The 71,916-nt window shown below is 38.6% G+C and overlaps 4 protein-coding genes and 1 long non-coding RNA gene across 8 annotated transcripts; 4 read left to right on the plus strand and 1 right to left on the minus strand.

The window, feature by feature from the left end:
- The first annotated feature begins 14,921 nt into the window (after positions 1-14,921).
- On the plus strand, positions 14,922-19,607 carry LOC113309734 (pre-mRNA-splicing factor SYF1-like). The gene is made up of 6 exons (XM_026558244.1): positions 14,922-16,404; positions 17,051-17,235; positions 17,327-17,497; positions 18,023-18,223; positions 18,308-18,559; positions 18,746-19,607. Exons 1-6 carry the CDS (start codon positions 14,922-14,924, stop codon positions 19,196-19,198), a joined length of 2,745 nt encoding a protein of 914 aa, XP_026414029.1. The 3' UTR covers positions 19,199-19,607.
- A 281-nt stretch (positions 19,608-19,888) lies between these two features.
- On the minus strand, positions 19,889-20,602 carry LOC113308287. Its single transcript, XM_026556773.1, has 2 exons — positions 20,407-20,602; positions 19,889-20,307 (listed from the first exon to the last, which is right to left on the minus strand). The coding sequence occupies exons 1-2, from the start codon at positions 20,529-20,531 to the stop codon at positions 20,001-20,003; spliced, it is 432 nt and encodes a 143-aa protein (XP_026412558.1). The 5' UTR covers positions 20,532-20,602; the 3' UTR covers positions 19,889-20,000.
- A 204-nt stretch (positions 20,603-20,806) lies between these two features.
- Positions 20,807-23,969, plus strand: LOC113310894. 2 transcript variants are annotated; one of them, XM_026559713.1, is made up of 7 exons: positions 20,807-20,974; positions 21,091-21,453; positions 21,678-21,820; positions 22,082-22,177; positions 22,448-22,704; positions 22,869-23,089; positions 23,180-23,969. In XM_026559713.1, the coding sequence occupies exons 2-7, from the start codon at positions 21,109-21,111 to the stop codon at positions 23,555-23,557; spliced, it is 1,440 nt and encodes a 479-aa protein (XP_026415498.1). In that variant the 5' UTR covers positions 20,807-20,974; positions 21,091-21,108; the 3' UTR covers positions 23,558-23,969. The 2 variants fall into 2 exon arrangements, with proteins under 2 accessions (XP_026415498.1, XP_026415497.1); XM_026559712.1 differs by having other exon boundaries at positions 21,078-21,453; positions 23,180-23,588.
- A 10,115-nt stretch (positions 23,970-34,084) lies between these two features.
- LOC113310109 (AF4/FMR2 family member 4-like) lies at positions 34,085-38,640 on the plus strand. Of its 2 annotated transcripts, XM_026558679.1 has the most exons (5): positions 34,085-34,312; positions 34,762-34,978; positions 36,167-37,517; positions 37,724-37,987; positions 38,254-38,640. In XM_026558679.1, the coding sequence occupies exons 1-4, from the start codon at positions 34,227-34,229 to the stop codon at positions 37,864-37,866; spliced, it is 1,797 nt and encodes a 598-aa protein (XP_026414464.1). In that variant the 5' UTR covers positions 34,085-34,226; the 3' UTR covers positions 37,867-37,987; positions 38,254-38,640. The 2 variants fall into 2 exon arrangements, with proteins under 2 accessions (XP_026414464.1, XP_026414466.1); XM_026558681.1 differs by lacking the exon at positions 37,724-37,987.
- Positions 38,641-63,841: 25,201 nt separating this feature from the next.
- On the plus strand, positions 63,842-68,217 carry LOC113307714. Of its 2 annotated transcripts, none has more exons than XR_003339252.1 (6): positions 63,842-64,028; positions 64,544-64,632; positions 64,760-65,296; positions 65,897-66,135; positions 66,847-66,976; positions 67,205-68,217. It is a non-coding gene; the product is annotated as an uncharacterized LOC113307714 (long non-coding RNA). The 2 variants fall into 2 exon arrangements; XR_003339254.1 differs by lacking the exons at positions 66,847-66,976; positions 67,205-68,217 and adding exons at positions 66,207-66,296; positions 66,401-66,509.
- The last annotated feature ends 3,699 nt before the right edge of the window (positions 68,218-71,916 follow it).

Consider the following 71,916-nt stretch of genomic DNA (forward strand, 5'->3'; position numbering starts at 1 on the left):
ACCTATGATCCCAGCAAGACACTGCGCACTTGATTCCCTTAGCTGATCTCACCCACAACTAAGAGTTGTTGTAACCCAAAATCGCATACTTGATAATAAACAAATCTGTCTCACACAGAAAAGTCTATCAAAGGATAAATTTGTCTCCCACGGAAGAACCCTAGGTTTTTGTTCCGTCTTATGATATGAAATCAAGGTGAACAGGAACCAATTGATAATCCGGTCTTATATTCCCGAAGAACAGTCCAGATTAATCAATCACCTCACAACAGTCTTACTTGTATAAACAAGAGGACGTCCAGGATTCACAAACAATGATACAAAGATGTTTGTGACTTCTTTATCTTTCCTATCGGAGAACTCTCACGATCTCAAGACAATCAATAATATTATACTCGTACGATAGAAGATGCAAGATCAGATCACACAACTACAATAAAAGTAGTATCAGTCTGGCTTCACAATCCCAATGAAGTCTTTAAGTCGTTAACCTGGTTTTAGAGAAGAAAACCAAAGGTTAGAGGAGAATCGACTCTAGCGAGCGTACTAGTATCACACAGACGCGTGGGGATTAGTTTTGCCCAATGCTAGATGTCTCCTTTATATAGTGTTCAAATCAGGGTTTTGCCTTAGGCACAAAGCAATCAATATTCATCGTTAGATGAAAACCTGATTTAGATTCAAGCTAATATTTCTCAACCGTTAGATCAAAAACTTAGCTTGTCACACACATTTGAGATATACGTTTACTGGGTTTGTGAAAACAGTGCCCAAACGTGTGCGTGTACGTTGGTTCAACATAGTAACCCAAAAGGTTAACCATATGAGCATTTCATATTAACCTTGTTCTTCTTCACCATAACTAGTTCAATTGACTCAAATGAATTAGTTAGAGAGTTGTTCAATTGCTATGAGATCTTATGTATAACTACACAAGACACAATTGAAACAAAGATGATTCAATTCGATTTGAATCGGCTCATGAACTATAGCCACGGTTTGCATACTGCATTCCTTAGTAATTTAAGTTTCATGTTCAGAGCACATCTTTAGATCATAACCCACTCAAGTTCGCTAACAAATCGCGGACTTAAGGCAACCGGCAGAGTTTCCAAACTCAGCAGAAAATCTCGGCAAAGAGACTTCCGCCAGTTTGCGGACTAGGTTCGCGGACTGAGTTCGTGGACTAAACACGCAAACGAGTTTCGGAAATCCCAGCAGAAATTATTGGTAATATAACTTCCGTCAGTTCGCGGACTGAGTTCGCAAACTGAGTTCGCGGACTTGGCAAAGCCAATTCCTCCGGTTTCTCTCAATCAACAAAGCTCACAAACTTCAGATTAAGGAATAGGACTTATGCACATATTTGTTAGCACACAATACTTATATCCATCATTGGTTATATAGACCTAAACTCTCATTCCAACCATTGAAACATTCTTAGAGGACGTTATATAGTTGTTACACTATTTCTCGTCAAAACGATTTTCAAAGTGATTGAAACATTATGACTTTCGTCACTAGGTGAAGATAAATCTGATCAAAGCGAAATACTTTACCAACACATGATTTCGAGATATAGATAGGCGAGATATACTCGGCTCGAAATATCAAATGTGTATGATCCAGTCTATATAACATACGACTTTTGTCTCGTAAGAAGTAGGAGATAGAGTAGATAGACTTTTGAGTGATAGATAAGTTCAAGTCTCCACATACCTTTTTGTTGATGAAGTTCCACGGTTCCTTGAGTAGATCTTCGTCGTTGTATGATGAATCGCCATGAAGTCCTTGAGCTCAACTACACTTTTCTATCCTAGTCCGAGACTTAGCTATGTAGACTAGAAATCAAGACTCATAGTTTTGAACACTAACATTTACAAACATACTTGATATAGAAACGCATGCGAGGTCGACCGATCTATGCTCCAACAAGAAGCTCTAGATGACGCTTTCATGGAAGAAAACGGAGAATCACCCGAGATTGAAGCTAATGATGCATCAAACATACATGTATTGTGTTAAGAAACTCAAATACCCACTTTGAATGCGTTTGTAAACAATAAAACTCGATTCCTTCATGCATTGAATGTCATGAACTACCCAGAATCGGTAGATAATGTATCTATATATCTACCGAATATAACATACTGAGTACCAAATATGTACATTCGGTAGTTCCAAGATAGTAGATTACTACCGAATATGTGAAAACCCCCAAATTGATTTTCCGAAATATCTACATTCTGTTGTTATATAGAGTATATTTACTACCGATTATAATAATGGCACCAAAAACAAATTCCTCCAAAATTGTAAAACTCGGTATTCTTATCTTTTACAATCTGTAGTATTGTAAATTTATCTAACTACCGAATATATTATTGGCCCCAAAATAAAATTTTCGCTAACTTGTAAAAAATGTAATTCTTCATCTTTGAAAATCGGAAGTCTATTAATTTTGTTGTCTTCCGATTCTTGATATTCGGGTGTTGTACTATATATTTATCTTCCGATTATTCCTTTTTTTGTACTCAGTTAACTGTCTACATTTTTATATTGAAATCGTTTGTTTGAGGTAAACAATATTCTACCGATTATGGAACAATCGGTAGGAAAACTTACTACATGGCTTTCGATTATTATAGTAAAACTTGTTGGTTCCTCATGCAGGACGTTGTAGCGTTTGTTGATGATTTCTATTTGAGGCCCGATACTTCCCTACACTATTCAAACGATTTGGTATACTCATTACTATTATTTTATTTTATTTTTGCTTCAAATTATGTATGTTAAATGGTTATGCTTAGGATATTTGTTTTGACATATGCGCTTTTAGATATTTGCAAGTAAGGCGGAGGCAAGGGAATGGCTTATGAACAAGGCAAAAGAGAAGATGTGTATGGTAGTTCAAAACAATCATGTGGGTGAAACTCAATTTGAAATGATTTGTGAGCGAGGTGGGAAGCGAAAGAGTCATGAGGGAAAGAATAGTAAGTACGTAAGGAAGACGAAGAGGAAATATCGAAGCAATACAAAGAAGATAGGATGCCCATTTAAGGTTGTCTTCTATAAGCCCGAGGGTAGGGAAGGTAAAGAGTGGAAAATTTTTAAAGTTGATAATGGTTGTCACAACCACGATGATCCGGATACTCTAATTGGACATGTAACGGTTTCCAAGCTAAAACCAAATGAAATGGAGACTGTGAGGTCTATGCGGATCTAAAAAGCGGGTGTGATCTTAAGTAAAATAAAGGCGGACGACCCCAAAAACTCGTCTTCTTTGTCTACAATTAAGTCGGCCCTAGCTACGATCAAAAGGATGGAATGGTATGGTAGAACGGTCATGCAACAATCAGAGTGGTTAGCGGAGTTACACGACTACATTGAGAAGGGAAGAAAAGGATGGTAAAGTGGTTCGTATTTTCTTGGCACATCCCCAAATGATCCAATTGGCTCAATGCTTTCATCAAATTTTGTTGATAGATGCTACTTATAAGACAAACAAATATAACATTCCATTGTTGAACATTGCTTGCCACACTACGGAAAAAAAACGTTTACGGGTGCATGGGGTTTAATGGATCATGAGAACAATGTGAGTTTCAAGTGTTCAGGGACAAGTGTGATACTTTCTTAGCAATTTCCTTCTTTCCACCTTCTCCTCCTTTTTTGGCTTTTTTGGTACCACTTGGTTGTCCTTCTTCTTGGGTACCACTTGGTTGTCCTTCTTCTTGTACTCTTGGCACTGGATTAATTGGTTCAATTTCATGTTAGGGTGTAACTAGTGGAGCACTTGGTTCTACACCTTGTTCACTGCCTTGTGGCGCAGTTGGTTTTTCACCTTGTTGAGTGCCCTGTTGAGCACTTGGTTTTGTACCTTGTTGAGTGTCTTGTGGAGCACTTGGTTCTACACCTTTTTCACTGTCTTGTAGAGCAGTTGGTTCTTCACCTTGTTGAGTGCCTTGTTGAATGTCTTGTGGAGAACTTGGTTCTACAACTTGTTGAGCACTTGAATTTCCCTTGGCACTCCTTTCTCTCCTATCTCTAGCTGAAAATTTCTTACTCCTTCTCAAAGAGGCCCTAATTCGCATGTTTTGTGGGCTTGTTTAGCTCGAATTTTCCTAAACAACAAAATAAGGAACAACATTTACAAACTATACAATCGGAAGAAAAAGTACACAAATAAAACCAGAATGTAAACAATCGTAAGTAAAAGGCAACATTATGTTTCCGAGTACATCACATTCGGAAAATAAACAAATGTATTTGTTACCGAATATTCATCATTTGGAGTTCAGGAAACTTTAAGTTGTTCCGTCTGAAAAAGCGGGGGTCTAACAACAACACCCAATATTTCGATTAGCAATCTGTATGAACTAACTCCGAAATACTTTGCTAGAGAATCAACTAGACAGTCAGACTCAATCTAGATAGAAAGTATCTCAAGGAGTTATTATCTCAATCTCTCGATTTGATCTTTACTCAAGCAAATAAAAATCTGCGAGTCTTTATCAAAGAGAGAACTTGGACGGTATCAAAGACCAATGTCCAAGGATCAATCAACTACAATCAACAACCAAAGGTTGGATTAGAGAAGTTGATGATCACGGACGCACAACCTGTATTATTTCAATTATATAAAATATAATGAGGAAAATAAATAACACAGACACCAAAAATTTTGTTAACGAGGAAACCACAAATGCATAAAAACCCCGGGACCTAGTCCAGATTGAATACACACTGTATTAAGCCGCTACAGATACTAGACTACTCCAAGCTAACTTCGGACTGGACTATAGTTGAACCTCAATCAGTCTCCCACTGATCCAAGGTACAGTTGTACTCCTACGCCTCTGATCCCAGCAGGATACTGCGCACTTAATTCCCTTAGCTGATCTCACCCACAACCAAGAGTTGTTGTAACCCAAAATCACAGACTTGATAATAAACAGATCTGTATCACACAGAAAAGTCTATAAAAGGATAAATCTGTCTCCCACAGATAAACCCTAGGTTTTTTTCCGTCTTTAGATATAAAATCAAGGTAATAGGAACCAAATGATAATCCGGTCTTATATTCCCGAAGAACAGCATAGATTAATCAATCACCTCTCTACAATCCTTCCTGACTACACAAGCGGATTGTCGAGGAATCACAAACAGTGAGACGAAGATGTTTGTGACTTCTTTATCTTGCCTATCGGAGAACTCTCACGATTTCAAGCCAATCAATCGATTGTACTCGTACGATAGAAGATGCAAGATCAGATAACACAACTACGATAAAGTAGTATCGGTCTGGCTTCACAATCCCAATGAGGTCTTTAAGTCGTTAACCTGATTTTAGAGAAGAAAATCAAAGGTTAATGGAGATCGACTCTAGCGGGCGCACTAGTAGCACACAGACGTGTGGGGATTAGTTTTGCATAATGCTAGATGTCTCCTTTATATAGCCTTCAAATCAGGGTTTTGCCTTAGTTACAAAGCAATCCTTATTCACCGTTAGATGAAAACCTTATTTAGATTCAAGCTAATATTCTCAACCGTTAGATCGAAAACTTAGCTCGTCACACACACTTGGGTAGACGTTTAATGGGTTCGTAAAAACTATGCCCAAACGTGTACGTGTATGTTGGTTCAACATAGTAACCTAAAAGGTTAACCAGATGAGCATTTCATATTAACCTTGTTATTCTTCACCATAACTAGTTCAATTGACTCAAATGAACTAGTTATAGAGTTGTTCAATTGCTATGAGATCTTATGTAACTACATAAGACACAATTGAAGCAAAGATGATCTGATTCGATTGAATCGGCTCATGAACATTATAGCCACGGTTTACATAAAGCATTCTTTAGTAATTTAATATTTCATGTTCAGAGCACATCTTTAGATCATAACCTCTTAAGTTCACAAACAAGTTCGCGGACTTAAGTTAATCGGTTGAGTTTTCCAAACTCATCAGAAATTCTCGTGATGAGAACTTCCGCCAGTTCGCGGACTGGGTTCGCGGACTTAGCACACAAACGAGTATTTGGAAAATCCCAGCAGAAATTCTCGGTCAAGAACTTCTGACAGTTCGCGGACTGAGTCTGCGAACTAGGTTCGCGGACTTGGCAAGCCAATTCCACAATCCTCCCGATTTCTCTTGATCAACAAAGTTCGAAAACTACGGTTCATGGAATACATGGTTATGTTATCTAAACTCTTATTTAAATCATTGAGACATTCTCAGAGGACGCTATGTAGCCGTTATTCACAGACCGATTCACGTCAGAGCAATTCTCAAAGTGATTGAAACTTTTCATGACTTTAGTCACTAGGTGAAGATAAACTTGACCAAGGCGAAACGCTTTACCAACACACGATTTCGAGATAAAAGATAAGCAATGAATGCTCAGCTCGAAATGTCAAATGTGTATGATCTAGTCTATATAGCATACGACTTTTGTCTCATAAGAAGTAGGAGATATAAGAGATAGACTTTTGAGTGATAGATAAGTTCAAGTCTCCACATACCTTTTTGTTGATGAAGTTACACGGTTCCTTGTATAGATCTTCGTCGTTGTATGATGAATCGCCATGAAGTCCTTGAGCTTAACTACACTTTTCTATCCTAGTCCGAGACTTAGCTATGTAGGCTAGAAATCAAGACTTATAGTTTTGATCACTAACATTGACAAACATGCTTGAGATAGGAACGCATGCGAGGTTGACCGAGCTATGCTCTAACAATCTCCCACTTTGTCAATTTTAGTGACAAAACTATTAATACATATGGAATACAAAAAAGATAAACTTTAGTGGCTCCTATTCCATAGTCTAATCTTCAACGTTCCTTGAAATCTTCGTCCTTCCAAGTACTCCATTGATCCCAAAGGTTGTAAGTTTAGCACCATCGTTGTTGAAGATCCGTAGCTATAACAATGAGAGAAATCGATATTCTCGATCATTATTATACAATGTCATAGTATTATTATATAACATCAAAGTCCAATTGTATCACGACTTTAAAAATACTACCACGGTGATATGTATCACTCCCCCTTAGTCAATACTCCATCTCGATCATCGAAACCACTCCCCCTTACACAATGATCCGAAAATCATATGTATTTGTAGTGTGAACTACAATATTTCTCCCCCTTTTTGTCAATAAAATTGGCAAAAGTACAAGAATGGGATCATAATGAAATTTCCACAAGAGACATTTCATGACTAAAAGAAAAATACATACCAACTTAATTTAGATGCAATCTAATAGCAGAAGCTAACAACATTCATCAAGGAGTTTTAAGATACAAGATAACCCCTATAAAATTCCACAGCCGCACTCCCCGCAAGATATTACCATTAAGCACAAGTTCAAAAGAACTCTCCCCCATTTGATGTCATTCCCGAGAGAACAACAAGAGCGACCTTAATTTCGAAAGAAAAGAAGGATTTTTTATTGGACACCAAAAACCATAGGAATGATTTTCTATATCCAAAGCTCAACCAAATTAACCACAAGTAAACCCATGATTAATTCAATTGGAATACGCAACTAAATCAAACCACAAAAGTGATCAATTTAATTGAAAGTGCTCAGCATAAGTAAACTCACGGAGCTATGACTAAGCCAATCACACGGAGATGACTAACTTAACCGTTCAAATACTCAACATAAGGAAAACTTTACGGAATATATGACTACATTAACCAAAGAACATGATAGTGTAGCCTTTCATATACTCAACACAAGAACTTGTGAAATATATGAAAACTCAACTAGATTAATTACAAGAGAACCTATAATTAATCTAATTGGAATACAAATAACCAAACTAATCACCGAAGTAATCAATTTAATTATTTTGGGATCAACATATGAGAACTTATGGAACCCCGACTAAGTTCATCATAGAATATGACAACCTTAACCGTACATGTACTCGACATAAGAAAGAAGACTTATGGAGTACTAACTAAATAACCAAACTATTTGATTAATTTAGTTCCTAATGCTCGACATATAGCATCTTATGGAACAACCAACAAAGCCAAGGTAAATCGACTTAGTTGTAATGTGCTCAACATAAGACACACAATGGAGCCTTCACGGTAAAACATAATAAAATGGATCAATGAAGATCAATATCGTGGATAACATACAAGGATCTATTCTATTTTCCATCATAACAACATAATAGACTTTATCCTTGTTGAACAAAAGATTTTATCCTATTTTCCATCAAAACATGATTGCATAGGCATAACTTTTGTATATGTCAAAAGTCCTTTCGTCCTTTCATCCATACGAATACCGATTCATGAACGACTTTACTTTTGACTGCAATATGGGACCTTCAAGTTCACGGACGTAAACAATACATATCCCATAAAAATATTGCAATATCACAAACCATTAAAATACTGCAATAAACATCATCCTCCAAATATTTTTAGAATTTAATAACAAAACCTAAAAAATAACATAAGAAGATGAAAACAAAAATAACTATGTGTAGTCACAATCATCGCTATTCAACGCACTAGTTATTCTTCCAACTAATCCAAAAAGAAGACATCCTAGGCGACTAAAATCAAAACAGACTCTTAGTCCGAAAACCAGACACAAAAAAAAATCAGGTGGACGGTTCTGGAGATACATGAGTCTTGTGATCATCGAACTTATGAGTGACAGCAACCTCATAAACCTTTGAGGAAACATCCTTTTTGAGAGGTTCTTTCACGCGGTTCTTCATGAGTGAAAGGTTGCAGTTAACCTTTTTCAACTCAGCTTTTACATCATCAAGACACTTTATAGTTCCAACAAGTTGCTGAGAATCAATGATCACCTTATTTGGAATCTTCTCCCCAATATCTGAGAAAGAAACAGGAGATTGAGGAAAGGATCCTTCAACTTCAACAAGAGTTCCCTTCTCTTTATCAAACTCAAAGTATATACCATTATCAACAAAGTCTTCAAGAAAATCCCATGAAGAAGAAGCCATTGATGAGAATCCTAGAGTGGAAGTTTTAACACAATAGGAAGGGTATATAAACGTTTTTGAGGGAATTAGGGTTTAAAGGTAAGCAAAAGATACTAAGTCCAAAACCGTATATGTAGCCTTACGAGGACCCAACACAAAACATGAAGTTTTTGAAAGGCAAGACAAAAATACAATAGGATGATAAAATACTCATGTAAAAGTATGTAACTGATTATCCATCTAAGAACGATAAGAAAATAACTAGATAATCACAGTTATTTTGCACAAAGTATACCTATTCAATTCTCACACAACTAGGATTTTTGGTGGGTGAGATATCAACCTTGTGATTAATTTTCACAAGTATGAGCATCCAGCTCATTAGATGAACATTGTTTTTGTTTAGCCTTCCTTCTTTGATTATCCTTCAGTTTAGAAGAATATGACATAACTTGTTTTGTATATCCTTCTGAATACTTTCTCTAAGGACTAAATCTAGGACCTTTTGAGATTGGCTCAAGTGGATTAGAATATATGGGAATCCATTTTCTAGATTTAGATTTACCAAAAGCATAAACATGAGGAATACATCCATTAATAACATGAGAGTTGAAAAATTGGTTAGAATGTACCTGTGATCTGCGACGACTTCTAGGAAGAGATTCATGTTTATAAGACTCTTGGTTTTCTGTGGGTATTTGGTTTACTGCGGTAGTCGATTGACTATTTGTTCCATTGACAGTGGATGGAAGCAAATTACGAAGTTTAGAAATCTGTTTCTTTCTTGCAAAACAATGGATAGCATAGTGAGTTCATTTTCCACAGAGGGTACAGGTTCGTGGAGGGGAAGTAACAACAAGAACTTGTTTAAACTTCATAGCCACGGGAGAAGATTGTAAGTTATGAAAACTTTTCTTGACACAATCTTCTCTTGGAGAAAATTTCATTATGTATGGTAACTCATGAGGATTAATTTGTGCAGAAGAATTTTTCTTTAAAACAGAGTTTTCTTTTTCCAAGGATTTGCACTGTCCATGGGCTAAGACAAGCGATGCTTCAAGTTTCTCCCTCTCAACACGAAGTCTGTCTGATCGGATGAATGCGTCTTGATCAAACAATTTTCTCTAATTGAGCCTTCTTTGACCAGCTTTTCAAGAACACAAATCTTTTCACGCTGTATATTGTTTTCTTGAATAAGTTTCTCAATTTCCTTGAAGAATGACCCTATAATGTTGTAGAGTACTTGTTCACGATCAATAGACTTTTCGAATTCATCCATGAGCTGTACATGATCCTTGAGATCAACAAACTCTGTAGAATTTTTTGAAATTCTGGTGAGCTCCATTTCAACTTTTTCCATTATGTCTAACGTCTCATTGGAGGAAGAATGACCAACACAGAATGGAACAGTCTTCCTACCTCGGGATTCGGAAGAATCATCTAAGGAGTGACTCTTTGAAGTATTCCCGAGACACTTGGCAAAGTTGACAACTTTAGGAGGCATTTTGGTATGCGTATGAGATTCTGTCCACAGACTCAGATTGCCACAAACACAGACTTATGAGGTCTTTAAAGTGTTTGCCTGCTCTGATACCAATTGAAAAAGCGGGGGTCTAACAACACCACCCAATATTTTAATTAACAATCTGTATGGACTAACTCCAAAATACTTTGCTAGAGAATCAACTAGACAGTCAGACTCAATATGGATAGAAAGTATCCCAAGGAGTTATTATCTCAATCTCTCGATTTGATTTTTACTCAAGCAAATAGAAATCTGCGAGTCTTTATCAAAGAGAGATAACTTGGACGGTACCAAAGACCAATGTCCAAGGATCAATCAACTACAATCAACAACCAAAGGTTGGATTAGAGAAGTTGATGATCACGAACGCGCAACCTGTATTATTTCAATTATATAAAATATAATCAGGAAAATAAATAACACAGACACCAGAAATTTTGTTAACGAGGAAACCGCAAATGCAGAAAAACCCCGGGACCTAGTCCAAATTGAATACACACTGTATTAAGCCGCTACAGACACTAGCCTACTACAAACTAACTTCGGACTGGACTACAGTTGAACCAATATCAATATCCCACTGATACAAGGTACAGTTGTACTCCTACGCCTCTGATCCCAGCAGGATACTGCACACTTGATTCCCTTAGCTGATCTCACCCACAACCAAGAGTTGTTGTAACCCAAAATCACAGACTTGATAATAAACAGATCTGACTCACACAGAAAAGTATATAAAAGGATAAATCTGTCTCCCATAGATAGGTTTTGTTCCGTCTTTAGATATAAAATCAAGGTAACATGAACCAATTGATAATCCGGTCTTATATTCCCGAAGAACAACCTAGATTAATCAATCACCTCTCTACAATCCTTCCTGACTACACAAGCGAATTGTTGAGGAATCACAAACAGTGAGACGAAGATGTTTGTGACTTCTTTATCTTGCCTATCGGAGAACTCTCACGATCTCAAGCCACTCAATCGATTGTACTCGTACGATAGAAGATGCAAGATCAGATCACACAACTACGATAAAGTAGTATCGGTCTGGCTTCACAATCCCAATGAAGTCTTTAAGTCGTTAACCTGATTTTAGAGAAGAAAATCAAAGGTTAATGGAGATCGACTCTAGCGGGCGCACTAGTAGGACATAGACATGTGGGGATTAGTTTTCCACAATGCTAGATGTCTCCTTTATATAGCCTTCAAATCAGGGTTTTGCCTTAGTTACAAAGCAATCCTTATTCACCGTTAGATGAAAACCTGATTTAGATTCAAGCTAATATTTCTCAACCGTTAAATCGAAAACTTAGCTTGTCACACACACTTGGGTAGACGTTTACTGGGTTCGTGAAAACCATGCCCAAACGTGTACGTGTATGTTGGTTCAACATAGTAACCAAAAAGGTTAACCATATGAGCATTTCATATTAACCTTGTTCTTTTTCACCATAACTAGTTCAATTGACTCAAATGAACTAGTTACAGAGTTTTTCAATTGCTATGAGATCTTATGTGACTACACAAGACACAATTAAAGCAAAGATGATTCGATTCGATTGAATCGGCTCATGAACATTATAGCCACGGTTTGCATAAAACATTCCTTAGTAATTTATTGTTTCATGTTTAGAGCACATCTTTAGATCATAACCTCTTAAGTTCACAAACAAGTTCGCGGACTTAAGTTAATCGGTTGAGTTTTCCAAACTCAACAGAAATTCTAGGGATGAGAACTTCCGCCAGTTCGCGGACTTAGCACACAAACGAGTATTTGGAAAATCCCAGCAGAAATTCTCGGTCGAGAACTTCCAACAGTTCGCGGACTGAGTCTGCAAACTAGGTTCGCGGACTTGGCAAGCTAATTCCACAATCCTCCTGATTTCTCTTGATCAACAAAGTTCGAAAACTTCGGTTCAAGGAATACATGGTTATGTAATCTAAACTCTTATTTCAATCATTGAGACATTCTCAGAGGACGCTATGTAGTCGTTATTCACAGACCGATTCACGTCAGAGCAATTCTCAAAGTGATTGAAACTTTTCATGACTTTCGTCACTAGGTGAAGATAAACTTGATCAAAGCGAAACGCTTTACCAACACACGATTTCGAGATATAACATAAGCAATGAATGCTCAGCTCGAAATGTCAAATGTGTATGATTTAGTCTATATAGCATACGACTTTTGTCTCATAAGAATTAGGAGATATAAGAGATAGACTTTTGAGTGATAGATAAGTTCAAGTGTCCACATACCTTTTTGTTGATGAAGTTCCACGGTTCCTTGTATAGATCTTCGTCGTTGTCTGATGAATCGCTATGAAGTCCTTGAGCTCAACTGCACTTTTCTATCCTAGTCCGAGACTTAGCTATGTAGGCTAGAAATCAAGACTTATAGTTTTGATCACTAACATTGAAAAACATGCTTGAGATAGAAACGCATGCGAGGTTGACCGAGCTATGATCTAACACAGCCTATACAATCGAAAGTAATTATTAATATTTTCTACTGAATGCAATACGACCCCAAAATTATTTCAGTTTCAACATTTTACAATCGGAAGTATATCACATTATATTCTCTTCCGAATATATACTGTCCGCAAAATGGGATTTTGCCTAAATCACAATCTATGAGAATTTTTCAAAATATATATTCGGTAGTAAGGGGACCTCCGATTACTGTGTCTCTACATCAACATATTAGGAAGTCAAAAAATTATCTAACCTACCGATTATATCCATTTTGTTCACAAGAAGATATGACCAACCATATTCGGAAGTTAGACTATAAATCCATCTTCCGAATACAGTCTATGTTCTTGAGAAATGAAGAAAACGACTATATTCGGAAGTTAATAAGCATGCATGTCTCCCGATTCTGGGTAAATAACCAAAAACCATAGAATTTTTTTCATCGATTCATCGAATTAAAGCGATATAAACCTAAAAAATGATAGAATCTTTACCTAATTGGGGCCATTTGAAGTTGCCGGAGTGTTTGACTATTAGATTCACCACCACCAATTACATCTGCGGCTGCATCTTCTTCGCGTTCTTCGTTAGTTTCAGAAACAATTTGTTTCTTTGTTGCTGCAATTCCAATTTTTGGATCGACACCGTGAGCAACGTTTTTAGTTTGAGCTCTTTGGGGTTCATTAGTTATACCCATCGTTTTATAAAAGAATCGTCGATGTTTGATTTGGTGATTCGCGATGACTATGATGTTTTGATTTGAAGAACGAGGGAAAAGAAAATTTTCCTCCACAATCGGGAGTAAGTGAGAAGAGGAAGAAGAAGGGTTGAAATGAGTTTGATTAGGTTTTATTACTGGAAGGGCAAATATGTAACTTCAAAATATTATAGAGTATCCCTTAGCTAGTGCCCTTGGATGGGTATAAATTGTTGCCCCCTCACTCCTTTTGAGTGGCCCCCAAAAATGCCAGGCTCTTAAGATGTGGCGAGAAGTAAATTTCAAGATACTTTGGTACCACAAGAATATACTGTAATCTCTCCTCTCTCGCTCCTTCTTCTTCTTCAACAACAAAATCATCAAGAAAAACCGTTTTCTGCTCAGATCTAGTCCATTTTGGGCTGGATTTGAGCAGATTTCTTCACTATTTCTTGTTTTCTAGGTTAGTTAGTAGTTATAGCTTAATTTTTATTATGTTTTCTTCTTATCTACACTATTATGGTGGTTTTATCTACTCTTTTGAGGTTTATTTTCGCTTTAATGGAGGTTCTTGGTTATTGGGTTGGCTTTCAAGATCGATAGTGATGCTCTCCAACGACGAAATCTTCATCTTCATCGGTGATTTCTTTGACGACGGAAGTTCCATCACTGGTTTCAAGAGAATTGAGCAAATCACGCCTATTTTGGAAGCATATCTTTCTAAAGAAGAAAAACAAACTAAATGGTTGGATTTTAATTCCGCGAAAAACCATTCTTCCTCTGATTTAATCGGATCTTATTCATACTTGTATCTGTCTTATTCCGGTAATCCTTCTCTTTCTCTTGTCGGATTTCTCGGTATTGTACTTGTACGGTATGTTCTTGTTACTTTGTATTCTCTTATTTTCGATCTTAAGCTCATCGTAACCTTCAATTTCCATCAATGAAAAAGTTCCTTATTTATTAAAAAAAAAAAAAGAAAAAAAAATGTGGCGAGAAAATTGGATGGGCCACATATTCCTACGAAGTGGCCCGTAGCTGTTCCGCAAATTAGGATTCTCTAGTGAGGGTAGCATGGTAAATTTGAACTACTGCCAGTAGTTTGTTTTCGAATGCAAGTGGTGCGGAAATAAACCCACCAGTATAATTTCACCGTCTTTCTTCTTCCTAGTTCCAAAACTAGGGTTTCAAAAATCATTCGACTTTCACCACCCTCATCAACCCCATCAGCTCAATGTCGATCCCTCTGGAGTTATATCCGAGCCAAGATGATCTCCTCTACGAAGAAGAAATTCTCAGAAATCCCTTCAGTCTAAAGCTATGGTGGAGATATCTAATTGCTCGCAATGAATCTCCCTTCAAAAAAAGGTCAGTAATTTATGAACGAGCTTTAAAAGCTTTACCTGGTAGTTACAAACTCTGGTATGCTTATCTAAGAGAACGATTAGAGATAGTACGAAATCTTCCTGTAACGCATTCTCAGTATGAGAGTTTGAACAATACATTCGAAAGAGCTTTAGTTACTATGCATAAGATGCCAAAGATTTGGGTAATGTATTTGCAAACCCTAACTGAACAGAAACTAGTAACCCGTACTCGTAGAACTTTTGATAGAGCATTATGTGCATTACCAGTGACCCAACATGATAGAATTTGGGGACCTTATCTGTATTTTGTGAGTCAGAGAGGGATTCCGATTGAGACTTCACTTAGGGTTTATAGGAGGTATTTGAAATTCGATCCGACTCATATTGAAGATTTTATTGAGTTTTTGGTGAATTCTGAGTTATGGCAAGAAGCTGCTGAAAGATTAGCTGGGGTTTTGAATGATGATAGGTTTTATAGTATTAAAGGGAAGACGAAACATCAGTTGTGGCTTGAATTGTGTAATTTGCTTACTAGTCATGCAACAGAGGTGTCAGGTTTGAAAGTTGATGCAATTATTAGAGGTGGGATTAGGAAGTTTACTGATGAGGTTGGTAAGTTGTGGACATCTTTGGCGGATTATTATATTCGTAGAGGGTTGTTTGAGAAGGCGAGGGATGTATTTGAGGAGGGAATGACCACCGTGGTAACCGTTAGAGATTTCAGTGTGATTTTTGATGGGTATTCTCGATTTGAAGAGAGTGTACTTGCTGCGCATATGGAGTCATTAGATATTGGTGATGAAGAAGAAAATAATCAGGATAAGGAAGAGAAAGATGAACGTTTTGATACTAAAGTTTCATTAGCTAAGTTTACATACAAGACTCTTCATGGGTTTTGGTGTAATGATGATAATGATGTTGATTTGAGGTTAGCTCGACTAGAACATCTTATGGATAGAAGGCCTGAGCTTGCTAACAGTGTTCTTCTGCGGCAAAATCCTCATAATGTTGAACAATGGCATAGAAGGGTTAAGCTCTTCGAGGGTAATCCGACAAAGCAAATACTGACGTTCACAGAAGCTGTAAGAACTGTGGATCCCATGAAAGCTGTTGGTAAGCCTCACACTCTATGGATTTCTTTCGCCAAGCTGTATGTAGAGCACAACGATATTGCAAATGCAAGAGTGATCTTTGATAAGGCAGTGCAAGTTAATTACAAAACGGTAGATAATCTCGCCAGTGTTTGGTGTGAATGGGCCGAAATGGAACTGAAGCACAAAAACTTGGAAGGAGCTCGGGAGCTAATGAGACGTGCAACAGCAGAGCCTTCAGTGGAGGTTAAACGGAGAGGTAACCATCATATTACATGCTTAAGCGCTTTTGGTTCTTCTGCTATATACTTTTGGCAAATTGGTATTTATGTAGTTCAGTTTTTTTTTTTGACATTCTCTAAGAGCTATAGCTGCTGAGCTGCAATCCTTTTTAATAAGACCTCATAATGGATGGATTTTCTAGCTTTTCCTATTCACCTATTTTTTATCTACAATATTTTTAGAGCATGGGTGTGACCATGTGAGTCGGATGAAAAATCTTCTTAAACATGGGTTTTGTAAACAAAGCTGGAACATTGTGTGTTTACGATACACATTCTGGTAAACTTGGAACTAGCATCATTTGACATTTCAAATGAATCACAAAGGTGGACAATTCAAACTGTTGTGTTATTTAATTGCCTGTTGATGTTGACTAAATTTTCCTTCTATAAAATAAACTAGCTAACCTTTTATGTATGAAAGAAAATTCAGTTGGTAATGGCTTATGCAGTGGTATAGCTCTGTTTTTGTCTCCATTTTCTTTTGCACGATTATGGTTGAGTTTCTCGTTGCATCTCATATGGTTGAACAATTGCATGTGTGAAATGCATGCATTATCATATGTAGGATGTTCCTCTCTAGGTGATAATATGTACTAATTTTTAACTGTTTTGTTTTCGCAGTTGCTGCTGATGGTAATGAACCAGTGCAGATGAAGTTGCATAAATCCGTGAGGTTGTGGACCTTGTATGTGGATCTAGAGGAGGGTTTGGGAACTCTGGAGTCCACCCGTGCAGTGTATGAGCGGATACTCGATTTGAAAATAGCTACACCACAAATTATAATAAATTATGCAAGTTTATTGGAGGTATGTGATTTATAAATAATTAGCTGCTATATTCTTTGTTTTTCCTTAATGTTTTAACTAACAACCAAAATTGATTTTCTGACTTCTGCAGGAGCATAGATACTTCGAGGATGCGTTTAAAGTTTATGAAAGAGGAGTCAAGATATTTAAATATCCACACGTTAAGGATATTTGGGTCACATATCTCTCCAAATTTGTCAAACGATACGGAAAATCAAAGTTGGAAAGGGCAAGGGAGTTGTTTGAGCATGCAGTTGAAATGGTATGTGGCAGTAACACCCCCCATCATTGTGTCATAGTCTATTTGGTTTCGTCTTTTCTGCTCTACTTGCTAGTATCCTGTTTTCTGGTATTAAAGTTTACATTTTATCCTTTTTTAAATTTGTTTCTTTATGCGAATCTTGAAAGCATGTGGTAAATTGTTTTTAGGGGAGAGATTTTCTTTTGTCGGAGACCTTTATCACGTGTTTTAAGAAAAAAATCATTTTAATACTTATCTCTGATTCCTGAATACGTGGTAATCTCATCTATTGGATTTGGAGGAGACTGCTTTCCAAATTCCTGAATTCTTATTTGATTTGCGGCAATCCACATATCTTAATATTTATTTCATTGAATGGTTTGTTTTTCCAAAGTTTCTCTTTTCTTTTGAGAGTCTATGGATAAGTTACCAGTGTAAGTCAATAAGTGTCCATTTTTCCCGCACTGGCATTCCTGCCAGTTGGTTCTCTGTTCTTAATTCTGTATGCGTGGAAACTAATTACTTAGTTTTGTTCTCTTTTTTTAGGCCCCTGCTGATAATGCGAAGCCACTGTATTTGCAATATGCAAAACTAGAAGAGGAACACGGTCTTGCTAAGCACGCGATGAAAGTCTATGACCAAGCAGCAAAAGCTTTACCTGACAAGGAGAAGCTGCAAATGTATGAGATTTACATAGCCCGCGCCGCAGAGTTTTTTGGTGTTCCTAAAACAAGGGAGATATATGAGGTTGGTTGTTTTCCTTGTAGAACTTCAGCTACACAAAATTCATCATATATGTTTCTCTCATTTGGTTAAACTTGCAATTTGCAGCAAGCGATAGAATCTGGGTTGCCAAGTGAAGATGTCAAGACTATGTGCATGAAATATGCAGACCTTGAGAAGAGTTTAGGAGAAATTGATCGCGCTCGTGCTATATACATTTTCTCATCACAGTTTGCTGATCCACGATCAGACAATGATTTCTGGAGTAGATGGCATGATTTTGAGGTGCAGCACGGGAATGAGGATACATTCAGAGAAATGCTTCGAATAAAGAGGAGTGTTTCTGCTAGTTACAGCCAGGTTAGTACTTCATCTACATTGATGAAATAATATTGAATGGTTGCATGTCTTGTGGCTCCTATCATTCATATGTTGGTTTTGGTGGCACACATCTTGGCGTTGTTTCTTTTCTTTCGATGTTGGTCTATCTATTGTTTCTCCAGTTTTGTGTACTCAAGTCTTCTGACTTTCATCTTCCACCTGCAGACTCATTTCATTCTCCCAGAGAATTTAATGCAGAAGGATTCAAGGTTGAACCTTGAGGAAACTGTGGACACACTCAAACGTGCTGGAGTCCCCGAAGATGAAATGGCTAACCTTGAGAGGCAGTTAGCACCTGCAGCTCAAGATAACAGTACTAGAAGACTGGGTTTTGTAAGTGCAGGAGTTGAATCACAATCTGGTGTCATCCGTACACCAGATGGTGGGAGGAAGGTTGTTGCAGACCAGGATGCGATTGAATTACCTGAAGATGATGATGATGATGAGGAGGGCGATAAAGAAGTTGAAATCGCACAAAGAGATGTCCCTGCTGCGGTGTTCGGGGATTTGGCACAGAAGGTAGCAGAGGAGGTGGGTGAAGATGGGGATGCCAGAAAGAGGGAGAGTGACAGCAAACTTGGCGCCCTTGAAAGAATGAAGAGGCACAAGAAGGGGTAGGTTTCTCCGTCTTGTCTCTAGTTTTCTGGAGCATGAGCGACTACCCAGTCCTGTTATTCAAAAGTTTCCTACCCAGTCCTGTTATTCAAAAGTTTCCGGAGCACCCAGTCCTGTTATTCAAAAGTTTCCAGAGCACCGAGTGACTGCCCAGTTCTGTTATTTTCTTTTGAACTATTGCTTCCATATTGAGCAGAAAATGTATGTACATAAACGTGGAAGTATGTGTTGTACATCAAGGTTTGCCTCAGGCCTCAGCCTTTGACAATTTTGACAATTTTATAAGTTTTGTACCGGTAACTAGCCAAGGGTTTCCCTTGTTGCAAAAGTTGTTCATCTTTGATCCAGTCCACTTCGATCCTTTTCCAAGGGCCGTTCATGTGGAGTCCCAAGTGTGTATTAAAGTTACCCAGAACACCTTTTAACTATGAGCGATTCAGAGGGTACAAAGGTCGTCACTCCTGTTTTTTTATTTTCCTACTTTTTTTAATCAAATGAAACCTCTGAAATAGACCAGTTTTATGGCTCCAAAATTGCTCGCAAATTTTGTCTTTTGAGATAAGGGAAACCAACTCTTTGGAAAATCCTACTAGCTTCCTTGTCAATCCACTTGATTTTCAAAAAAAAAGAAAAAATTGCGCATACTCAGTTTGGAATCTCCATTAGGACAATGAGAAGATTCATTCACCGACGACAAAACAAAGACAGCTTAATTATTTGTTGCCACTAATCATTTCTTGATACTAGTGCGATCATATCAGATCAGAAATACAGATAGAGAAAGAAAATTAGAGCTAGTTTTAAATTAAGAAGATGGTGGTGTTGGGTTGTTCCTAACATGACTCCCTATCCGAACAACAATTCCATCAATATCACGAACATATCCAACTTTTTGTCCCCAAACTTTCTCTTCAGGCTCATGAACTGGTATTGCCCCATTCTCTACTGCTCTCTTAAAAGCAGCATCCACATCTTCATAAGCAAAACACACCTCAACAGCCTCCCTTTTCTGTGCCTTTGTGTCCTGAACTTCTCCCGTTAAATCATCTGTCTCGTGCTGATGCTTTGGTGTAAACGCTATCGTAGTCTGCCCACTCTCCAATTCTCCCCATCTAAATAATTTCCACAAATTGTAACCATCAAATTAACACCCAATCACATACTCAAAAAAGAATTATTCTCAAACGAAATCCAAAGTTAGAAAGTTTTACCTGTGAGATTCATCCAACCGGCGGACATTATAACCAAAAGCGTTTGCATAAAAAGATACTGATTTTGCTACGTCTTTCACATATACAACTGTGTATGCAAATGCTGGACTCAGTTTCGAACTCATTTTTTTTTTCCTTAGTTCTGATGATTTTGAAATTTCTATTCTTCGATCTAAATTTTGTTGAATACTCGATCAAATAAAATAGTTCGTGTTTGAAATTGATCAAATCAGTTAAAGACAGTTCGGGATACGTGGATTTCATGCATTTCCTTGGACATGCCACCTGTATAAACATTAGCACACGTGTCTTCATGTCTGAACCGACCCGACTCGACTCGACTCGTTTCCGATATGAGCTGCAAGGCACGTAAGTGTGCCGTGAGTACGTAACTCGATGATTTGCTTCGTGTTCAACTTTTTTGTGGTTTAGTTGTCCGAGTGATTTTCTGACGAGGAAAAAAGTGAAATGAGATTTTCTCTTCAGATCATAATTCCAAACAATCAGCTGCATAGAGAAACCCTAATTTCATGATAAGAAACCCTTACTCTATTTGGATCCACTCCAGGTAAACAAAATTAGATTTTTCTATCAAATTCATAATGTAATTTTTTCTTATTCTGATTCCCAATTAAAACTCTTCCAAATTCGTTTTAGATTCGTATTTACAGTTTGTGAATTTAGGTTTAATTATTGGAAAAAATGGGAGACTCTTCAAGTATTTCATCTTCTACCAAGAAATTACAAGTGCCAGGCAGTTCTTCTTCTTCGAGTAAAAGGTATTCAGGAAAATCTTTAGTTGCATCTGTTCCGAAGAGATTGAAGCGTATACCTTTGCTGAATAATGGTGGGTTAAGAAAGGAATATGCTGGTCAAATTGCTATCTTTCTATTAAAAGTTGCTGGTCTTGAGGTGATTAGAAGGGTGTCAAAGGCTAAGTGTCCATTTGCTTGGCGTGGTATACAGGCGCTTCAGCTTCTTTGTTATCCTCCTTTAAAGTGGATAGAGAGATGGGCTCCTTTTAAGGGGTTGGTTATGGGAATGCAGGTTTGGTTTCTCTGGTTGCCTTCTTGACATGACATTGTTAGATTTACTAAGATACGACCTAGATTACACTTCAACATGTGGTTATCATTTGATCAACATTTAGCTTACTCGACATTTCCGCCTATAGTATGTGGAGTAAGGACATGATTCCACAATGTCACACTGATTTTTTTGAAGGATTTGGTATCTAATTGTGTTAGTACTCTTCTTTTTTGTCTGTGTAGAATTTGTCAAAGCCATTATTTTTCCTATCAATTGCAACAACTTTCTGTGATCAGTCGGAGTATTTTGAAGAGGAAAATGATGACTCCGATGACTCTCAACCCTATCCAGAGTCATCCGATACACCAGCAACCGAGGATACTAGGTATTATAATAAATGGAGTTTTGTTGGTGTATAACTTGAATTGTACATGAAACCTTTTAGACTTGTACTTTTGTAGAGGTTATTGTATATTCGTTGTTGAATGTGCGAGTGGGTATATGTTTCGAGGCCATGGCTACAAGTTTTTCTTTTCTCCCATTTCATTTATTTTCATTTCTTCTTCTCTTATATTTTAAAAAACACTGTATTCATATTTCATTTCAATCCTGACGGTCTTGAATGTTTATCACATTTGTGTGCCAGCATTTGTGATGAAACTCCTAGAGGTCAAGAAACTGAAAGTTGGTTGCTTCAATTGCACATGGAGCTTGAGAAGCAGGAGATTACTTTACCAGAAAGGTGATTTGCTTTTCTGAGCTTTAATGTGTCTGCTATAGACCACCGTTTTTTACGTGATGATTTTTCTAAAGCTTTATTGTTTGTTTTATGCTTCATGTACATGTCATTGCTTTCATACTTGAGATCATAATCATAGTGAATGATAATCTAGTTGTAATTTGATTGGTTTCTTTTACCACTGAAAGAGAATTCTTTCTTTTTATTTTATTTTGACGTCAATAAAACCATTAAGGGGTTTAGTATGTGACGAATAAGAGTTAATGGCTGCAGGTTCAATGAGGATGAGCTTCATAGATTCTATGCTGCAGCTAATGGTAATATGTCATGCTTGATTCTAGCGATCAAGAAGACTCTTCGTTGGAGGGAGACATATAAAATCCTTTCATTAGAAGAACTTGAAATGTGGTCACGCTTGGTGTACTGGCATGGATATGATATGAAGCTCCGACCTTGTCTTATTGTTCGTCTGGGACTCGCTTGTTCCAGCTTAGCATCTTCAGATCGGCCTCGATTTGCTCAAGCAATTGGTATGCACTCTGCAGATTTCCTGTTTTTACAAAAATTTGCTTTCTCACAGTCCAGAGCTACTTATTTTCCCAAAATGGTAGATAATAAAATCTGGTGATTTACAAACCACTTGATTAGTTTAGCCCAGGAAGATCCTTCAATGTGGAATTGATTTCCTTTTCAGTATCTCAAATTGAACATGGAGTCCTGCACTTGATCAACTTAGAAGATCGGCAAATTACGGTGATATTGGATTGTGAAGGCTTATCTCCATTCAAGTTTCCCATGCAAATGATGAGATCTTGTTCTACCCTCATGCAAGATCACTACCCTAATCGTCTTGGCTGTTTGTTTGTGATACGGCTTCCTCCTGTGATTCGAGTGATCTCCCAGACCTTCATTCAGGTAAAAGTCCTTACTCTTCATCCATACATCTCCAGCTCCATATTTTAGGAGTCATGCAGTTCCGACAGCTACATGTATTACTACCTACAGGTTCTAAAATCAGCGACCCGAAAGAAGTTGAGGTTTGAAGGTGATATGTACAAAAAAGTTCTTTTGGAGTACCTCCAAAACGTCCCATCATATCTTGGTGGACAATGTACGTGTCCCAAGTGTTCAAACCATCATAATTACGATTCCTGGGCCACTCGTCGGATGGAAGATTCTGGAATGGTCGTCGCTGACGGAAATTTCGCAAGTGACGAGTCTCTGTCCTTAGCTGGGGATCATGCTTACTATGCCGATGTTCACCTCAATGACACTAGCTGTGAGCAAGTATTAAGGACAGCTATTATTGTTCTCCTCATGCTGTGGATTTTTGTATGTTTTCTAGCTGGGATGTACGACTCCGACAGTGTCCTCCCTCTCTGAAATGACGCAAAAATATCCACTGAAAACCTAATCTGTTTCGCTTCTCTGTCATTCATTCCTTTATATTAGTACCAGGGAAAAATTCTCTTTTTGTCTACTATCAATGGCAGTAATCTTCTGGTCATTCCTTTGGCCCCAAAAATCTTATATCATCTTATGTACAGTTAGAAAGTTCTCTAATGAAAAGGCTCCATAATAGTAGATTAAAGAAGTGTGTCTAATGCTTAATGAATGTTTTAGTGCAGTCAGGTGTCTATAATCATTGTCTGCATTTATTGCTTTCTGTTATGTAAACTGTCATCAGCTGGTGTAACAGAATGCCAGCTCATGACAGCCTGTCTCTGTACGGATTCCTATATAAATAATGACTCGATCATCATTTCAATCAATGATCAGATTGTAATTCTAATCTGTGATATTATTCTTCAATACCATTTCTCTATGGTGTCGGAGCCGATGAGGGCCTGATAACCTTTTCTTTTTTTCATCACGTTTCCGCCATTAAAATTCTTCTTTTATTTTTTCTTTAGATTCTTCTCAATTTCTTCTTTCTGTTGATCTTGATTCATCATGGAATCAAACATTTCTAAAATTTCTTTAAACACAATTGCAAACATTGTTTACCACAAACTTCAAGATCATAATTGCATCACCTGGAAATCTTTATTACTTCCATTATTCAAGAAATTCAATGTCTTAGGTCTCATAAATGGATCTATTCCTTGCCCTAATAAGTACATCTATGTTCGAGCTAGAGGAGTTCCTGAAGATACAATCAATCCAGATTTCGTTCACTGGAATGATGAAGATCAAACTCTCCTTCTCTGGATTCAGTCTACCATCTCAGATAGTGTTCTACTCTATGTAGCTGGTCCAACTGCATCGTTCGATAAGTGGAAAGCTATTGAAGAAAGATTTGCCACTACATCAGCTACTCATATCATCCAACTTCGCACCAAACTGTCCAATCTCAAACAAGGTAATACTCTTGTTATTAACTATCTGAGTGAAATCAAGAAAATCACAGACTCTCTTGCTGCTGCTGGATCTCCAGTTCATGGTAGTGAAATTCTTGTTTGCGTTCTCAATGGATTAAATTCAAGCTTCGATTCGTTTTCTACCTCAATCCGAGTTCGTAATCCACCAGTTACTATAGGAGAATTACATAATCTGCTAACTAGTGAGGAGATAGTCTTACAAGAAAGATCCAAATTGTTTGTTCACCCTGATGAATCTAAAGCGTTTGCTGCTTTTAGACCAAATAAACCATTCTTTCAACCTTATCGCAACTATCCTCCACCAAATTCATACTATCATCCAAGATCTCCTTCTTCTTTTAGACCTCCATCACCATCTCCTATGTCATTCTCATCATCAACTTCTTCAACTTCTGCTTTTCCAATGAAGCCTCCTTTCAACCATAACTCTCAAGCTTCATCTTCTAATTCATCCAGATATTCTAAGCCAATTGTGTGTCAAATTTGTTTCAAGGCTGGTCACTCAGCAATTGAGTGTAATCAAAGGATGAACTTTTCATATCAAGGAAGGCCAATTCCCCAAAATCTTCATACTATGATGGCTACAGCTGATATTTTGGGTGAAAATCCATGATATGCTGATTCTGGTGCAACAAATCATATCACAACTGATGCTTCAGATCTCACAGATTTTCATTCCTACAATGGCAATGAACAAATCTCCACAGCTAGTGGTGAAGGTATGAAAATCAATAATGTTGGTAATTCTTCTAAATTTTTACTACATAATTCTGTTTCATTACCTGGTATTCTACACGTTCCTTCTGCTTCCCACAAGTTACTCTCAGTACATAAGTTTACTACTGACAATAAATGTAGTATAACTTTTGAGGGTGACCACTTTTATGTGAAGGATCTCAACTTTGGAAAGAGAATTTTCCAAGGGCAGAGTGAAGGTGGTTTATATCCAGTGCCATTGCTATCATCCACAACCTCAACACCTCATGGTATAACTTCTTCATCATCATGTACTGCTTCTACAAGCTATTCTGCTTATTCAGCTACTTCAGTATCTTCTAGCTTACTTCACATGCGCTTTGGTCATCCATCTTTTCAGTCTCTTCAAAGAATAAGTCACAGTCTCAATGTTGACATTCATAAGAGTCATGTGTTTTGTAATCATTGAAGTTTAGGAAGATCTCATAAACTACCTTTTGTTATATCTACTTCTGTTTCTACCAAACCACTCCAGCTTTTACATATGGACCTATGGGGTCCTAGTCCTGTTATGTCCAATAGTGGTTTTACTTACTATTGTAACATCATTGATGATTATGACAAATATTGTTGGATCTTTCCATTAATGAGAAAATCAGATTTTGCAACTGTCTTTCATGATTTCAAATTACAAGTTGAAAATGCCTTTAATCTCAGCATTAAGGCAATTAGATCAGATGGAGGAGGTGAATTTATCAACACAACACTTGGAACTTTATTAGTGAACATTGGTATTCTACATCAATACACTTGCCCACACACCCCTGAGCAGAATGCTGTGGCTGAATCTAAACACAAACATCTAGTTGGTCTTGGCAGAGCATTACTAATTCAAGTAAACCTGGATGACTCTTTTTGGGTTGATGCATTTCAGACAACAAATTACTTGATCAACAGATTGCCTACTACTTCTATTTCCTTCTTATCTCCATATGAGAAGCTTTATGGTGCAGCTCCAAACTACAACAGTCTCAAAGTATTTGGCTGTGTTTGTTACCCTTGGTTGAAGTCATATACTCATCATAAATTAGAATCTAGAAGCAAACTTTGTATTTTTCTTGGATATTCTTCTTCTCATAAGGGTTATATATGCTTTGATCCTTATTCTAGAAAGGTCTACATATCTAGGCATGTTACTTTTGATGAGTCTCATTTTCCAGCCATGGCCTGCAAATTGTTCAAAGTCACCAACACCAACACTACTTCTCATTTGTTTCATTCAGATGCTATACTTACCTCAACACCAGTGGATACTCCTACTTCAACAAGTGTTATTGATGCTCCTTCAGTGTTTCATCCTTCAGATACCACTTCAAGTGCTTCCATTTCTCCAGCTACTACTCATACTTCACAGACTGTGCCAGTTATTGAAGCTACTTCTTCAGCTACTCATATTATCTCTAGCACATTGCCAATTGATATTACCACACCAGAGACAGTGTCAACTACTGATATTACTTCTTCCACAGCTCCTCTAACTTCCACTGTTGTTGACAATGCTCATCAGATGATAACTAGAGGTAAAAGAGATATAAGAAAGCCAAAAACTTATTTTACATCTAAGCATGCTATTTCTTCTGCTCTCATGGTGCATGTTACTCCTTCTATTCATACATCTTACACTCAAGCCTGTAAAATTCCTAAATGGCTCACAGCTATGGAGAAAGAACATAAAGCTCTCCAAGATGTAAATACTTGGTCTTATGTTCTTCCTTCTCCTAGCATGAATATAGTTGGTTGTAAATTAGTTTTTAAGACGAAACATAATCCAAATGGATCTCTTGAGAGGCACAAGGCTCGACTAGTTGCTAAGGGCTACAATCAACATGAGGGAATTGACTATACTGAGACCTTCAGTCCTGTAGCCAAGCCAACCACTATCAGATTACTTCTTTAAATTGTTGTTCATAAAGATTGGATGGTCAAGCAACTTGATGTAAGTAACGCTTTCCTTCATGTAGATCTTCAAGAAGATGTTTATATGGCACAACCACCTGGTTTTGTGGATAAAACCAAGCCTCATCATGTTTGCAAACTCAACAAATCCATTTATGGTCTTAAGCAATTACCAAGAGCATGGTATGCTAAGCTTATGGATTTTTTACTTGCTCTGGGTTTTCAACCATCTCTAGCAGATACCTCATTATTTACTCATAACTGTGGCTCTCAGATTACAACTGTTCTCATCTATGTTGATGATATTATCGTTACTGGATCTTCTTCAACATTCTGCAATGAAGTTATTGCTACTCTTAGTCAGCAATTTCCAATCAAAGATCTAGGAGCCATTCACTATTTTCTTGGTGTTGAAGTGAAGAGAAATAATTCTGCAATGCATCTTTCACAAGCAAAGTATGTTCTTGATCTCCTAAAGAAGTTTAACATGTTGGATGCCAAACCTTGCACCACCCCAGATATTGCTGATACTAAAATGAGTAAACATGAAGGTACTCCTCTCACTGAAGCTGAAACTACCGACTATAGGTATTTGGTTGGTGCTCTTCAGTATGTCACTTGGACCAGGCCTGAGATTTGTTATGTCGTGAATCAGGTCTGCCAGCATATGAGTACTCCCACATCTGTTCATCTTATTGCAGCCAAACACATCTTAAGATATCTTAAACATACAACAGGTTATGGTGTTATACTTCAGAAAGGTCTTACAACTTTATCTTCATTCTCAAACTCTGACTGGGCAGGAAATACAGATGATAGAAAGTCCACATGCAGCTGTTGTGTGTTCTTTGGATCAAAACCCATCTCTTGGTCCTCCAAAAAGCAAGCAACAGTGGCTCGGAGCTCTACTGAAGCTGAATATCGCTCTTTATCTCATACTGTAGCAGAGGTTCTTTGGGTTTGTCAGCTTCTAAAAGATCTTAGCATATTTCTTCCAACTTCTCCTACTATGGGTTATGATAACAAAAGCTCAATTGCCCTTGCTTCTAATCCTGTTCTGCACAACAAAATGAAACATGTTGCCATCGATTTTCACTTCATTCGCGCGCTCATTCAGTCCAAGACTTTACATATTGTTTATATCTCGATAGATCTCTTGGTGGCTGATATTTTTACTAAGGGCCTTGCGTGCCATCGATTTGATTTTCTACGCAACAAGTTAAGTGTTCACTATCCTTCCATACTCAACTTGAGGGGGCTAGTAGATTAAAGAAGCGTGTCCAGTGCTTAATGAATGTTTTAGTGCAGTCAGGTGTCTATAATCATTGTCTGCATTTATTGCTTTCTGTTATGTAAACTGTCATCTGCTGATGTAACAAAATGCCAACTCATGACAGCCTGTCTGTGTACGGATTCCTGTATAAATAGTGACTCGATCATCGCTTTAATCTTGATCAGATTGTAATTCTAATCTGTGATATTATTCTTCAATACCATTTGTCTACATAAGAGCTGGTGCTCGTGCTTTGCATTTGCGGTGTATTGCTAATTGCATTCGTGCAGCCCTGATAGATAGTGATGTATGGGTTTTGATGACCTATAATAAAGGTTACCTGTTTCCATTCAAGTCTCGTCCAATGTCTTACTCCCATTCTCCCACCCTCATTTAAGGATTTCATCTATAAAAATTGGACGTTTATGGACTCGTACTCCTACTCTGAGACCACTACTCGTAAGTCTTAAGTCTAAGGTCATGGTAAGCACATGTTTAGCGTCAGTAAATCAATGAATAAGAAATCAACAGTCGGCACTTGTGGTAGAAACTAGGGATGCACAAGGGGTAGGGTGGGTAGGATATGGCCTATTTCGCCACCCTACCCGCTGACTGGCGGGTAAGAAATTTTTTACCCGCCACCCTACCCGCCACTAGATGGGTAAGATCCTATCTGACCCATTAATCGGCAGGTCGGGTAGGATAGGGTGGCGGGTATAACTTTTTTTTTTTTTTTTAGTTTTCTATATTCTGGATTTTCCGGTTACTAGTTACTACCTTGACTGTGTATACAAAAAATGCTTCCCAAAAAACAAAAATGAAATCTTGCAACAACACAACAAATAAGAATCATCCTATCTAAATATGTACCCAATTGTACTGCCAATCTAACTAGGGAAAAATGAACAAACAAAAGCATCATGCCTTCACAATGGTTACACTTCCCCCATTTAATACCATCTTCATCAAAACTCATCGTAAAATGCCCACATACCCAAGATGTCCTCTTCCGCTTCTTACTTTCTCTGACCTCAAGTTGAGAAGATGGTGGAGGTGGAGGTGGAGGTGGCGGAGATGCAACAGTACTGGCCCTTCGTTGAACAAATTGAGATGCAGCTTGAGAGGGAATATGAGGTCTCGTTGACATCTCCTCTGTAATCTCAACCATGTTTGCTCACACTAAGCCTGCACACACTAAAACCAACAACATTAAATTTCATAGCTTTAATATGCAGTACAAGAAATTGCAAAAAAAAACCCAGGAATATAAATGCTAATTACAGAGCAAGGTGTAATTAAGGCGCATAAAACTAGTACTGTGAGGATTGATTTCCTAGTTATTACGTGGTCTTAATCCCATTAGCAGCACACCAAGTTTGTTACTCTTGACGTTTAATCTCTGATAACAGCCTTGAAAAGAGTTAAATTTACAAACTGCTTCTGCACTGTGAGACCTATATCCTAAATGAACTAGTGTCCTTGCATTTACCTCCTTCACATGCACAATATCACCAAAAGGATTGTCTACAGACAATTACTTACTCCAGCTTACATCAGAATACATTTACAGCTCTATGAATGATCCTATCTTGTAGATCCGAAGTTTCCTAATTTCTACAAAATTAACACATTCCAGAAAATCGACCTTTAAGTCTCCGTGGTAAATTAATTTACACACATACTGATGTGTTTTTGCTGGTTCCAGACACCCATGCGGGTACTGTGTCGAGAACCTATATATCTAAATTCAACACTTAGACCTTGTGTTCCCATCATAACGCTTAGACTTCATGCATCTAATCATGGTACAGGGTACTTCATGGATAAATTACAACTTTTTCAAATAGCTCCCCTCCGGTGACTTACTCCAAAAAGATAAAAATCTTTGTCTTGCTTCCCATCACCTAAACCAAGAGAATATATCATTTACAAAGATGACAAAAAATAAAAATTAAAGTAAAATAGAGACAACCTTGCAACATAGTTTTGGTCATGAAGAAGAAGTATAAACGATTGAGTCAAGATTCAGTATGTCCCAAGTTTTGCCCTATGGCACAATTGGGTCGAATCAGGATCCAAGCATGTTGAACATTTACAAAAATTTCCAATTTAAAGTGCAAAAATAAGATACCTCGTACAACTGAATGATGTATCAGTGCTTACATCAGAATACATTTATAGCTCTATGAATGATCCTATCTTGTAGAGAGACTCACCCTGGGTTCAAAAGAGAACCCCCAACATTTGTTTGCAGGACCCGCTGAACTGACAGCAGACCCGTAATCCTAATTAAAAAGCATTCAGGAATATAAATGCTAATTACAAAGCAAGGTGTAAATTATAATGTCGCACATCAGTTCACCAAGGTCGACAATGGTTAGTATAAGAACAACCACATGGAAGAGTAAATGAATCCTTCTAAGCTTCCCGCCCCAGTCAAAATAACTGATATTTTGGATCTATTATAGCCACATAAACCATTGCATTGATGAATGGTAGGCTTTTAAAGGAGTAAGAAAATAAGACAAAGGATAAGGGGAGACAGAAAGGCCTACATGTTAAACTGCAAGTGCACAGTTGTCATTGTAGTGTGTATGTGCAAGAACAGGTCATCTCCACAGGGACTAGGGTGTATAGTTGAAGCTTTATGTTTTCCTAAGCTAGTTCTCTAAGTGCAAGGCAGTGAAGTAAATGTGACAGTGAAGTAGAATAAAGACAATGAAGCAAAGGTAACAGTGGCAGTTAACAGGAAACAAAGCCAAATAAACCAAGGCTGTTAGCCAAGGGCAGGGAGGAGATTGCAGCTGTGGCTAAGCTAAGGCTTAGAATCCACCTTGTGTCCTAGCTAAACAATGCAATTCTAGGTTTAAAAACTTAAGCATCCAACTAGAATGGGAAGAAAATCAGCTTGCTCACTGATTTGCCCCTAGCATTGACTGTCTTTTGAAAGCACAGTCAATCACAGGCATATCATAGCACCAACTTCTTCCCATTACTCAAGCAAAACAGGCCTTCCTAGCAATTCATCATTCAATAGTGCACTAAGGTTTCATCAAATCCCTAGCAAATGGAATTAAAACATCATGAACATAATTGACAGTGCAAAACAATTGAAAATATCACAAAACAGTTGAACTAAAAACAGGACAGTTGAGGAACTGGCTAGTCCAGTCCTCTTGGGTGAAGCTCTGGCTAGCCCAGGCATAACCCCTTTTCATGCACATCACAACTCTATTTATAATTACACCCAATTCTCAAAATACCTAATTTACAAAATTAGGGTTTATCCCAAAAAAAATCCAAAACAGTGAATTTAGGGTTTCGAATTCACCTAATTTGATGGGTCAAATCTTACCCACAACGTCGACCCAATCTTCCTCTGACTTCACTGCTTCATTCCCACGCTTCAATTTCTTCTCTAGCTTCACCTAATTCATCAATCTCTAACCTAGGGTTTCAGAGATAGGAAAGGTGCGAGATTGATGAAGTAGGAGGCTAGAAAGATGGGGGAAATGATGGGTTTCGCTTTTAGGGTGGAATAGAGTGGTTTGGTGGTGTCAGAGAATGGTGGTGGTGAAGGCAGAGCAGGTGGAGAAGGTGGGGGTGGTCTGCAACAGGCATGGAGGGGGAGAGGTCGATGGAAGAAGGAGAAGGGGGTGTTTGGTAGGGGTATATGGCTCGGATGTTAGGGTGTTGGGCAGTTTCAGCGAGTGAAGATGTTATGCGATCCGGGCCGTAGGATGAGAAGATGGTAGGTAGATCTGACGGCGATTCAGAGGCAGGCGAGGAGCGACCGTCGGATGAAGAGATACAATGAAACGAACGACATTTGATGGAGTTAGGTACTGTAGTGTGAAGCAGATATATCAAACTTTGATGAACAACAAGGGAGCGACCGTAAGATGTTTCTGAGAATAAATCTGACGGTTGAAATCCGAGACGGGTATGGATATAGGAAATGGATTTGGGTGAGGGTTTTGGGCCTTGGGTATGCCAAGCCCATATCTTCTTTAAGAAAAATTCTTCCTCTTCAAGCCCACTTCTAATTGATCCGGCTCTTGCAAACATCATTCTTCGCTTCCTCCTAGCGGGAGTCTTTGCCGTTCCTTTGCTCTTTTCGCACCGCTATTCATCCAAACTTTATTTATTACCTAAAAATGCAAAATTAATTAATAAAAATATTTATTCTTGAAAACAATGAAAATACAGAATATGGGATAAAATGTAGAATTAATGCACAAAAGATGAGTTAAATGCCAAGAAAAATATATAGAAATATGCACTTTTTAGCACTCATCAATGAACAAAATCCTTAATCAACAGAATGTGCTTTTCCAAGCCTTTCTAGCTGTATGCACATTTTCATCCATCGACCACTAAACCAAAACAACCTTACCCAAAGCAAAAGTCCGGATAATACTAGGCAGAAACATATAACACTTGCATTTTATCCATTAAAGGTTTTACAGCCAAGATTTGACAACCAGCGAGAGACACTGAACACAATTAGCTTAAGTAATTTTAACTATACAATAACTCAACTCAACATCACATATTTTGAGAATGGAATTGAAAAAAATCAAAAACTTGAACCAAAACCTAACATACTCATGGCTACTGCTTATCAAATCTCAAGATGGGTATGCACAGAATCACATAAATCAGTCATACCCTAATGAAAAAACAGTACTAGAAGAACAACAGAGGCAACACTAGGTCATTTCAAGAAAACAAAGAAACCCATAACTCATGTAAAAATAAGGAACCCTAATTTAATTTCCCTAAAACAAATTAAAAAAACATGCAATCATGGCCATTACGACCTACCCAAGTTATAAATTGAAAAAAATGAAATCAATCTACAACATATTGATCAAATAACTAACCAATTGAATTAAGGGCAAAAGAAATTTTTAAAAACAAAACCACTAAGGGAGATCCTTACCTCTCGCACCCAAAATTGACAAACCCCAAAGATAAAGTTTAGCTGTAAGCCTGAAACTCTTGTGTTTGGAGGTAAAAAGATACTCGATGGAAATGGTTACTTTAGATTTCTACTGATACATACGTTTTGATTTCGGTTAGGACGATGAATGAATTGTGACAGTGAGTTTCGATCTTGGATATGAGAGTGAGGTTCCTCTTCGATTTCTAACTTTGATTTCTAATTATTGAGAAACAAACTGGATTTTCAATCTAGGGTTCTTGAAGTTTCTGTGTAGAGAGGAGAAGTATGAAGAGATGAAACGAATTTAGTTTTTAGGTTGAGTTGATTAATAAAAAACCAACGGCAAAGATGATCAATAATAGAAAGATCAACGGCTACTAACGACTGTTAGATAAATAGGCGGGTAGGGTAGGATAATTTCGAGCTTTACCCGTCATCCTACCCATCTAACGGCGGTTAAGAAAATTTTTACCCGTTACCCTACCCGCCAAATAGTGGGTAGGATAGGATACGGTTAAAACACTGACGGGTAGGGTAGGATCGGCGGATATGGGCAGGGTATGTGCACCCCTGGTAGAAACCAGTGGGCAATGGTTTTACCCGGGAAAATAGGATAAGACGAGAGAGAGAGAGTATCGTGCGAAATGGGACTGGAAGAGAGAGAGTATCGTACAGTCTCATCTCATCAAATACTGATATTTTACTACTAGAGAGAAGTGCACTGATATTCACAATCTTTACAGACAAACTCCAAAGACTAGAGATTAGGGGGAAGACTGAAATCCATCCACAGTTTTCATGGCTAAAGCTGATGCAAGTGATTTCGAACTTGAGGCCAAGCGCAAAGAAGACTCTTCTTGGCATCCTTGCCAGGTTTTCTTCAGGTGATCTCTCAATGTCTTTCTTTTGATCTCTTCAGTTTTGTCTTTTTTACTTCATCTAAAAGTGTTTCTCATATTAGATTCATGTTCTGATGATGGCGATGATGATGATTCATCTGTGTTCTGTGTAAGAATGCAAATGAACCACTGGGTAGTAATGAGAGTTTTTAGAAATCCTTGCCTTCATGACGATGTTTTATTATCTGTATTTTGCGGGGTTTTAGTGCATTTTGCTATTTTTAAGTTGTTAATGAGATGAATTGTATTTTGAGTAAATCTTTTATGAAGAATCATTGACTCATTAATGACCCCCAAATTTTTTATTGTCCCTTATACTGAACTTCCTTTCTGAATCAAATTACTAAATTATATTACCGGGTATTTCTCAAATATGGCGATTTATATGTATGGGTTAATGAATTTACGAATGGTGATTACTTGTGTATAAATAGTGCGGATAGCTCTACTTCCTTCGGTCTTATTGTGAACTTTGGAAGCCAGTTTGAGGAGGAAGTTATATTTTCGGAGGAAGAGGCTTTAGCGCGTCTTCGTTTCCGTTCCAGTCCTCTTCAAGGTGATGATTGTGCTCATATTAAAGAAGGTGATCATGTTCTTGCTAGTCTGAAGACACAAAGTAAGAACCTCTTCTTTGATTGCGAGGTGGAGAAGGTATACTTCTTGCTAAATGTTTACTTGTAATCAACTTTTGGAATTTATTGTGCTTACATTGAAGTTTGAAGCTCATTTAAAAGCCCTTGATACCCCCAAGGGTGGCTCTAGCCCATACATTATCTAGGATGGAGATCGTTGTTAACTGTGACTTAAAACTTTCTTTTCAACAGTTGAAGGAAGGAACTTTAACATTGAAAATTAAGAAGAAATGATAAATTTGGTTGAGTTCTTAAGGTAGATTGGTGATCTGGGTGGGAGTGGGGCAAGTGTCCCAATCTTGTTGTGTTATGAGGTAGTTTGGTTATATGTACAACGTTCCTCCTTAGATTTAAGTAAACCGGGAAATCTAGTATAACAGCGGTTGCGTCTTTATATTTTGTTGTTCATTCTCTTAATATTTTGTCGACTTTTCATTTTACTTGTTTGATGAATTAGCACCTTTAACAAAGCTAGTTGTAGTTTTGTACACCTGTGTCCAGCTTACCCAACAGAGTAGTAGATTGAATCCTAAACAGAAGGGCTAACAGATTAGAGCATAAGAACAACAAAATCCTCTGCGTATTCAATCTCATTAACTTGCTTTCCCTAATGCTGAGGAAACCGGGTATCAAAGGTGTACCGAACTACCAATAGGCAGTAGCCTATTTGTCACCTATCTAGTAGAGGGGCCCATGAGAAGTAGTTTTTCGATTAAAAATTACTCCAAAATTAGATGTCATAATCAAATGCCCTACCTAACTTGGGTTCCTGGTTCCATGGGCGGAACTAGGAGTGGCTTGGAAAAAATTTATGCATTCTAGGGGTGGCTTGTAACAATTTCAACTGAGTTTGCATGGGAATTTGCCAAGTTACACTACCTATTTCAAAAAAAATTCAATGTTTGGGGGTGGCTTAAGCCAGCCCAACTCTGGCTGTAGATCCGCCACTGCCTGGTTCTGTCACACATTTCTGTGGTGAGTGACTTTTGATACTAGATTAGTAAAACATTACTAATGTGAGTATCTTTTTATTTAATTTTACGGCATTTATACATAGATCATTCTATTTTTCCCTCTGTGAAAATAAAATTGGATTGGTTCAAGGGCACTTACATTCCCTCTGTACAAAGCTTGAGGTTCAAGGACATTACATAGTTATTTCGTTTGATGATACTGTTATGGTAGTTTATTTTATTTTATTTCGCAGGTGAGCCGGAGGCACACAAAGAAAATCTACTGCAGATGTACTTTTCAGATCAAACGGCTTTGCACCGATTCACAGGATGGAACTGTGAGTGTCACATCTAACGCGATAATGAAAATCTCTACAACCAAACTTAGCCACCATTCAGCTGTTGCAACGTTCCTGAATTTTTTTAAAAGCCTAACCTGCTCAAATGTATCTTCACTTGTCACGTGTCCTGTTCCTGAGACCGACATACCCATAATGCTGGAAAAACAAATAGAAGATATCTTCAGATCAGTTCATGCACCTGTGGAAGGACTCATAGAAGCAAAAGGATGTCTACCTCGTGCCACTCTGGAGGAGTCCAATAGGGCCTATCTCAGTCCTCTAGGCGCTCGTGCCGCCTTAGCTTCATTGATGCAAGAACGACCAAGAAATTCAGATGTTCCTATCTGCCACGTGGAGTTGGAGCAAGAAGACTTAGTCGATGCATCTCAAAAGACTGCCAAGAACGAGGAGCACAGTAGGGGAGCAGTTTTGACTGTGACTCGTACTTTGAACTTTGATGTTGCACAGGAAGGGGCATCTAACAAAAAGAGGGCATCGATCAAAAGGAGAGCTTCCAAGAAGACTTCACAGACAGAAGAATCTGCTAATTTGCCAGTCACTCAGGAGAAGCCAATCCAGACTTGTAATGAGCCAGAAGATGAGAAATGTAATACTGCTTCTTCTGTGAAACACTTAAAAAGCTCAGCATCACGAAAAAATGTGAACCTTCCTGTAGGAGCTTCTAGGTCGACACGTTCTACCGCTCAGAAAGAAATCAAGAATTCAAATAACCACGTGGAGCTAAAAACTCCAACCAAAGATAAAAACCAGACGCTTGATGAACGACCAGAAGATAAGAAATCAGATACTGCTTGTGCTGAGAAACGCTTGACAAAATCTACAGCAGGGAAAAATGTGAACCGCTCAATGGAAACAACTAGGTTAACACGTTCCACAGTTCAGAGAGTAATCGAGAATTCAAATAATGATGTTGAGCTTAACCCCCCAGCAGAAGATATACACACTTTTCCGAGCCACATGACAAGGTTAACTCGTTCAGTTTCCCAAAAAGGAGGAAATTTGAAATTGAAAAAAGGGTTGGAGGAGAGGAAACAAGCTGAAGGTGGATCTTTGGTGATATTATTACCAGTACTCGATACTGGGTCACCCAAGAAGAGAGATCAAGTTTCAACATTGGGTAAGCAAACCAAGATGAAGATACCATTATCCTCTCCTGTTGGGTCTGATGTACAATCATCCCAGTCCCGAGAAAGCAATAAGAAGCAAAGAGTTGCTGACATATCCCCGAATATCGCAGGAAAAGGTAATTTTGTACAAACTAGAAACCGTCTCTTCTTTTATTAGGCCACAGCTATAGAGTTAGGTAGAAATGGCATACATAGAGTTAGGAAAAGGTAGAAACGGCATGTTAATTGGTTTCATCGAAATTACACTTAAGGTAATTGATTAGATGTTTTCGAAAGATGTTACGGGGATGGTCATATCTTCTACTTATTGTGTACCATTCAGTTACTCAAAAAGGAGGAAATTTGAAATTGGACAAGGGGTTGGAGGAGGGCAAGCTAGCTGAAGGTGGATCGTTGGTGATCTTATTACCAATATTTGATTCTGGGTCACCCAAGAAGAGTGATCAAGTTTCAACATTGGGTTAGCAAACCAAGATGAAGATGCCATTATCCTCTCCTGTTGAGTCCGATGTACAATCATCCCAGTCTCGAGAAAGCAATAAGAAGCGAAGAGTTACTGACATATCCCCGAACATCGCAAGAAAAGGTAAATTTGTAGAAACTAGAAACTTCTCTATTTTTGATTAGGCCATAGCTATAGAGGTATGTAGAAAGTTCATGTGTTGTACTCTTTAAATCATGTTAATTTCATCGAAATTACACTTTAGGTAATGGATTAGATGTTTTCGAAAAATGTTATGGAGATGGTCATGTCTTCTACTTATTGTGTACTGCTGTACTCTTTCAGTACTGCCTTAAGATTTTAGTGCTTTTTTGCCAAAATGGGGATTAACATTTGAATCGACATGACAGGTGCGGTTTCAGAGAGTAAAGGTCGTTCAGAGCCTGAGTTGCGCTTCTCACCCCGCCTTAAGTTCCTCTCACGCACAGGATCTTAGAAGCAGGCGTCTGGATGTAAAATGCTACCTTAAGTATAAAATTAGACGTAGTAGGAAGATATTGCCCGATGGGCTCCCAGGATTTGCTTCATCTTTTGGACTACATGTACAGGACCTCAAGTACGTAGGTTTTGAAGAACAAAGACAACAACCTTTTGATTTAGAGCTTAGAGATGAATATGTATGGGGCTCTATCGTTACTGTCAATTTTGTGGGAATGCAGACCATAATCATACAATTTATGTATTGAAATGATAATTAGCTCAGATATTATACTTCTGACCCTTTTGGGAGCAGGTTTCGTAAAAATGTCCAGTGTGCAGAACTAACAAGCAGTTTATCTTGGTTGATTAACTGTGTATTCATTTCTATGTTTATCTTGTCGGCCTATAGTAATTATGATGCTAACGAGTTTCAAAGTTTAAATTTAGGTTGCAGGTATTTAACCCAACAGCTTTATGACTGTACTAGGTGGTGATTGGTATATATAGAAATGATTTCAAATGTTACTAACTATGCCACTTGTTCTTTTTACCTATGAAGGAATACATAGTTAAGAATTACTAATATCTCAGGTATATTGGTTAATCTTTTTTTAATCTTATTACTAGTAGACTGTTCAAGTCAGTGGAAGAAGAACATCGATTGAACTCGCACAATGTCATGCTGCTGGTGCCCCAGTATTACCTAAACTAAGTATCAGTTTCACGGACTTTGCTTTTTGTCAAGTTGTTTTCTTTTCCTACTCAATTACTTGCGACAAGTTTTTCGAGAGAGCAACCCATTTTTCTTTTCTGGTAGTGCGCCCGTCATTAAATAGTACTACCATTTACTTTTCTTAATGTCGTCTTCCTGGAAAGCCCAGAGAGCCATGACAAACAAAGCAAAAAAGGAAAATGATTACAGTTCCCTCATGAAAATAAAGGTGGAATGTCTCTGATGCTTCTACTAATTTACTGAAGCTTTCAGCATCCTTGCATGCATATGCGCTGAGTGTAAGCCCTAGGTGAAATAGAAGTCAAATCCTACTGACTAAAAGTTTCTCCTAAACATTCCTTTATATACCTATGCTGGAGGCTGGAGTAAAGATTTAGTTTGTTTTTTCTCCCTGACCATCAACTTTTTGATTTCTAGTCCATATTTTACTGCTTGTAAAACACGATCGCATAAAATGACTCGAAAGTTAAAAAGAAGAAAAGGTTGGGCGTCGAAGTGTCGGTTTGAATGAACAACAACAACCCACTAAATTTACAAATGCTCCCCACTTGATCAATTGCAGCCACAAGAAGGAAAGAAATAAAAATCTGGAAAATGTTGGTTTACTTTGGGGTTTGGACAATTTGGACAAGGTTATTGATTTCCCTACACTACAGCAACCAAACAAGACTTTGAAACGTTAGCACGGACTCAATAATTAATACTCCCTCTGTCCTAAAATTTCTGTTCTCTATTCTATTTTCGTCTGTCCTAAAATACTGTCCAGTTTCTGTTTATAGTCATATTTTTTAGTCAAACTCTCTAATATATCTTTCAAACTTTTATAATTATAAAAATATTTTAATTATCACTAATCTAAATATTAAATGATATCTTCTTCAATAGGAAACAAATCTATTAAATCAATTCATAAAGATTTTTATTTTTATCTTCTATTTAAATATTTCTATAAATACTATAATTACCTATGTATTTTCTTACGTATTCCATATACTCCTTTTAATTTTAGTAATAATATATCATTTAATAGGGGTTAATTTGTACACTCCTCCGATCTCCTTATTATCTTGACTTAGTTAAAACGGACTAATAATTTAGGACGGACGGAGTAGTTTTTTGGAAGAAAACTTTTTCTGAGGTATTGATTGTGAGTGGATTTCGTACGTGTATTAATATGATGATGACGACCGATGAAAGAACAGGTCATGAGTGGTGTTTGGGTTTCGACTTTCTAGAGAATCCTAAATAGATACGTCCTTTTGTCTTCTTTTTCCTTCAATTCTGTCTGCCATCGTCGTACGTCATTAACCATCACGAATTAAATAGTAGGATGAAAATAGAGAAGAGGTGTTCTAATGGGTTCGATTTTATTGACCCCCACTTTGGATAGCGCTAATTTGTGTTAACTTTGGCGGGGAGCAGTAGGATGATCCAATCTGTCATTGTGCAAGTGCAACTACTTATCAAGCTGATAAGTTTTGCTTCCAAGCTATTGCTTGGCTGGCTTGGAAATTTTAGCCGTGCAACTTGACTTTCATGTCCCAGGTTTGTCCAATGAACACAACCAGACTGCTCGGTTTGGTAATGCTTTTATTTGGAACGAACTTTTCAGGACCACTAAAAATTTGGGGGACCATTCCCCAAATTGCACGGCTAGGGGGAAAATGAAAATTTCATATCTATAGATTTAGACAATTAATAGGGGGAAAACAGTTTTTATTAGAGGGAAAGCCGATTTCGGTGTGGATTTAAAAATCCTTTCCCGTTATCGATAACATTTTTAAGATTCCATCATACCTAAGACTATATATCACGTACTTGTATCGCTACTCCATAACCGAGATGAGCCGATATTTTTTATATATATAAGTTTTTATTTATCACGGGTTCATGGTTTGTAATGTATAAATTAGAAAAAAACTCTCGTTCATTTGGTCTTTCTTGTGTTCTCCCATCTGCAAAGTGTGAGGTCAGAATTTCTGAGCACATAAAGAGCAAATGAAATAGAAATGGAATTCAAAGTCCTCATCGTACAAATACCCATTATATGAACGGTCTACAATTATAAGTGTTAAGTGTTAAGCTTTAGAAAATAAATTGACCTCATTCGTGTAAGGTAATTTAGAAAATGATTGTCATCGTTTCAATATAAAGTTGTCCATCATGGAAGTGATGCAAGTCACGTATTATTCTGACAAGTAGAGATTAAAATAGCCTGGTTAAATTGGGGTTTATGGTGATTAATTTGGGCCTATCACTACGTGACAAAAAAAAAACATTTTGAAGTAAAATGGAAAACCCCTTAACCAATTATTTTTAATGGCTAATTTACTCCTGATTAATTAGTGTTAATTCAGGTGATTAGTGGTTAAATATCGTGTTAGATGTGAAATTAACTTGTGTTGATGAATCATCTGAACATGAAAAAATTTGAAATTTTGAAATTTTTTGAAGAACACCAACTCAGAATCGGTTTATGTTGTCATTGGTATCAACCGATCGTAACCTCAAAAACATACAAAGCTTTTTTGAAACTTGCTTCTACCCAGAATCGGTTTATATGGACATGAAAATCAACCGATTATCCAGAATCGGTTTATATGGGCATGAACATAAACCGATTGTGGGTAAATTTGTTCTTTTTTATCTGTGAATTATGTGCCGTTATACATGAAATAAAATTAAAATTCATTCTATACCCGAGTTAAGAATGAGTATGACTTCATACTCAATCTCAGATCGTTTAAGATGTTATACTCGTTTTCAATTCGAGTATAAAGTTATACTCATTTTCAAATTGGGTAAAATCATACTGAACTATTTTCATTTTCGTTTGTAATCGAAATGAAATCGAGTATGATTTCATACTCATTTTATGATCGAGTATTAACTTAAAAAAATGGTTTAACCAGAATCGGTTTACACGATACATATATAAAAACCGATTCCTGACATTGCACAACAGGAATCTCTTTATAAAAATGCTCATGTAATCCGATTCTAACAAAAAAAAGTAACACAGAAAAATAATTATCTCTTCCATACCAGAATCCGGCTATGTGGGCATTAACGTAAACCGATTCTGGTTCAATTTCCTCCAACCAGAATGCCCATCCAGGACAATCGGTCTTTGTGGCATAAACAACAACCGTTTTCTAAATGAAATCGGTTTACAAGTGCATTGACGTAGACCGATTCTTATAAACCCAAAAAACTTTGATTTAAAAAAATTGGATTGTTTGAGTGGTTACATGTTATTGAAACCTACTCTAGGGGATTGGGTTAATAGAAAATTACCTGATTCGAGGTAAAACGAAAAATCACCTATTTTAGTGAATTTGGTGATTATCGACAATGTTTTCGTTTGATTTTGAATTCTTAATTTTGATGGAAATGGAAATGGAAATAGAAATGATTTTGATTTGATTTGATTTGATTTAATTTTTATTTTTTTTGTTATTAAGATTTAATGAGGATAATTGATAGTATTAAAATTTCATAGAGGGTAAAACGGTAGTTTCATCAAACTTAGACACCCCTTATCATTTTCTATGGGGTGGATGAAGAAATCTATAGGCCCCAATTAATCACCATAAGCCCCAATTTAACCAGGTAAAATAGTATACTAAAAGTGGGTAGCTGCACCTTGGTTTCATATATGGAGCCGAGGTTCTCCCTCATTATTTATGTTTCATATATTATCAGTGATAATGGTGAACCTTATGCATATGAAGTATTTGATATGGAAACGGGGTACTCATTTATTATTATTATTATTATTTATTTTTTTTAATAATATATCACTCAGGGTATTTTATTAGCAAGACGAAAGTGTGTATTTTTATTATTATTATTATTATTTTATTTTATTTATTTTTTAAATAAATAAATTTATTATTATTGGATAAAGAGTATTACATTAACTAGTTGGAAGTCTAACAAGGCAAAGCTCCAACAACATACTACTACATTAATTGTACATGTTGCTGTGCTAGCCTACTGGCGAGCCTCATGGGTAGAGCTGGCAAACAAGCCAAAACCCGCGGGTTTATCCGGCACGGCCCGTAAAAAACCCGCACCCGGCTCGGCTGGTGTCTAAACAAGCCGGGTTAGGGTTGGAGAAATGCTAGCTTGTGGGAAAACGGGCTAACCCGTCCCGACCCGCAAAACCGCGGATTAAACCCGTCAACCCGTCTGGTCCTAATAATTTCCACCGTATGATTACTAAATCTAATCATGGTCGTTCGTTTATGATATAAAACTCAAAAAAATCCCTAGAATATTTCATTTTCTTTCTTTCTTCTCCACTCTGCTCTTTGCGCGTTCTCAAAATAAAAAATCCTAGAAAACACTTGCTTCTATGAGTCTGTTGATCTTTGCATGTGTGAATTGAAGCTTAACAATAATGGATTTAAGCTCTAATTGATGTGGGGATTTGCTTCTTCACTTTTCTTTTCTTTCTGTTTTTGGGCTGAGTTTTAGTCGGCTAACTGATGTGGGTTCTGAGTTGGTGATTGGAAGTGAAAAGTGAGTGATTAAGGGTGTGTTTCAAAAGTAGAATATGTAGAAGAAGATTATCATACTAATAGTTAGGGTTAATTTCAGTGAAGAACTAGAATTGAGAAATCCAGAAGAAATTAGGGCTTCAATTGAATTTGGGGTTTTATGAAATTGAGAAGAGAATTGAGTTAATGAAAGAAAAAGAAGACTAAGGTTGTGAACTTGTGATTCAATTTAAGTTATTGGGTTAAGAAACTCGGATTTCAGTGTTAAATTGGAGTTTTTATTCGATTTTTTCTGTAATTTTTGTATTTGTATGATTAATTCTTAGATCTGATTATTTTTAATACTCTGATAATCAATAGTCTTCTTCTTTTCTCCTTTCTTCTTATTTTCTTTCCCTGACGGACAAAACAATAGCTGCTCAATGTTAAAAAAAAAATTGGTTCAAGAAGAAATTGGCGGTGCTGCTTAAGAAATCAGGGATGAAGGTCGTGATACGAAGAACAAAAGAAGAAATTGGTAATAATATAAGAGATGCTGCTATCAAGGGTTTGAGATTCACAACAAGGAGAAGAATGAAATTACGTTTCGATCTTTGAATATGTTGTTGTTTGTGACGGGTATCTAGTGTTGAAGAAATTGGAGATGGGTTTCAGCAGTTATCGAAGAATCTTGAAGAAATGGATCTGTGGTGTTATGAAATTACTGTTAATGGATTAAGGTGAGCTGAGATGGTGAAATTCGAGTTTTCAGAGAAATCATGGAAGGAGGAAAAGGAGTTGGTATATGTTGAGACATGGGTTGTGTACTTGTGTTCAATTTAGTGAAGAAGAACTGAGAAGAAACAGCAAGTGCAGGTGCAATAGATTGAAGAGGGTTTTGGAAGATGAGAAGGGAGTGATTGAGTATGTTATTGTTAATGGAATGAACTGTGAACTAGATGTATGTTTAGGATGTTGAACGATTGCAGGGAAGAGCTGTTAAAAAAACAGTCGGAAACTAACCAGAAACAGACTGAATCCTTCCGAATTCAGTTCAGGTGCGACTCGGAACACTAACTCGGGGATTCAGCCGACTAACACCAACTGACTCTCTCCCACTTGACCCCTTGACTGACGTTGACCTGAGTTGACTCTCCAGAAACCAGCTAACCCGTGAGCCCGCAAGCTTTACCCGTTACGGGCGCGGGTTGAAGAAATGACGACCCGTGAAGAATAGAGACCCGCAAGCTTGGGCCCGTGTTAACCCGTACCCGTGTAACCCGTAACAAGCCAGCCCCGGCCCGCCCGTTTGCTAGCTCTACTCATGGGTAACCTAGCCAAAGGAGCCGAAGCGGATGGGGGTTGAGATTGTGTCACAAGGGGGGCAAACTAACTTTACCTTCCATGTTAATTTCTACAATATTACGCCATTGGGGGCTCGAACCTGAGACCTCCTGGAACGCATGAAACTTCTGGGAACGGGGACGACCAGCTGAGCTAGTTGGCCCGTTTTTATTATTATTTTTTTATTTTTATTTTTTTTTGGAAAAAATGAGTATTATTATTATTATAAAAGGATGCCACAAGGGCTTTTATTAAACAGTAAAACGAAAATTACACAGGGTCAGATGGTAGGGTTGGGAGGCCAGCAACAAGTTGCGCCAAAAAAAAAGACAAATGGCTATTATTATTATTATTATTATTATTTTATTTTTTTTGAAATAAAATAACATTATTATTATGAAAAAGGATGCTACAAAGGCTTTTATTAGGAAGGCAAAAAGCACATATTACAATTACAAAGATTTGGCTGGGAGACGCGCAACAAATTGCGCCCCAATGTCTTTTTGAATAATAATATCTAGTTTATGAAAAAGGGAACTGCCTAAGTTGGCTGGGAGTCTAGCAACAATAAAATAACATTATTATTATTATTATAAATCGAAAATTATTTACACAGGGTTGGCTGGGAGTCTAGCAACAATCTGCGCTCCCACGCCTTCTTGAAGAACAATGCCTAGCCTATGAAAGAGAGACCCACCAATTTTATGGTTGACATCATGACTAACAAAGCAATTTCTTAATCGTTTCAGAAAAGAGATAGTTTCAGCTTCGACTTCACCTAATGTAAAGAAAGCCAGAACGCTAAAATCGTACCCATGAGTCACACATTTGTCGAGATATTTAGTGCATTTACGCTATAATAATAATAATTATTTTTATTTTTTGAAAAAAAATGAGTATTGTTATTATAAAATAACACTTATTATTGGATAAAGAGTATTACATTAGCTAGTTGGAAGCCCAACAAGCTAAGCTCTAACAACATACTACTACATTAATTGAACAGGTTGTTGTGCTATCCAACCAGCGAGCCTCATGGGTAACCTAGCCAAGGGAGCCGAAGCGGATGGGTGGGGGGGGGGGGGGGGCTGAGATTGTGTCACAAGGGGGTCAAGCTAACACTAGATTCCATGCTAATTCCTGCAATATTACGCCATTGGGGGCTCGAACCTGGTACCTAGCAACAATAATAAGTTATTTATTTTTTAGTTATAATAAAACAAGAATCTTTACACATCGGTAGCAGGTAGCCTAGCAACAAGCTGGGCACCTGCACCTTTTTGAATCACGATACCAAGTCTATAAAAAAGAGAGTTACAAAACTTGTAATTAGCATCACGGCTAAGGAGACAGTTGCGTAACCTCTTTAAAAGTGCAATCATTTCATCACCCAACTCACCCAATGTGGAAAAAGGTAGCACTTGAAACCCATATCCATGCGCAGAGCACGTCTCCATATATTTGTTACGTTTCCGAGTGACTGCCATAGCGATAGCCCGGCCTGGTGTGAAAGTTGTAGTGCTGGCGGTAGTAAAGGGTGAAACACCCGTAACATCCATGCATACATCTTTACCATCCTCCCAATTGAATATAAGAGGATCTGCGGGTCGAAGGGCAGTAGTTGTGTTTGATGAGAAGCCTAGTGACACCTCCTTCCGTGCAACTACACCAACTTTATAACACATGTCTCCAAAGACATCTTTCACCATGTCATGTCTATATTTTTTCCCAACTTCTCCAGCACAGTGGACTGCATGGTCTCCAAAAACATTCATGGCTCGTTTGCAACAAGAAGATGCACTGCCATCCACGAACAATGGAATACCAAGACGATACATAAGCACTGACCGGAAATGTCGAGGCCCAATGGCTTGATTGAGTCCTTGAATAGGAATAGCCTTGAGGAAGTCCATGACATGTGTTACTCTGTTGATGTGCCACAAGGTCAGGTCACGCTGTGTCGTTGTAAATTTGGTGGGTACATTATCCTTGACGACATCAAAGTAGATAACTGCCAGTTTCTTCATATATTGGGGGGCAGCGATATTGATGTTAAAAGTAGAATTAATAAGCCCACAAGAGTGAATGAACGATTGTAAAGCATGCTGGTACCTGAGGATGTAGTCTAAAATATAAGGCTGCTGTAAGATGGTACTTTGGAGGTGCTGAGTCTGAACACATGAATCAAGGAAGCAGTACTGCCCCGTATCGTCCATGGTGTATACGCCTAAGCCGTCATCTTTGATTGGCAGTGTATCCAAGCGCTGTTGGAGTAAGCCAAACCCTGCCCCATCTCCCACGATAATGTTCCGCAGGTACAACATTAAGTGTTGATCGTAGTAAGTTGCTGCACTCTGAATAACAATGGGATGGGTGGTTATTATTATTATTTTATTTTATTTTATTTTTGCCACAAAGGCTTTGATTAACAAAAGAATCAAAACTAATACACATCGATAGAAGGTAGCCGAGTGACAAGCTGGGCACCAACACCTTTTTGAATAATAATACCTAATCTATGGAAAAGAGAACCTCCGATTTTGCAATTTGCATCTTGGCCAGCGGGACAATTTTTCAACCTCTTTAAAAAACACATGTGTCTTCGCCTAGTTCGCCTAGTGTTGTGAAGGATAGAACGCCAAACTCATAACCATGTGTCGAATACTTGTCCAAATATTTGTTACGCTTGTGAGAAATTGCCATAGAAATAACACGACCTGGAGTGAAGTTGCTAGTCTGGGCAGTTGCGAAGGGAGAAACCCCCGGTAATATCAAAACACGCATCACGACCGTTTATCCAATTGTATACAAGTATGTCTGCGGGTTTCATAGCCGTGGCATTCTCGGATAAAAAGGCTATGGGTACCTCCTTGCGAGCAGGAACACTTGCCTTATAACAAATGTCAGCAAAAGCATCCCTCACCAAGTCAAATTTGGGGCCGATATTCTTGGCACAATGCAGCGCGTCGTCTCCGTAAATATCCATGTCACGATTGCAGCTTGTGCATTGACCTCCCGGAGTAAACAAGGGGATGCATAATCGATATTGAAGAACTGACCTGAATTGTCGTGGACCAACTGCCTGATTAAGGCCATGAATAGGGATGGATTTAAGGAAATCCATTGCATGAGCTGTACGGTTGCAATGCCACATAGTAGATTCTCTAGCAGACAACGTGTATCTTGTGGGAAGTTCGTTCGTAATAACACCAAAGTGTCGGGCCGCCAAAGACTTCATGAACTGGGGGGTAACATCATTGATGTTAAAACTAGAAAGAGAAATACCACAAGACTGAGTATAAACTTGTAGAGCCTGCTGATAGTGCTGGCTAGATTCGAGTGGAGCAAAATCCTGTAGAATAAGACCTTGTAGGTGTTGTGTCCGAGCGCGTGATGCAAGGTAGCAATATTTGGACGTATCGGCCATTGTATAAATCCCCAAGCCACCATCCTTAATGGGCAACGTAGCCATACGCTGTTGAACGATGCCAAAACCAGCGCCATCCCCTACAATTAATTGACGCAAGAACTGAAACAATTGCTGGTCATAGAGCATTGTAGCTTCCTGTAGCACTTGTGGACTTGTTGTACTTAAGGTGAAGTAGAGTCTGGACACGCCAACGCAATTGCGAAGTAGAAGTAGTTCGCTCTGTGGATCCTGTAACTTAGTAATAATGTGCATTAGTTGTGTTGTGTTGTCTTATGTACTCTGCCTACAACCATGTTACTACAATAATCTGGACTCAAACTCACAGGTCCCCCTAGTATTTTAACTCCATCCGTGGACTTACTAATTGCAGCTGGGAAGACATTAGTATCATTGCGTCTTGGATCGATGAATGGCCAAAATATTTCGGTTTTACCGATGTTCAAATGCAGACCTCTCGCAGGGCCATCCCGTTGTATAATCCTGAGAGCTTTGGAAACCTCCATGGTGTCACCTGCAATGGTACCATCATCCAAGTACCAATCATGGAAATCCAAACTACATTCAGCCGCAATCTTGTTAACCATATGATGTAAAATTAGAGCGGACAGCAAAGGCCCTAATGGGTCGCCCTGTTGAACTCCCTGTGATGAAGACAAGATTGAGTTGTTGTAATAAAGTCTGGTAGGTTGCGAGTAGCAGAATTCTACCCATCTGGCAATACTTGGGCACCGTTCTCTTACTTCCTTGACTAACACAGTACGATCCACTAAGTTAAAGGCATTGGAGAAATCCACCAGCAGCATTGTCATGTTATTATTATTATTATTATAAATTCTTACATTTAATTATTGTACGAGATAAAGAATATTACATTAACTAGTTGGAAGCCTAACAAGCTAAGCTCCAACAACATACTACTACATTAATTGAACAGGTTGTTGTGCTAGCACACCAGCGAGCCTCATGGGTAACCTAGCCAAGGGAGCCGAAGCGGATAGTGGGGCTGAGATTGTGTCACAAGGGGGGCAAGCTAACTCTACCTTCCATGTTAATTCTTGCAATATTACGTCATTGGGGGATCGAACCTGGGACCTCCTGGAGCACATGAAACTTTGGGAAACAGGGCAAGCTAACTCTACCTTCCATGTTAATTCCTACATTATTATTATTATTATTATAAAAGGAGCCACGAAGGCTTTTATTATGAATCAAAATCAGTATTACAGGGGAAGGCGGGTAACCTAGCAACAAGCTGGGCACCAACACCTTTTTGAATAACTATTCCTAGTCTGTGAAAAAGAGAATTGCCTATCTTAAACTTAGCATCATGTCTAGCCATACAATTTCTCAATATCTTTAAAAATGATGTTAAATCAGGACTAAGCTCCCCGAAAATGGTAAAGGCTAGAACCCCAAAACCATAGTCGAGTGAAGTGCACTTGTCCAGGTACTTATTGTTCTTGCGAGTGATGGATGCAGAAATAGAAGACCCTGGTATAAAGTTGCGAGTCCTAGCACTAGTAAAAGGAGAAACCCCGGTGACATCCATACACACATCTCTGCCGTTTTCCCAGTTATAGACCATGATATCCGCCGGCCGAAGTTCCTTGTTGTCTGCTGAAATAAGCCCTAAAGACACCTCTTTCCTAGCCACAATCCCTGCTTTGTAACATATATCCGCTAAGACATCTTTGGCCATGTCATGTCTAAATTTAAGCCCTACCTCACTAGCACAATGAATAGCATGATCTCCAAAAATATCCATATGTTTACCACAACATGCACATTTGCTATCCTTCTCAAAGAGAGGTATCCCTAAACGATACTGTAGGACAGAACTGATCTGTCTAGGCCCAACAACTTGGTTAAGCCCTGGAATAGGGATAGCCTTAAGAAAATCCATTGCATGCTCTTCCCTATTACATTGCCAAATGGTGGATTCACGCGTAGATAACGAGAAGCAAGAGGGTACCTTTTCCTTGACAACACCGAATTTGAAAACTGCCAGAGACTTCATGAAATGGGGGGAAGCGTCATTGATGTTGAAATCGGATAAGGATATACCACAAGCTTGGGTGAAGCCTTGTATCGCGTGTTGAAAACCTTGAGACAGTTCAGTTGTTGCTGGCAGCTTCAGAATTGAATTCCGCAAGTGTTGAGTCTGAGCATGAGATGCTAAGTAACAGTACTTCATAGTATCCTGCGTAGTGAGTACGCCAAAACCACCATCTTTGATTGGAAGGGTGGCTAATCGTTATTGAATCAAACCAAAACCAGCCACATCTCCAACCACAAGCCGGCGCAGATACTACATAAGGTAGTCATCAAAGCGAGACCCTGCAACCTGGAGTGCCTCGGGGCAGGTGGTGCGAAGAGCGAAATATAACCTTGAGACACCAGCGCAACTACGCAAAGGCAACAACTCACTTTGGGGGTCTTGTAGTTCTTGAATATTATTCATAAGCTGCAAGGTTTTATCCACCCGACCCCGAACAATGTTGCTGCAAAACTCCATATCCAAGCTGACCGGTCCACCAAGAAGTGTAACACCACCCGCTGGTCTGCCAATATTGGTAGGAAAGACATTGTCCAAATCTCGTCTCGGATCATAAGATGGCCAAAACAGTTCTGTCTTCGCGATGTTCAAGTGTAAACCAGAGCTAGGTCCATCTTCCTGGAGAATTTTAAGAGCTTTAGACACTTCCATAGTATCACCCGCAATAGTGCCGTCATCTAAGTACCAAGCATGGAAGTATAAAGTACAATTAGTAGCAATCTTCTCGGCAAGAGGATGAAGAACCAAAGCAAATAAAAGAGGACCAAGGGGATCACCCTGTTGAACACCCATGGCAGAAGAGAGAACATGATCTTGATAATACAGCCTAGCTGGTTTCGCATAGCAAAACTCGACCCAATAAGAGATGCTTGGACAATGGGTTCTCACCTCCTTAATTATAGTGGAACGGTCGACAAGATTGAAAGCATTTGAGAAGTCTATCAACAACATAGACCGGGTGTGGTCGGCACCCATTAGATCCAATAACCTATTCGCAGAGTGCAAAATACCTTCCCCACCACAAGGAATACCAACACCATACTGATAAGCTAGGTATTCGGTCATATCCTTTGTGACAGACGTGGCAGCCAATTTCGAGCAAATTCTACGCCAGATGGTACCGAATGCAATTGGTCTCAGACCGCCGCCAGGCTTGAGTAATGGAGTTAGGGGAGCACTAGCTACGAACTCACCCAGAATGGAAGGGCACTTACCAGAGAGCCATAGTTTTAAAACACCGGTAATAGACGACAATAACTCCTCAGCAACGACAACACCGTCTCCACTCATAACATCCAACAAATGTTGAGCCCTGAGGCCATCTCGCCCACACGAGGTACCTTTAGGGAAGCTTTTGAGGGCAAGGAGGACATCTTTGGGAATAACACGTAAGGATAGTGTCGAGATGTCTTCCGGTGGTATCAGAGGCAGTCCAGCAGGAGGATGTTTTTGCTGAAGTTCAAATAATGTGTCCGGAGTTGGAGGAGCCACACCACTGGACGAAAGAATGCGAATAGTCGCTGTGTAATGGCCATAACTCATTTTCCGCCTATAAGTTTAAAGTACAGGTGGGCAGCAACAACAAACGAACCCAGGCCGCAATGCTCACTGGATTCACAATCACGGATTCCAGAGACGATTTTAGGATGCGAGAAAAAGTTAGCCTGCAGGGTGCCGAAATACTTACCGTAGTGGCAATCTGTCTCAACAGCACCTGGTTTAATAATTCTACATTGAGGCTTCCATCTTCACACAAATCAGCTTGGACAGTGGAAGAAAGAACTGCGCCAGCCAGCGCCGGTTCAACTGACTGTTCAGTTGACCCAGCTGAAACCGGACCAACAACAGCTGCATCAACAGCGTGTACCTGCATTGGCTTCACAGCATAATCTGTGCTAACAACAGAAAGCAGAGCATCAACGGGCAATGGCTTCTGGACTGCATCAGGTAGTGGCTTCTGGACTGCATCAACAACATCAGCAGGATATATAGGTGGTCTCTGAACTGCAACAACAACATCAGCAGGACATTTCTGAACCGTACCAACTGGCTTCACAACACCGTAGATCAAAAAATCTACTCCTACACCGTTAAAAGGACATTGGACTACCTTCGCAGGATGAGTTTGTGACCTGCAAGACATCTTCCAGGCGTGAATGTGCATACATTCCAAGCATAACCAGCTCTGCATATCCCTTAGTACGTTCTCCCATGATGCGAAACAGCTCTCAGTCGATGTTATTCGGTTTTGGGAAACTGATTTCGCATGTTCAGTTGGGAAGTGATGATACATAAGGTGACGGTATATGGCACTCCGGGCATAGCCTTTACCTCCCCTTCCACCCTTACAGCCATCGTAACTCTCAAACGGACAAGGAATCTTGTCCCTCTGAGAACCTTGTCCCTGGGAAGAAACTGACCCTTGTGAAGATGACTGCGATAAGAAATCCGGAGGAACACATACCTGGGATGATGTCTGTGAGGAAGAAGGACTGGTAAGCTCAGTTTTCAGACTGTTAGACGTCCTAGATCGAGTCCGAGACATGACCACAACAGGAAAACTAAACTGAGCTACGTATGAACATCTCTGAGACTGACGTCTGTGCTGTTGAACGTTCTCAGGGAGCAAGGTCGAAGTTCTCAGGGAGAAAGGTCGAGCTCCGTTTCATGAAACCACAGGAAAACCCCAAAACCCTAAGAGTATCCGCACCTGTGGTGGGCTAAAACCTCTAGGGTATCAAATCTGGGATGATGTCTGTGAGGAAGAAGGACTGGTAAGCTCAGTTTTCAGGTTGTTAAACGTCCTAGCTCGAGTCCGAGACATGAACACAACAGGAAAATAAACTGAGATGCGTATGAACGTTCTTCTCAGGGAGCAAGGTCGAGCTCAGTTTCATGAAGCAACAGGAAAACCCCAAAACCCTAAAAGTAGCGGCACCTGTGGCTTGAGCTAAAACCTCTAGGGTATCAAAACTGCATCTCCATATGCGGCAAACAATAACAAGAGGAAGATGAGGATTATAATGAACGTTGAAAAACCAGAAATCAAAGATCGACGAACTGGTTTTCAATCACCAGAAATCGTCGTATTCTTCGCCGGACTCTCTCTCTCCTTCTTCTTATTATTATTATTATTTTATTTATTTTTATTGAAAGAGCCACTCAGGTCATTTTATTAGCAAGACGACAGTGTATTATTTTATTATTATTATTATTATTATTATAAATCAATATCAAAATCAACATTACAAGGGATTTTGGGCAACCTAGCAACAAGCTGGGCACCGACACCTTTTTGAATAACGACCCCTAACCTATGATATTATTATTATTATTATAACGAAAACCAAAGAGGAGTCATTACATAGCGGTAGTAGGCAGCCGAGCTACAATCTGGGCGCCTACACCCTTTTGAATAATAATACCTAGTCTATGAAACAAAGAATTACCAATTTTATAGTTAGCATCATGGCTAACGAAGTAATTTTCTAATCTCGTGATAAATACAACCAAGTCTTCTCCCAATTCACCCAAGGTAGAAAAGGCCAAAGCTTTGAACCCATATCCAAGTGCAACACATTTATCAAGGTATTTGGTGCGTTTACAACTCATGGCAGCGTTGATTACATGGCCTGGGATAAAGATGTTAGTACGAGCAGTTGTAAAGGGCGAGACTCCAAGGATGTCAAAGCATACATCTCTTCCGTCTTCTCAATTGTAGACGAAAATGTTAGCCAGCTTGAGGTCTTTAGCATCATCTGAGCGAAGACCAAGAGAGACTTATTTTCTTACGACAACTCCACCCCTGTAACATATATCTACGACACCATCACAGACCATATCATGTCTAAATTTCATCCCCACCTCACTTGCACAATGGACAACATGACCTGCGTAGATGTCCATAGGTTTGTTGCATACAGAGCATTTACTGGCCTTCTCAAAAAAGAGTATGGCTAACCTGTACATGAGAATGAAGCGAAACTGACATGGAGCAACAGCTTGGTTCAAACCACTAATGGGGACTGCTTTTAAGAAATCCATTGCATGTGCCCGCCTATTACATTTCCAAATAAGTGATTCACGGTCACTTAGGTGGAAGCTTGTAGGCAACTTCTCCTTGACAGCAACAAAGTATAACATCGCCAGAGATTTCATGGGTTGAGGGGCGATATTGTTGATACTGAAATTGGAGAAGATAGCCCACAAACCAGCATAAAATTGTGAAGTGCATGCTCGTATCTGGAGCTCGGGACAGCCGGAGAAGGGCATTGTAATATAGCTTCCTGCAAGTATGTAGTTTGAGTATAGGAAGCTAAATAACAATAAGTAGAGGTATCTGCCATTGTGTAGATGCCGAAACCGCCATCTTTGATTGGTAAGGTGGATAGGCGTTGTTGGACTAAGCCAAACCCTGCGCCATCACCTACTGTTAGTCGTCGCAGATATTGATATAGATGTTGGTCATAGAGAATAGTGGCTTCCTATAGTGCATCGGGGCAAGTTGTGCGAAGTGTGAAATAGAGCTTCGAAACGCCAGTACAATTTCAAAACAAAAGGAGTTCACACTGCGGATCATGTAGCTGCTGCACCCTCCAGTTGATGCAGAGGGGGCATCTACTATAATGATGAAAGCGCCGAGGGGGGCATTTTATTAGAAAAAGCAAATACAGTCGATTACATTTCGGTAGTAGTAGCCTAGCGACGAGCTGGGCTATTATTATTGTTATTATTTTATTTTATTTTTATAAGAGAAGGGAGCCACCAGGGGCATATAATTTTTTTTTATTATTATTATTATTATAATGATATTATTATAAAGAAAAGAAAAGAGTCAATTATACAGAATTTTTTGGTAGTCTAGCCACCACTTGGGAACCAACGCCCTTTTGAATTGCAATGCCTATTCTATGAAACAAAAAGCTACCATTGTCACAAATTACATTGTTGTTAGCAAGACAGTGCTTCAATCTCTTCAAGAATGTGATAGTAACTTCGCCTAGTTCGCCTAAAGTAGTGAATGCAAGAATGCCCAAACTGTACCCATGAATCTCGCATGTGGCAAGATACTTGTTACGCTTGCGAAGGACTGCTTTAGAAATTGCTTGACCAGGTGTGAAGTAACGGATGTCACACGTGAAAGGCGAGACACCTGTAATATCTAGGCAAGTATCCTTACCATTCTCCCAATTATACACTAGCAAGTCAGCAGGCAATAATTTAGTATTATCGTTGGAGTAGAGACCCAAAGAAGCTTCCTTCCTAGTTGCAACTCCTTCCCGGAAACATATATCTATGTAGACATCACGTACAAGATCGTGACGAAATTTATTCCCCACTTCGCTAGCACAGTGTAATGCATGGTCTCCATATATGTACATCCCCCTCTTACAACTAGTACACTGACTACCTTCAGCAAAAAGGGGGATTCCAAGGCGGTAGCTAAGCACACACCTAAACTGTCGAGGGCCGAGAGTTTGGTTTAAGCCACTAATGGGTAGTGCGAGCAAGTAGTCTTGAGCGTATTTCATCTGGTTGCTCTGCCAAAGCACACTGTCTCGTGCAGACATGGAAAAGGTGATGGGCAATTGTTTCTTCACTGCGTCGAAATATGTTGCGGCCAAGGAATGCATTGTATGCATGGGAGGGGGGCAGCAACATCAAATCTAAGTGGAGAAGAATCAAGTCCACATACCTGAATGCAAGTCTGTAAAGCTAGCTGGGACACGAGACTGGGTTCTTCCGTCATGATGGAGTTTAGAATAATACGCTGCACGACCTGAGTTTTGAATTTTGAAGCTAGATAACAATACTTAGAGGTGTCCTCCATAGTGTAACCACCATCTCTAAGAGGAAAAGTTGCCAGCCGAAACTATAAGGGACCAAACCCAACACCATCTGAAGTAACTAGCAGCCTCATGTATTGGTACATGTGTGTGTCGAAGCGAGATATAGCTTGCTCTAATGCTGCAGGACATGTTGTGCGCATAGTAAAGTATAATTTAGAAACTCCGGAGCGGTTTCGCAATAACAACAGTTCATATTGGAGATCTTTGAGCTTCTTGATTGCAGTCATAAGCTGAATTGTCTTCTCGACTCTCTGAAGAACCATGTCCTTACAGAATTGTAAGTCTAAGCTGACAGGGCCGCCGAGCAATTTGACTCCAGATGCTGGCCTGCTAATATTGATGGGAAAAACGTCAGGTGCATAGCTTCTGGGGTCTACTGTGGGCCAAAAAACCTCAGTTTTATGTATGTTTAGATGAAGACCCCTTTCAACACCTTCTGTTTGAATGATATGCAAACCCCTGGAAATCTCTAATGTATCCCCGATTACTGTGTCGTCGTCCAAATACCATGCCTGAAGATCTAATTTGCAGTTGGTTGAGATGTTCTTCACAATAGGGTGGAGTGTAAGGGCAAAAAGTAACGGTCCCAAGGGGTATCTCCCTGCTGTACCCCTTGTGCAGATGAAAGGATAATGTCATTGTAATATAATCTGGCGGGGGTTGCATAACAAAACTCGACCCATTGTGAAATTGCTGGGCATTGTGAACGAACCTCTTTAATCAGAGTAGTCCTGTCCACCATATTGAATGCATTTGTGAAATCAATGAGAAGCATGGAGGTGTCGGACCTGTGACCTTTCAGTTATATCAGCCTGTTGACACAATGAAGAATACTTTCTCCCCCACAAGGTACGCCCACACCAAACTGGTAGTCACCAAGGTACATGGACATAGTTTTCCCAACTTTGATGGCAGCCAGCTTAGATACTAGTCTCCTCCAAATGGTACCCACTGCGATGGGTCGAAGACCACCTCCTGGTTTCTGCAAAGGGGTGAGAGGAGCGCTAGCTATGAACTTGTCAAGTGGAGATGGACACTTACCAGACAACCATAAGTTAACCACCTTAGTCATTGAGGCCAGTAGTTCATCTGCAACCGCAGTAGCCGCACCACTCATAGCATCAAGAAGATGTTGAGCCCTCAACCCGTCTCGACCACACGACGTACCTTTCGGGAAGCTTTTAATGGCTTTAAAGACTGACACAGTGTCCACTGTGAGAGCATCGCAGGGAATGGGAACATCAGGGATGGTTGGCGGTGAAGCAGGAGGGTGCTTCTCTGATAATTCTGAGATTGTATCTTCATTGCATGGATCCACACCATTTGATGAGAACACCCTTATAGCAACAGTATAGTGTCCATTGGATAACTTCTTCCGGCATGCATCTAGAGTGGCAGTATCTTGCGACTGCTTGCTCTTTGGTTTGCTTGGCTGCTTACGTTTGGGGAGATCCAATAATCTACTGATCAAGGTGAGGCATCCATTAGGTTCTCTCCAGTCGAGTAGGGCTTTGTGAATAGCTGCAATTTATAACTTCTTACGACTACCTGATCGTTCCTCTGAAGAGTTTTTGGTGCTACACAAATTGAGAGTACATATAGGCAGCAACAATAATCTTATCCAAGAAGATATGTATCTAGGATTAAGAATAACAGTATCAAGGCAGGAAGTAAGGGTTCGAGAGAAACTTAGCCTGCAAGGTGGAGGGATGCTTGAAAAGGTAGTAAATTGTCGTTGAAAAACTTCATTTAGTAATTCCAGGGAGAGAGTTACATAAGGCATATCTGTCGAAGTTGGAGCACAATCTGCTGCTTCAGGCCTGGGAATATCTGATATAAGAAAATCAACATGTCTACCATTATACGGTCCTGGGATGATAATGTTATTGTGTTTGCGGGTTTTCTTCCAGGCATGTAAAATCATGCAGTGACTGCATAGCCAACAGTGCAATTGCTGTAGAACAATATGAAGAGTATTATTATTATTATCAACAATATGAGTATTATTATTATTAAAAAAATTTAATAATGAAGAGTATTATTATTATTATCAACAATATGAGTATTTACACAAAGTTGGTTGGTAGCCTAGCCACTATTTGGGCGCCAACTCCTTTTTGAATGGCAAGCCCTAGTCTATGAAAGAAAAAACTGTCTATCTTATAGTTGGTGTCTTGGCTAGCTATACAACTCGTCAATCTTTTTATAAAAGCCACTGCGTCATCTCCCAATTCTCCCTGAGCTGTGAAGGCTAAAACATTGAAACCATATCCGTGAGAAGAGCACTTATTTACTAAAAGGATGCCACTCAATCCTTTTATTGAAAAACAAAGAATATTATTTACACATAACTGGATGAGAGTCATGCAACCATCTGTGCACCAACACCCTTTTTTATTTTTTATTTATTTTCATTTTACTTTTATTTTTATTTTTCTATTTTTTGAACAAAATTTTTTTTTATTGTTTTTTTAATTATTAGGATCAGTTAGGAGGAAAAAAATGGCGACGTAACCAAGCTAAATATATAGGTTTTCAGTGAAAAATTCAGTTAGGAGAAAAAAGTTGTGACCTAACCGTACTCAACATATAGGTTTCCGGAGAAAAGTTCGGTAAGGAGAAAAAAATTGCAACGTAACCGAACTCAAATATATGTTTGCAGAAAAAAGTTCGGTAGGAGAAAAAAATTGCGGCGTCACCGAATTCACCATATAGGTTTTCAGATAAAAGTTCGGTTAGGAGAAAAAAATTGCGACGTAACCGAACTCAATATACAGATTTTAATAGAAAACTCGGTTAGGAAAAAAAAGTTGCGACATAACCAAACTCCACATATAGGTTTCAGAGAAAAGATTGGTTAGGAGAAAAAAATACCACTTAGCGAACTCAACATGTTTTTTTTTTCTTACAGACTAAAGTTCAGCTAAGAAACAAAATTTATTTAACCGAACACAATATTGTTCCTTGATTAAAATTTCGACTTAATTTTTTAAACTTTTATTCGAAAAAAATTAAAATAAAAAATTTTAAAAAATAAATAAAATAAAAATTAGACCAAAAAAATAAAAAATTCGCCATGACATTGTTCTTGACACATTGGCTGGTATCTGTTTCAGGGTTGGTGTACATGCCAAGACTGAGGCATTCTTGGGGTTACTCTCTCGTGATGGTGGTGAAGCTAAGTCGGCCGATATCTTTGTCTATAACTGGGAAAATGGGTGAGATACTTTTTTTTGATGTGACATGTGTTTCACCTTTCACTGGCAATGATCTGCAGCATTTCCTCCTGGTGCGGCTGTGTCTCGTGCTGTGGAGCGTAAACGAAACAAATACCTTGATCTATGTCTAGCTCATGGTTACAACTTTGGCACATTGACTTTTACGACCTTAGGCGAACTTGGTGTGGAGACTATGGTTTTCTTAAAACATTTGAAGAATTTCCTTGATAGGCATGATGCTAATTCTAGAGTTGGCAATTTTCTTTTTCATAGATTAGGGTAGCAATTCAAAAAGGGGCTGGGGCTCAGCTTGTTCCAACTATTGTTTTGTAATTTTTCATTTGTCTTAAATGAGAATATTTACGATTTGAGGAAAAAAAATCCAAATATTATTCATTACTACAAATAACTGGTAGGGATCCTTGTCACCAGCTGGGCACCAACACCCTTCTTGATGACAATACCTAATCTATGAAAAAAATTACATTTCTTTGCGCTACCATCAAACCTAGACAAATGATTGTGCAACCTCTTAAACAGATCCACGAAATCCTCACCAAGTTGCCCAAATGTCGTGAAAGCTAAGGTGTCAAAGCTAAAACCTTGAGACAAGCATTTATCAAAGTATTTTTTATGTGTACGTGAAATGACATTCCTCAAAGCTAAACTAGGCTGAAAATCACGAACTCCTCCTCTAGTGAAAGGCGACACTCCAGTCACATAAACAAATGTTATAACCCCTATCCCAGTTGTAAACCAGAAAATCTGCCGGTCTCAGCTCCCCACCCTCATTAAATAAGAAACCCAAAGAGACTTCTTCCTAGTAGGCACCCCAACACGATAACACATATCATCAATAGTGTCTCTGACAAGGTCATGCCGAAATTTGAGCCCCACCTCATGAGCACAGTGGAAAGCGTGATCTCCAAAACAATCCATGTCCCAATCACAAAATGTACAAAGACTACCACCGTAAAAAGGGGAATACCCAAACGATAACAAAGAACTGCACTAAATTGGCGCACCCCAAGCCTCTAGTTGGGTCCCTTAATGGGTAGAGCTTTGAGAATATCTGAAGCATGACTTGACTTGTTATATTGCCAAAGGGAACAATCACGAACTGTCATGGAGAACTTCTCGGGCATCTCTTTCATGACAACCTCAAAATACTTAATCGCCAGAAATTTCATGGGATGAGGGGAAGTAAGATCGACGTTGGCACCAGGACATGCTCATGAAAATAATTCCATAGACCGCTGAAGACCAAAGTCAGGACCCGGTAGAGAAGTGTTGTGCAAAATAACAAATTGAAGGGGTTGTGTCTGGATCATCGAAGCCAAATAACAATATTTGATCACATCAACCATAAAAAATAAGCCCAAACCACCATGCCTGAGAGGTAAAGAGATAAGTCGAAGCTATAACAACCCCATACCAGGTCCATCATTCGTAATAATATGACGCACATGTTGAGCCAAGTGTGAATCAAAGATGCCTTGAGCCTTTGTTAAATGCTCAGGCATAATAGTTCGCTTAGAAAAATATAGCTTAGAAACCCCTGTACAACTTCTCAACAAATGTGGTTCACACTGAGGATCCTCCAACTTCTTCACCGCATCCATCAACTCCATAGTCTTGAGAACCTTGTCCTTGACTATATCGCTGTAGTACCCATGATCAAGCCTCACCGGACCACCCAGTAGTTTAACCCTATTTGCAGGTCTTCCAGTCTGAGAAGGAAAGGCATCAAGACTTCGTGGATCAACTGAGGGCCAGAAAACCTCCGTCTAAGTGATGTTTAGATGGAGGCCAATTGCCCCTCCCTCAGATTGGATAATGTTCAACGCCTTGGAAACCATAAGAGTATCCCCAATAATTGTGCCATCATCTAAATACCATGCTTGGAAATCAAGTTGAAACTGATCCGCAATATTCTTTACCAACGGGCGTAAAGTAAGAGCAAAAAGAAGGGGACCAAGAGGATCTCCCTGTTGAACATCTTGGGAAGACGACAAAATGGAGTCATTGTAGTATAGCCGCGAAGGTTGATAATAACAGAACTACACCCACTTAGAAATGGATGGGCACCTCGCTCTCACTTCAAGGAGCATAACATACTTACTCACCAAATTGAAGGAATTTTTAAAATCCATAAGTAATATAGTCATAGAATTAGAATTACCTTTTTCCCGAATGAGCCTGTTAACTGAATGTAAAATAACCTCTCCTCCGCACGGAACCCCAACCTGGAAATCCTCAAGGTATGAACACATGTTTTTGCCTACGAAATGAGCTGCGACTTTAGACACCATACGTCTCCACACGGTACGAACAACAATGGGCCGTATACCAGCATCCATCTTAAGCAACATAATAAGTGGTGCACTAGCAACATACTCCACAATCTGTGTAGGACATAAGATATCCATCCAGAGGTTCAACACACCACTGATAGACGCCAACAAATCCTCTTCCATAGCATTAGGAGGCCCGGTAAGAGCATCAAGAAGATGTTGTACTCTCAAACCGTCACGCCCACATGACGTACCCTTCGAAAAACTCTTAATTCTTCCAAGAATAACCTCCTTAGTCGAAATAACACAACTAGAAACGGAAGGGTAGGAAGGTATAGAAGGTGAAGGAGTGAAAGGGTGTTTCTCAATCAGGCTACATAGAGTATTCTCATCATTAGGTGATATGCCACTCGAAGTGAGATATTTAATTGCTGCAGTAAACAACCCATTATGGATCTTCTTACGACATGCTCTAAGCACGTAGTCCTTCTTTTTAACCCTCTTATATAGCTTGCCGCTGGGCTGTTGATGCTCACGCAAAACCTCTTGAACTAACTTTACACAACCATCGGGTTCGAACCATTGCGAGATGGCTTGGTTGATAGAAACAATCTGGAGTAACTTCTCCCAACGGCTATTCTTGGGCACATAAACATGTAACACACCCACCGGTAAAAGAAACAGTTGGATCCATCTGGAAACCTCACACGACCTGTCTAGGATCCTACCCAGAGTGAACTTCAAGACTTTGGGAGAACTGCAGTTTACATTTGGGTGGTATTACCTTGACAATATGCACCTGTTTCTGGAAGACTTCATCCAACAGTCCAAAATCAAGACACAGTAGAGAAACTGCAGTCAAACAGGATGCATTTTTTATGGAAGTCTCAGGAGCGACTGAACTGGAAGCAACATGACCTTGTGATAATATAAGGAAGGTGATGCCATGTATGAGAAAATCTTCCTCTCTATTGAGAGGACCAACTATATCATCACCTGTGCGTTTGCAAGGTCGACTCCAGGAATGAAGGAGCATGAAGTTTGTACACAACCACATCTGCAGTTGTCGTAAGGGAATCTCCCAAACCCTGTAAAAACGCCCGTGGAAGCTAATCTCTTCCTGTAAACCTCCTTACCCTCTCCATTGATAAAATGTTTATCATTCAGATGGTTAATTGATAGACACATTTATGTGTCTATTTTCAACTCGAATTCCTATATTGTTAGTACCCGTTTTTGTTCTTATTATGGTGTTTTATGTGTTTGTATGTATTTTTGGGCAATAAACGTTTTTGGAGAAATCGGCTCGAAAAGTTGCACCCAGAGGACACCTACTATTCACACTCTCATTTTGGATAAGGGACACCTCAATTACTAAGGGGCACTCCACTGATAAGGGGCACCCTAGTTTATTATTTACACCCCACGACTGTAGGCACCACGGTCTGGATAAGGGGAGGTCATCCCTTTCCTTTTGAAGTTGAAATTGGCAGGATATTGTTTTCTTCTCCTGCGTTTTTACTGGCAGTGTTGGATACGATTTTCAGATGTGTATGGCAGAAATTCAATCATGAAACCTTGTTGCGTTGGACTATACTGACTAAACAGGGCTGGTATAAGAGATTTAACGGATTAAATTGGGTTGGATATTCCGGTTTTCGGCTACAGGGAAAGAGGAACAGAATTATGCGAACTTTGCTGGAACAGATTTGGGTGCGATTCTGTTGGAGATAATCATGAGTATGGACTGATATTGGCCTGTTAACGTAAATCAGGATTGGTCGTTGGTTCGAAAACGAGAGAAAAGAAAAACACGATAAAATAGGGAGAGATATTGGAAGTTATGGGTGAAAGAGGAGATAATATTCTCCAAGACTCGAACACATCACATACAGGGAGTCTAAACAGGAACATATAAAACGCTTTAAACTCCTAAGTCATATAAGGCTTCACGTCGCGCGGTGAGAATACTCACCCTTGGGTGAGCGTCCCCATCCTCTTGAAAATTCTCCATTCCACTTTTCCTCAAATTATATGAATGTAATGCAAAATAACTTTTTCGGTTGGAAAAACGAAAAAAAAAACAACTAGAAAACTGTTTTCACGGAAACATTCTATTTTCCTCTTCTCTCTGTTCTTCATATCCATTATCACGTCTCTCTAGGGTTTTCCTTTTCAGACTTTCACAACTCTTTTGCAGTTTTATAGCTAATATGCTTTTTTGTGTTTTTGGTGAAATTGTTTGTTTCAGGGTTTTAGGAAGAAAAGCATAATCAGAGGAGAAATAGAAGAAAAAGGTATATGAACAGAAACCCTGGAATTATATTCTTAGATTTGTTTTGCTTCTTCTGATTATTTATTGATCAAACCCTAGAATTATATCCTTAGATTTGTTTTGCTTCTTCATTGATCGTGTTTTGCTTTTAAAGGATTAGAATTTTTCTTGATTTAATTAAGCTTCCATTATGGGTTTTTAAGTTTGTAAACCCTAATAACAGAAGCAGAAAAAGATGAACACCTGCAGGTCTCAAAAGCAGATTTATGCACATACGATTTTTTGTAAATCAATTGAACAAACAGCATCAATTGAACTGTAGGGTTACTCATAATTTTGGTTTTATTTGGACAAGAAGAAGAAAATGAATTCTTTTTTTCTTTATATGGCTAACCAATAACCAATGACTCTGTATAAAAATTCCCATTTGTTGTGGGAATTTTGAAGAAAGAGTCTGATGGCGTTGCGTCTTTCTCGAATTATCATAATCTGGTCCGTGAAGTAAAACCTCAACTGATACAAGTGTTGGTTTAACAGCAGGACTGTGTCTTAAAAACTATCTCTAATGTCCAAAGACCTGTTGACCAGGCCTGCCGCATGCGTGTAGTCACTCTTAATAATCTCAGGTATAGCTAAAATCCTGTGTCTAACATTGAGCCTATACTGCAATGGCAGGAATTTGGACTTTCAAGCACAACAATGTTATCAAAGGCTACTCAGTACTCATTGTTTACTAAATTTAATGTTTTGCAGGTGACATAGCGTAGGTTAGCTGTAGAACAGTCAAGTATAAAGTGTATGTGCACCACTAAAATAGATTAAAGGAGTATGTTACCACATGGGTGTAGTTTTCGTGTTGTTTATTAAAATACTTCTGCAGACACTAATTGTTTTTTCGTCATCTATCTTTGTTTGTTTTTATTTTTCATTATTTTTTGTCGTCAATCCGCATGGACATTTGCACTGCAGGTCGAGTATGTTCCCCACTTGCTTTAAAGAATATGGCTTGCTGTTCAAAGTCAAGTCTGTGGTTTATTTGATAAATTCGTTTGTACTTTGGCTTCCTTCTTCTTTTGCAATGTCATTTTCTTTTTTCTGTAATCAAACCATGCCATTTAAAGTGATATGTGACAGTATCCTATCGACTGGCCTGTTTCTAATTCCAATGAAGTCGCTATTTTGATTCTAATCAGAGAAACTACCATATGTATTTGAGCATTTTTGCTACTGCGTAGTGGGAAAGATGCATGGGGAATTAGAGGAAGAATAAATGGAAACTCCTCTATCAAGGTAGGTACTCTTTTGCTTTGACCCTAATTTTATATCTGTAGATGATGTTTTCAGAATCAAAATATTACTTATATTTCTGAAAAAGGTTGAAGTTATAGTAATATTGATTCAAAGCCTTAACGTTACATGTGTGGGTTTGATATTCGTTTAATTTGTTCAGTGTATGACTACTAACACTCAATGATGTTGATTTCTAAAAATTGCTTTTGCCCATCATCCCTTGGGAATCTCTGTAATAGTAAGTAGTGAAGCGGGTTAGTGAGAACATTTGTTAGAGGTTTTTTGGGAATACTAATGCTTCAGTTGCTCTTGCTGTGGGGGCATATTTCACATGCAGGAGGTAATTTTTAGAAACTCATGCAATCAAAGGCACGGAATTTATGGTTATAGAAATCAGTTTAAATCCTTTGTTCTGAATACGTTTTATTCCTTTCGGACTTAAGTATCTCTATGTTAAATCCCAATTACATTAAGAAATGATACTTGCTGTCTTAGCTCAAATGGAAGAGCACATGGATCTCAACCATGTTGTTGTGGGTTCAACTCCCGCAGATGGCATTGCATTATTATCTGAGTAGTTTAAAACTACATGTTACACAGGAGAGGATTTGAAAGGTTTGTCAGATATCATCTTGGTCATGATTTTCGACTCCAAATAGAGTGAACCAAAGCAAAAAAAAATCTCTTTTCCAGAGTCAGAATACCAAGGGATTGGAAGAAACCTAACTGAAGGACTGTGGGAAGAAGCCTCAGAAGCTATCTAAATCGTTGGGAATTCCAAGGGTGTTGTCTTGGATGACCCATCTAGGCCACTGCTCTCTGTTGGTTGTGGAAAATCGGTAAGTATAAATAAAATACATTTTATTTTTAATATAGTTCTCTTGGTTTCTTATATCTGTAATTTGATTAGTTAGTTTGCATATGGGATGATGCTCACTGTCTTAAAGTCGGGCCTTAACCACGAAATTGCTTTCCTTATGACTCATACTCTCTCCTTATGGTATGGCTACACACTTTTCTATAGTTAAATGTTATACTACTAATCAATTCAAATTAAGAAGCTTGGTCAATTCATATTAAAAAGCTTGGGTTTCCCATGTGAAGTGAACAAAAGGGCAAGATCTAGGGGTGGCACATGTGTCGTTAAAATCTGGGCGTATGAACAACCCACAACTCTCTTTGATGTCTGATGATGCTTGGGGTGTAATATTTGGTATGAATTTAAAACCTAGCTTTTAACATTAGGTTGATGTTGATGTTGACGGGTCTCCCGTAATTAATAAATAACTGTAAAGATAGTTGTTTATGTTAGAAATTGCGCTTACTCTGTTGTTCTGTAGGTCTATTCCAACTGAAGTGTGCGCTTATTAAGTTTACATACCATTTTTGCAATGCATATTATTTTGAATAATTAAATGAGCTTAGTATCAAATTTGTATGCATATAATAAGTATTTTAGACACTATTTGTTTATGCATTCAAAGATTGCAATAAACAACATAAGTAACGTAGAGTTCATCTAATTCAGAGGAGCCTCCTTTTGTTGCCAGAAGCTCAAAATCTTGCTATAAGTCCATCTCACATTGGGTCTAAATTGGGTCAATTGGTTATGAAGAAAACATGGTGGGATTGGTGGAGGAGGACCGGGATGAAGAGATGGCATTGCTGTAGAGGGGTATTGTATGTTTTATGTCTTGAGGAGAGTAGCTTTTTTTGTGTTGGAATTTTATTCAAAATAGTTTCCATTTAGTTTCCATTTCTTAGATCTGATATTCCGGCTGGTGTCAGTTTAGTTTGCTACAACCGATGTGAGTCTTGCTTTGGCTTCTTTGATCTGGGCAAACCTCTTTGTATCTTATAGTTGGTCCGAGACTCTGGTATTAATTGATGCATCGACCTATGTTGCAGCCGCGAGTTAACATCATGAAGATTGATTAGCATCAGAACGGGAAGAGGGGAAGCCACAGGACACTAAATCAAAAATGCGTCCAGATAGGGCGAGGTGAAGCCGAGCCACAACAAATCAAAATCTTAAGCAGCGGGACGAGGCGAACCCACATCACACCAAATCAAATATATTAGTTGATCCATAGGTAAAAATGCATCGACAGGAAGAGGCGAAACTGCACGACACCGAATCAAAATTGCACGACGGGGCGAGGCGAAGCCACATCACACCAAACCAAAAATATTAGTCTATCCATAGGCAAAAACATCGATAGGGAGAAGCTAACCTGTGCGAAACCAAATAAAAAATGCTTCGGGACAGGGAGAAGCGAAGCCACACCAAATAAAAAATCCGAAGCGACGGGGCGAGGCGAAGCCAAATCAAAAATGCATTGATTTGGTTAAAAGAAAAAAATGCCCAATCCGTAGAACGAGCATAAAATCTAGTTGGTCTCAAAACGCAAGAAAAAAGGAAGGTGTGATGTGGTTCTCGTGAAAACAGGGCAAGAGAGAAGTTATGGGAAGTTGGTTTATTTTTGGTAAATACGTGGAGGAATGGGAAGACATTATTCTCTGGAGATTTGTTTACACTCGGTGAGAGTTTTGACGCGTAGGAGAAGAACAGAAAAGGAAATATATTACCGAGACTTTCTGTATAACGAAAAGAGGATATGGTGGAAATATTTGAGAACCATGTTGTGTATATAAGGGTTGCTGAGAGCTACATCAAGGCTGGTCGAGAGTTTTGGGGTCGTTGGGAGAAGCTGCAGAGTCAAGAACTAAAGCTGCATGCGAGTTCCGGAGAAGAGGAAGAAGAACTAGAGAACAACACTTAAAGATAGTCGCAGAAACCGTTAGCTATTCTTTCAAATTCAATACCTTTGTAACAGTTTTGCAACAATTCCTGTAACAGTAGACTCTGTAACAGTGAGTTCTGTAATAATTATATCTGTTACAAACCCGCTGCTTTATTAGTTTTCTCTTGTTTTTCAAACTTTTGAGCTATGAACACCTATTTTGAGCACGTGAATAATATGAGGAGCTAAAACCATCACTGGGATGACGGAGGAAGTCAATTCTCATCATTGTGGTAACGTTATTTAATTCTTTTTATGACTTTTGCATTAATATGAATTGAATTATGATTTTAAATTAATTAGTTGTCATTTAGTTTGATGGGTTATCCTTAGATTTAGTGTTTTGATAACCCATGCTTACCATTTACAATAAATGTTTTATGAAATCTACCTTGGCAAAGATTAAGAGTGAATAATTGTCGTTTTTGGAGCTAGAATTGTCTAAGAATTAATATTGAAACTATATAACTAGAGTTTGGTGAAATCCTGATTCCCAGTATTCTATCAATATTGTCGTTATCTTTTGTTTTATTCACTAGATTAATTTTATAATTTAAGTCTAAAATCAACTTCACAAGTCCGAGAATCAAACCCTTTCTTACCACAATTAAAACTACATCAGTTTTTGCGTTTTGAGACCAATATGTTCCCTGTTTAGACTCCCTGTATGTGATGTGTCTGAATCTTGGAGAATATTATCTCCTCTTTCACCCATAACTTCCAGTATCTCTCCCTGTTTTATCGTGTTTTCCTTTTCTCTCGTTTTCGAACCAATTACCAATCCTGGTTTACGTTAACAGGCCAATATCAGTCCATACCCATGATTATCTCCTTCACACCCAAATCTGTTCCAGCAAAGTTCGCATAATTCTGTTCCTCTTTCCCTGTAGCCGAAAACCGGAATATCCAGCCCAATTTAATACGTTAAATCTCTTATACCAACCCAGTTTATTCAGTATAGTCCAACGCAACAAGGTTTCGAGATCGAATCTCTGCCATACACATCCGAAAATCGTATCCAACACTGCCAGTAAAAATGCAGGAGAAGTAAACAATATCCCGCCAATTTCAACTTCAAAAGGAAAGGGATGACCTCCCCTTATCAAGACTGGGGTACCTACAGCCGTGGGGTGTAAATAATAAACTACGGTGCCCCTTATCAGTGGAGTGCCCCTTAGTAATTGAGGTGTCCCTTATCCAAAATGAGAGTCCGAATAGTAGGTGTCCTCCGAGTGCAACTTTTCGAGCCGATTTCTCCAAAAACGTTTATTGCCCAAAAATACCTACAAACACATAAAACACCATAATAAGAACAAAAACGAGTACTAACAATATAGGAATTCGAGATGAAAATAGACACATAAATGCGTCTATCAAATACCCCCAAACTTATTATTTGCTAGTCCCGAGCAAATCTAATTTATGAAATAAAATCCTAACTCACTGTCGCAGGCATCGCGATTGCACTTAGCATGTGCAACAAGCCTTTAAACCCCTAGGTGTCCCTAGTGGCCGTGTTATAGTCTCGGGAGGGCTTACAAGAGATATACCCACAAAACCTTTTACTCCAGACCCTAGCTATATACGCAGAACCTTGGAATAGCACTAAATAACCTCCTTGGTTGGCATACTCTCATTGACTGCAGGAGGAAGTACCCTGATGCGAAATTCCAATTGATGTACAAGAGTTTGCGCTCAAGCATACTAAAATTCATATATGAGTGACAAAGCTCTACTCAGATAGTCGTACTATGGACATCAATATCCGAAGTCAACAAATCACATGGATAGATTAAGAAGATGGATATAGAGAAAAACGTAGATGGTTTTGATGTTGACCAAGATGAACGGTGTTTCCCATATCTATCTGAAGGCCACTGCCAAGATAAACCTATCCTACTGGACTGAGATACCGGTCTGACTAATATCAACACAACTGGCATATACAAGGGAACCAGTGGCCGACAATCCTAATTCTAGATCAACTCGTCTGGCATATACAAGGGAACCAGCGGTCGATTTATTCACTGAACATTTTTTTTAACAACATGATTAGATCTTGCGGATCCAAGCGCATGCTTCTTTTCGGCAGTTTACATGGTAATTCCCGTGTATCATGCGTTCCACACTTGTTTAGGCGGCGGAGACAGGGAGAACACAGACATATTGCTATCCAAGTGTTATTATTTTTTCATTTTTATTTCTATTTTTGAGAAGTATTCTGTTTGGTATGATTGGTCTGGTCTTTTTTTTAGTAACCCAATCACTCTATTTCACCCTAGCAATGGTAACAACTCGATTTGTAGGCCCCACCAAATTACTTAGAGAAACATATTTTCTAGAAAGAAAATAAAATAAAAATATAAGGTGAAAAGGACTCAACGAGATATGGCGAAACTACCATGTTATTTCTAACACCCAAGCTCTGTGCTTTTATGAATAGACTCTTTAGATGTTTCCATGTAATCAGATTGGTTCCTCAACTCCTACAACCAAGATGCTTCCATCCACTTAGATTGGTTAGTGCTATCCTTAATAGGCATAAATTTCTAGCCTCTGGAGTTTAATAATGCAACTAAAAAGTTTCTCCCATACCCCCAAACTTAAATCTAACATTGTCCTCAATGTTCTAAAGATAAAATTGAAAGCATGAACAATGAGAAACTGTTACCATTTGAAGAGAAAGAGTTAAGGAAAGATATTACCGTGTTGCATGAGCATGGGTTACCTCCCAATAAGTGCTAAGTTTATAGTTTTCAGTCAGACGTTAATGGCTAGTTACCTTTCAAATCATATATCAATAGTCGAAACAACTGTGGGTCAACAAAACCAAATAAAACTGCCACAATTATGAGACAACTGCACCGGATTAGAAAAATGAACAAACTAAGCACAACCTGATCTAAAATTTCTTGCAAGACAACTGGGTTTATCTGTGGCGCCCACATGGGCTTCATATGAGTGTCTTGACAAATAGACTCATTCGAACAACAAGTTTCCAATAAATGGATTTCCTCCTGGACAGTATCAGGAGGATCAGGTTGTGGATTCGGAAGAGACTCAAGTAATACCTCAGGCACACTAGGATTGATTCCTAAGTTAAGGACTTTTAATGGGGATACTTGACCATCACTACCCCCAAACTTAGGGTGGTCAGTATTCTCGGACAAACCTCTAACTATTGCTTGAATTTCTGGATCCTCAGAGTCTTTAAAATACTCAAGAGCTTCTTCTAGATCATCACCCCCAAACTTAGGGTCAACACTACTCTCTATAAGACCTAGCACTATGGCTTGAATTTCAAGGTCCATAGAGTCTTTAAAGTACTTGAGAGCTTATCCTAGTTCAATAGTTTGGTCACCTAACTGACTTAAGAGAATCTCATCAAATTCATCCAAAGAATCATCAAATAAAGTGTCGTCCCAATTATCCTGAACTAAAGTACTAATCATATTCACTTCCCCTAAATCATCAGAAGGTTGTCTACTAACATTAAAGACATTTAGTTCAGTGGTCATATTACCAAAGGATATGTTCATAAGTCCGGTCCTACAGTTGATGACTGCGTTAGCTGTGGCTAAAAATGGGCGACCTAAAATCACCGGTATTTGAGCACTGGGGTCCTGAACAGGTTGAGTATCTAGAACAACGAAATCCACTGGATAAATAAACTTATCAACCTCAATCAGAACATCCTCTATGACACCACGAGGTAATTTGACAGACCTATCAGCTAACTGTAGGGTCATTTTAGTCGGTTTCAACTTACCAAGACCTAGCTGGTTGTAAACATGGTACGTGAGTAAGTTAACACTA

The sequence above is a fragment of the Papaver somniferum genome, chromosome 9, assembly GCF_003573695.1.
Source record: "Papaver somniferum cultivar HN1 chromosome 9, ASM357369v1, whole genome shotgun sequence".
NCBI lineage: Eukaryota > Viridiplantae > Streptophyta > Magnoliopsida > Ranunculales > Papaveraceae > Papaver > Papaver somniferum.

Bases quoted from the DNA above. Each gene is read 5' to 3' on its own strand.
- LOC113309734 (XM_026558244.1), top strand. From the start codon at position 14,922: ATGTCGATCCCTCTGGAGTTATATCCGAGCCAAGATGATCTCCTCTAC. The intron at 17,236-17,326 runs GTATGTGATTTA...TGACTTCTGCAG, and splicing joins ATTATGCAAGTTTATTGGAG to GAGCATAGATACTTCGAGGA. The intron at 18,560-18,745 runs GTTAGTACTTCA...TTCCACCTGCAG, and splicing joins TTTCTGCTAGTTACAGCCAG to ACTCATTTCATTCTCCCAGA.
- LOC113308287 (XM_026556773.1), bottom strand. From the start codon at position 20,531: ATGAGTTCGAAACTGAGTCCAGCATTTGCATACACAGTTGTATATGTG. The intron at 20,308-20,406 runs GTAAAACTTTCT...GAAATTATTTAG, and splicing joins CGGTTGGATGAATCTCACAG to ATGGGGAGAATTGGAGAGTG.
- LOC113310894 (XM_026559713.1), top strand. From the start codon at position 21,109: ATGGGAGACTCTTCAAGTATTTCATCTTCTACCAAGAAATTACAAGTG. The intron at 21,821-22,081 runs GTATTATAATAA...TTTGTGTGCCAG, and splicing joins CCAGCAACCGAGGATACTAG to CATTTGTGATGAAACTCCTA. The intron at 23,090-23,179 runs GTAAAAGTCCTT...TACTACCTACAG, and splicing joins TCTCCCAGACCTTCATTCAG to GTTCTAAAATCAGCGACCCG.
- LOC113310109 (XM_026558679.1), top strand. From the start codon at position 34,227: ATGGCTAAAGCTGATGCAAGTGATTTCGAACTTGAGGCCAAGCGCAAA. The intron at 34,313-34,761 runs GTGATCTCTCAA...GTGTATAAATAG, and splicing joins CCTTGCCAGGTTTTCTTCAG to TGCGGATAGCTCTACTTCCT. The intron at 37,518-37,723 runs GTAATTTTGTAC...TGTACCATTCAG, and splicing joins CCCGAATATCGCAGGAAAAG to TTACTCAAAAAGGAGGAAAT.